We start from the raw sequence: 72089 nt of genomic DNA, 5'->3' as shown, positions 1-72089 counted from the left end.
TCACATGTTTTGTGACGCACCAGTGACCTCATCAGCGATCTCGCCGTGTGTGACATTAAGCAGCGACCTGGCCCCTGCTGTGAAATCGCTGATTGTTACACACCGTTCTGGTTCATTTTTTGGTCATCGGGCTCCCGCAGGGCAGCACGCATAGGTGTGTTTGACACCTTACCAAACAACCTCATTCGCGACTCACGTAGGCGTGCATCTTAGTTGTTTTCCGTGCCCTCTCTATTCTGATTGGTGATCGCTACTGCGTTCGGATTGGCCGCTTCCATCCTCTGTTCTGGCTTGTAGATTGCAGTACATTTCAGAGGGCTGAATTCACTTGATCGTAATACAGTCCATTCTGCATCGGGACTGTAGGATGGACAAGGATGGAGAAGGATGGAAGCACTATTATGTTGCCTTCTCTAAAGGCAAGGCCGCCCAGTCACAACGCAGTTAAGACCACCAATCGGAGCAGAGGGGGCGCGGAAAAGGCAATGTAGATGCACGCCTATGTTACTAATCAAGATTTGAATCGTGCTATGTGACAGGGTCTAAGCGACCGCCGAATCGTTACTGCGTCATTGGTAAGATCTGACTGATTGACAGCTCACTAGCGACCCTGTAGCGACGTTCCAATGATCCTGACCAGATCGTATCGTGGTCGGAATCGCTGGTATGTCGTTTAGTGTGACGGTACCCTTACTCTACTTATCTACAGTATATGTACTTGCTCCTATAGTGCCGCCATTCTGTCCACAGTAAATCTCTTCTGTTGTTTAGCCTCTATTGTAAAGTGTAAGAGCATTAGCAATCACTAAGGAGTTCTGTGATGATAAAAACCATGGAGGCAGCAGACTAGGTCTACAAAACTCCCAATATATACTGCAGCTGTTGAAGAACCTATTCAAAAGTCTTATACCTTTAAGTAAGAGAGGTTTTCCAGTAATTTAATATTGATGGCCTACCCTTAGGATAGTTCATCTATACTAGATCCTGGGGGATTCCCCTCCCTGCAGTGCCTGGATGATATTGCTTTTTTCCCCTTCTTTCCATTCATACATGTCAGGCATCTTAAGATCCATACGTAATAAAGAAGATTCTTTGATGCTTCTGACTACAAGGACACACCATGGAGAAGAATATAAGCTTAGCATATAAGGGATGCTTCATTTTAACCTTATTGTCATGAGGCATTTTTGGGTGCAATTACACCAAATAATTTAGCTTTCATAAAGGTGTAATCTAGACTCTTGTAAAGGAGAATTAAGTCACTGCTGTGTATGTGTCTTTAAATGCAAAGTCAACAGTGTTTTCTGGACAAAGCGTTTCCCACAGGCAGGGCAAGAATAAGGTTTCTCTCTAATGTGAATTTTCTGGTGTTTAATCAGATGCGATTTGCAACCGAAACTTTTTTTGCAGTCTAAACAAGAGAAAGGTTTTATACCAGTGTGGACCTTTTGGTGTTTTGCACGGTCAGAGTTGGTGGCAAAGCGTTTACCACATTCAAGGCAAGGGTACGGCTTCTCTCCTGTGTGAATTCTCCGATGGACAATAAGGCTTGCGCTACAATTAAAAGTCTTCCCACATACATTGCAAGGGTATGGCCTCTCTCCTGTGTGTATCCTGCGGTGAACAGTGAGGTGAGCATTACGGTTGAAACATTTCCCACAATCCGGACAGGAAAAGGGTCTCTCTCCAGTATGAACTCGCTGATGAAGCGTAAGATGGGCACTGCAACTAAAACATTTCCCGCACTCCTGACAAGGATAGATTTTCATGCCTTTATGAATTCTCTGATGGACATCAAAGAGTGATCTTGTTCTAAAGCAATCCCCACATTTGGAACATTCAAAGAGTTGAGAAGCTTTATGTCCCAAGAAATCAGAGCTGTTCAGATCATTTTCATCCTCAAATATATAGTATTTTTGGCCTGAGGGATGGGTAGCTTGGTTCAGAGCTCTAAATTGTGTACTTGTGTTATTCATAGGTCTATAAATGTTGGCATCCTTGATCTTTCTTTGTTCCAGAGGTTCCTCTTTAATAATAGTAGGAGGGTATTGCAGATGATCTCTGGCAGCATAAAGGTCAATGTCTAGAAGAGAATTTACTTCCCAAGAGACTGGTTCCTCCTTAATGTATGGAGATGAATATTGTTGGATGTGTTCTGTGGGTGCATACATTTCTGAATCTGTTAGATAGCTTTCGTCACAGAGTTCCTCCTTAATATGAAAAGATTTATAGTGTATAAGATCTGAAGGTGTATACATTTCAGGGTGTAGAAGACTTTCATCTTCAAATCTCACTGTTTCTTCTTTCTTATTTGGAGATGGATATTCTTGCTCTATAGGTGAACACACGTCTGTGTCTCTGGGATCTGCGCCATCACACAACACAGGCTCATTACCATCAACCAGTTGAGTTTCAAATGTGTCGTTTTTGAGTAAATCTGTTCAAAATAAAGAAAGTAAGGTAAAATGTGTACAATTACATTGTAATGGGGGGATAACTGGATGGGAGACGTTACGCTGATGCTCAGACTAAGAGTATCCTAGGCATGAGCGACGCGGCTGATGGAGGAGACTTCTCTATTAGACTGAGGTATTATTGCATAATTTAACTTTTGTTTATCTGTGGAGCCATGTTGTTTGTAGGCTCAATTTATATAACTGGGATCTAAGTTTGTTTTTTTTTATATATATATATATATATATATATATATATATATATATATATATATACAGAGGAATAACCTGATTTATAGACAACATATGTTTTTTCAATGTACGCTTTTACTAGTTATATAAGATGCAATATATTTTCTCTGTATTGATTCCTAATTGTTTAATAAAAAAGATCTGATTTAAAAAGAAAAAGAGTATCCTAGGCATTCCCTCAACTCAGAGGTACGCTTAAAGGTAGTGAGGTCTGGGCCCCCAACATCTCCCTGTCTCCCCTCCAAAACCCACCATCCAGGGGAAGGGCAATGACAGAAGTAGAAAACCTCACTGACAAAACTGACAGACAGGTGTACAAACAAAACTCAAAACTCACTCACACCTAATAAAAACAATAGGGAACAACAAAAGGTGTAGAGGGAGGGGAAACATAAAAAGGAGAAAGTAACACAAGCTACCTTTACACACACACCAACGCAACAGGCAGCGGCAACAGCAAGCACCACCTCACAGCTCCAGGCCTGGCTCCAGACTGGACTGAATCACCAGCACCCTTTGCAGGAAGCAGAGGGCTAATATCCAGGCCTGAAGTGATCAACCACAGACAGCTGAGCAGAACTGAGAAGTTTGCTGCTACAACAGAAGAGGGAGTTAACCCCTCATGTGCCCAAAGGAAAAAACAAGTTTAATATGCGTGGTCTAAGATGGTAAAGAAAAGCTGGCCCTGAGCTTGTCCCTAGTCACCATTGTGACACTTACCAGGTGAAGTGAGAGATTGTTGGTTTTCCATAATGACGTCCTTGTACAGATCCTTGTGTTCTTCTATATATTCCCACTCCTCCATGGAAAGATGGACAGTGACATCCTGACACCTTATAGGAACCTGACACATAATGATACAGTCATTACCAGACACCTTTCTTAACCCATACCGGCCACAGACAGTTTTTTTTTCGTCCCCTTCTATAACCTTTATTTTTTCACCAACATATCTGTATAAAGTTGTAGTTTTGAATGACGCCATTCAATAGCGATAAAAACGCAATTGCGCCATTCTTCTTGGGGTTCTGATCTTACAGCATTCGTTGTGTAGTAAAAATGTTTTCATAACATAATTCCGCAAGTCAGCGCAATTATTTGGAATCCAAACTTATTTTTTTATTTTAGTGGTGAAAAAAAATAAAAATTGGTTTTATATTTACTTTATATAGATTATAACATGCATGAATATCTTTAAACCAATTTTTTACCAACTTTTCAATGTCTGATTTAATAATTATTAAATAATACGTTATTTAGCGATTGACCAACATCGGACTTGCCATTATATTCAGGGGATGAAATAAAAATTAAACAAGCCACCAATTTTCTAAGTAAATATATTTCTAAAGGTCCTATTGACATTAATTTCTCACCAGATGTCGGTAACAACCCATCCAATCAACACTGGCAAAGAAATCAAACGATGGATGTCCATAAATTTATTGATGTGTAATGAGAAATGACACAGGGATAAAGTATTGAACATATAAAGAAAGAGAGGTGCAAAAAGCCTGGAAAGGTATGACACCAACTAAAATCTATCAGTAAGTAGACAGCAATCCCGACACTTTGTGAAAAATGATATTGGATGATTTATCTGATGGCATATAAAAAGGTGTCTCATTACCAAGGTGCCACACAAGAAACATCTCATGATGGGTAAGGGGGGCTTAACATACCTTATTCATCATTACCCGGACAGCTGCTATTGGGGGAGAGTTTTAGCATAACTACTATATACTAGCTGGTCCCACCACATTGGAAGGTCCAGACACCATTAATGTTACGTTACAATATGTACTAGTATAGCAATCCGAGCAGTACTCACCTCTCCGGTCAGCAGCTCAGTGATTTTCTTGGTGAGTTCTAAGATCTTCTGCTCCTTATGCCTTTTGTGTATATGCGAGGAAGGTGAAGGCTCAATTACTTCCCTGCATCCCCCAGACACATTGTGACAGTTGGGGGTGACATACTCTCCAGATTTCTTCTTTACTACTACATAATCCTGTTTAGAGAAAGGGAAATATATATTATGCATAGTGTCAAGAACACCACTACCACCACCGCCAATTTGTCACGAACACGAATCGCTTGCGACACGTGCCTCGGATGCTAATGTATAGGTAATCGCCACCTCTCACACTCCCCAATTTCAACCCCATTGAGCATGCATTTCACATGCTTAAGACAATACTTACAGGGAACCTGTCAGGTGCAATATGCACAGAGAACCCCGAGCAGTTCGGGGTGCATATTGCTAATCCCTCCCTAACCGTCCCTGTATCTACCCTGTTTCCCTGAAAATAAGACACTGTCTTATATTTTTTTTTGCCCTGAAAAAAAGCACTATGTCTTATTTTCAGGGGGTGTCTTATTCTCAAGGAGACATGGATGGGGGTAAGTTTACCCCCCACAAAAAGCAGACCGCCCCCCATCCCAGGATCGTCATACTTACCAGCCCAGGGCGTCTGTATGGCTCCCAGATCCTTCTGTGATCTCCCATCAGGTACGCTGCATGCCTCCCCTGTGTCTGGCTGACATCAGATCTCTCTCACACACACACACACACACACACACACACACACACACACATATATATCAGATCTCACTCACTCACACACAAACACACACCCACCCCACTTCTTCCCACCAACCCCACGATCCCAGCAGCTGTGCTGCAGGCCGTGCTCCTCTGCCTCCTGCCGACACTCACTGATCCGATCGCTTACATTCACACACAATCACACATCAGACAGTATACACGCACACATCTGATCGCATACACTCACACACACACCCCCCACTTCTCCCTGTGCCCTCCGGTGGGCGGTCCCAGCAGTTGTGCTGCACGCCGTGCTCCTCTGCCTTCTGCCGACACTCACAGATCCGATCGTATACACTCACACACACTCACACACCAGACAGCATACACACGCACACATCCGATCGCATACACTCACACACAGTGACGATATCGCACATACGCGCTCACGCACTCACAACATCCGGAGATACCACATGCTTCCTGCCATGTGATTCTTGGTAGGTCCTGGAAGGTCACTGCACGCACAGTATCGCCGCCGAGAAGCAAGCGATATCGCCGGATGTTGTGAGTGTTTGGATGCGATCTGATGTGTGTGTGAGGTGTGTGTGTGAGGTGTGTGTGAGAGTGAGTGTGATCTGATGTGTGTATGTGTATATGTGTGTGTGTGTGTGTGTGTGTGTGTGTGTGTGTGTGTGTATGCGTGTGTTCCGCCGCTGCAGGACCTTGATGCGCTCTCCTGCTCCCGGTCGGCTTCTGGTGAATATGATCGGGGTCTTCCCTCTTCTTTCTTCTGGGGGTGCCCGCTGCCTATAATGAAGTGTCCTGCAGTGTCTTTAACTCTTTCACCGCTGCATGACACTTCATTATTGACCGCTGGGATGTCTTATTTTAAAGCTTCCCTGAAAACTCCTGGGATGTCTTATTTTCGGGGGATGTCTTATTTTCGGGGAAACACGGTAGTAGCACAGATAAAGGGATCTTTAGAAAAAATATTTCTAAAGATCCCATATGACACTCTAATGAGGCCAGCGACTAGTCGCAAGGGCGTTACTTCCCTTCCCTACTTGGCCCCCTTTGCTTGTAAGCACGCTCCTGTGGACATGCTAACATACTAATGAATGCGCAGTATCAGAGGAGGATCTCACTCACCTCTCTGCTGCCATCGTGTCTGACTCCTGAATTTCGGCTCAGTGCACATGATCCCGGACTTTCGGTCATACACACTATGGAGCCAGGTGTACGCATCCTGGATTCAAACTTTTGTAGTGCGCATGACCCAAACTCCAGGATCATGAGCACTGAGTCAAAATCCAAGAGTCAGACGCGATGGCAGCAGAGAGGTAAGCGCGACCATCCTCTGATGCTACGCATTCATTAGTATGTTAGCACGCCCACAGGGGCATGATTACATGCAAAGGGAGATGACTAGCCAAGGAAACTAAAGCCCTTGCGACTAGTCCCTGACCTCATTAGCATGGGATCTTTAGAATTACTTTTTCTAAAGATCTCTTTATCTATGCTACTATAGGCTGGGACTGCTAGGCAGGGATTAGCAATAGGTAAAAATGGATGGGATCCAGCAACCGCCAATTGATGGACAGGGTCTTGACGGTCTACTCATGCTGTAATTATGGACTTTTTCTGTTTTTAAATGTTTTTCTATTAAAAGTCATGTTTTAATCTTCAATTGGTGGTTGCTGGATCCCTTCCATTTTTCTCATTGTTTCAACCTGGTTTAAGGTCCAGGAATTCCGAGCACCGCTTTGTCTTTCATTACTTCTGGTGAGCTGTTCACTTGTGTTTTTGTGCTACATTAGCAATAGGCACCCAGAACTTCTCGTGGCTCTGGAATGATGTTCCTTGTGCCTGTTTGTCCTGAGGAAGGGAGCAGAGACTCCTGAAACGTGTAGACCTGGAATAAAGTGACATTAATCTTACAACTTTCATCAGTGGTCATTGGCGTGGTATGAAAAGCCCGTCTCTATTTTTCTCTGTAATAAGGAGTTAATGGCAGCCCATAGCTGCCACTAAGTCCTAGGTTAATCATGGCAGGTGTCTATGAGACACCTTCCATAATTAACCTGTAAGTTAAGAAAATAAACACAAATCACAGAAAAATCCTTTAGACAAAAAACACAAAAAAAGACCAAAAAAACCCAAAAAAACAGCCTCTTCCACTTTATTAACCCCCAAATACCCATCCAGGTCCAATGTGATCCACACAAGGTCCACGACGCTTTCAGCTCTGCTACATCAAAAGCTGACAGGAGCGGCCACAGACCACCACCGCTTGCTGTGAGCTTAACAGAGCAACTGAAGTGAGTCGTGCTGTCAGCGATGACGCAACTCAGGTAGTGCCGGTGTGTGTGTGGTGATGATGAGTGCAGTAGTGCCTGGGTGTGTGTGGTGATGATGGGTGCAGTAATGCCGGGGTGTGTGCAGTGATGATGAGTGCAGTAGTGCCTGGGTGTGTATAGTGATGATGGGGCGGTAGAGCCGGTGTGTGCGGTGATGATGGGGGTGGTATTGCCGGGGTGTGTGCGGTGATGATGGGGGCGGTAGCGCTTATGTGTGTGCGGTGATGATGGGGGCGGTAGTGCCGGGGTGTGAGCGGTGATGATGGGGGTGGTATTGCTGGGGTGTGTGCGGTGATGATGGGGGCGGTAGTGCCTGCGTATGCGGTGATGATTGGGGCAGGTGTGTGCGGTGATGATGGGGGCGGTAGTGCCTGTGTGTGTGCAGTGATGATGGGGGCGGAAGTGCTTGCGTGTGCGTGGTGATGATGGGATCTCTCTCTCATGGGAAAAAAAACAAAAAACCCGGATCCGTTTTTTGCTTACGTGTTCACAGAGGTAAGTGCAGGCAGTGAGCTAGTGTCCCCAGCCATTGATCTATATAACTCATAACCCCTCTTGTGACAGTCTTATGTTTTACCCGCAGCGAAAACTGACCTGCAGTGTGGCTTCCCGAGACGCAGCATGTCAATGCTGTACTGCGGAGACGCAAGTGTTCTCCGCAGGGAGAACAAAGCAAGAGACCGCAACTGCCCAAGCCCAGATCATGGGCATGAGCAGCTGTGGTCTCCTGCGAAAAGACTCGCAGCCCCGCAGGTCAGGACCCACTTTGTCCTGAACGTGTGCACATACCCTTAGATGCGCCAGATTGATTAAGAGACACTTCTTAATGAATTTGGCGCATCTTCTGAATGGCGTGCGCCTAGCGAGAAATGATACTTCAGTCAGGAAGTTTTGTTGAATTTGACGGGTGGCCGTATCCATGCCCTTCCACCTTGCTCCCATCCCAGAAACGCTCATTTTGCAAAGTTGCCTAAAATTGGCATGAAAAAAACAAAAGTTGCATTATTTTTGTGCAACTTCCTGTTTTTTCCTGTTTCAGTGTTTTTTGCCAGTTTTTTTTTCCATAAACACTTTGATGTACGGGTCCCTAACAGTCCATCACCTCTTGCAGAGATGACTATGCCATATGAGCCAAGTAGCATTATCTTTTACCTCTCCAGTCAGAATGAAGATGATCTCTAGCGTGAGGTTTAGTATCCTGGTGGTAAGGTGACTTAGGTCCTTGTCCATCCTCTGTGGATATGTCAGATGACGTCCTCAAGACCGTTTTTCAAAAACATAGGATTCACTTTGACTTTTAGTCTCTAAAAAGACAATGTTGGAAAAACAAAGATTTATGTATTGTTCAGAAAACCTCTAAGCTCTATAAATGCGAATGTCTTCATTGACGGAGAACAATGAAGTCAAAGTAATGGCTTTGCAAAAGAAATAAGATTTTATTATTTTTAATAAGGTGAGTATCACAATGAAATAACACCAAAGTGATGCATTAGCGGGCTATCATGGATAACTGAAATGTGTCACAGACAGCATGGGCCACATCAGGTTCCCATGTGGTAGCTTGTGAGATAAGCGTTGCGGTGATGGATCTGTTAGATCATTGACATGCCACCCAGTGGGGGACACAGACAAATATGGGTCCTTGTGCAAGAACAGGGTCTGCAACAAAAGCTGCTGTCTGCTTTGGGGGTGGAAATGGACCCCCGTACCTCTTGACGACTGTACGGCGGCACAGGTGGCACCAATGATATGACCTCTACTGATGCCAATACAAGTCCATGTGGTATTTCACGCGAATGATTTTACATACGGACTGCTGGTCTGTGTGGGAAAAATCCCAGCATGCTATACACATTAGGCCGCCTTCACACATCCGTGTCTCCGGTACGTGACTTTTCACACGTACCAGAGAAACGGACACACATAGACCCATTGAAATCACTGGGTTTGTGTAAACGTCCGTGTTTTGACCCGGCCTGTGTGTCTGTGTGGAGTACACGTGTGTCCGTGTGCTCAACATGGCGACAAGTCCGTTTTCTGCCGGCAGCATAGATGTCACATGGAGATTCGTGTGACATGCCGGAGAAAAACCACGTCACTTAAAAAGAATAATACACTTTTATACTTATTTGACTCCGGCGCTGCTGGTGCTTCTGGGGCTCACTCATTATGCCTCATGAATATTCACTGCATACAGCAGACCGCAGACCCGGAAGCAACAGCAGCGCCGTAGACAGGTAAGTATACAATTTCAGGCTGTCCGTGTGCTATCCGAATGTCACACGGACAGCACACTGATGCCACACACAGTGACACACGGAACTTCACAACAGACCATGCACGGTTTTTACACAGACGTGTGAAGGGGGCCTGAGTCACTATAGAGAAAAACTGAATTTAGTGTGAACACGTCATTGGGACATTATAATGATGTCACACTGGAAAGCCATAATAATGGCGTCATTCTCTGTATACAAGAGCAACCTACGACCCTCTGCACCCAGACCACCGCACTCAGGAGACAGTCTGCTGGACTGTGGCACCACATGGATGAACACCTTCATGTCAGCTCTCCACCCCTGTCATGAGGGCACATGGCCTCTGTGTACATGCATTTCCTCTGCCCTGAGGGTCAGACATTATCACAGCAGTACTATATAACACAGCATTACCTGCAGCTGCTGGCAGCTCCTTTCCTCAGTGTCTGTGAGATAAAAGTTTTTCCTCCCCTCCACTTCCTGTTGCTGCTTTTCACTTCACTTCCAGGTTGTATGTCTCCAGCCTGTATTCTGCTGTGCTGAGGCCAGACAGGAGGTGGGCTCCGGAGGCTGGGAGCCTACATCTCCTATATGCTCGGAATATGTGGCAATGGATGTGCTGTCCCCTGACAGAACATGAAATGCTTTCAGTCCAAGCGTGCAATATTGGGCAATGCATTGTGGGGAATGTAGTCTCCATACTGTACTCCTCCTACTAGGAAGGAAAAAGAAAAGCAAGCCTGAAGAAAACCATGTCAGGGGGTGCGGCTGTGGTCTCATTAGTTGAGCTAGTACCATGGCTGACAGTCTGTGATACTGTCACGTCAATATGTAGCATAGCTGCCACAGAAACCTATAGTACACAGCAGAGCTGCTGCAGAACCCTATTACATGTACAACGTCAGCCATACGACCTTGCAAAATACATACAGCTGCTGCGGAACCTCATAATACATATCCCAAGCACCGCAGAATCTTACGATATACTCCAGAGCAACTGCAGAACCTTATTACATGCTGTACATTCTTACTATATATATATATATATATATATATATATATATAGCTGCTGCAGAACCTCATAATACATATCCCAAGCACCACAGAATCTTACAATCTACTCCAGAGCAACTGCAGAACCTTATTACATGCTATACAACCTTACTATATATATATATGTCGCGGGCGGGGAGGAGGGTGTCAGCACACCGCGCTCACCCCTTCTGCTCGGGTCCGGCAGTTGCTCCTGGTGGCTCGAGCTGCGGGCCGGATCCCGGGGTGTCTCGAGCGACACTCCTCGCCCATGAGTGAAAAAGGGGGTGTTTGTTGGGGTTATAGTTCGTGACGCCACCCACGGTTGTGGTGATGGCACCACCGCTGCTCAGTGTGGGGGTCCCGGGGATGGTGATGGGAGCAGCCAGGTGTTGTGTTGCCCCTCCGTGGGTAGGGGTTGGTGATCCCGGGGCCCGGTGAAGAGATGTGAAGTGTAGGGCCTGGAGGGCGCAGGGACGCGGGGGCAGCGCTATGCCTTGCGGCACTGTGGTACTCACTCAGCCTGAGACACGGACACAGTTTGTACGGTAAACCAACGGCTGGTAGGACGGTCCCACAGACGGTTGCACCTGCACTCCCGGTAGGTGACGGTGACGTCTCTCTTCCTTGCACCTGTTTGACTGATGGTAGCGGTGGATTCCCTCCGGTTACCCGCTCCCCGACTGCAATCTGGGCCGGAGGAGCTCTACACTTTGCCCGCAGGCGCTGGCCCTGGGGAAACTGGTGCCTTGGCGGTGGCGGTGTCTCCCCGGTAATGGTCGGGCTGTTGCCGTCAATCGGGACTTTGTTGCTGGGGGATCTGCGTCCCCTTCACTGACGGATTCGGCAAATTGGGCGACTCCTAGCCTTGCCGGGGTCCGAGAGGCCCCTGCCCTGGTGCTGACTGTCCTTCGGAACACTGCTCCAGACCACCGGGCACACAGCCAACGGGGTCCTTCCAGGAACTTCCGAACTGTCCCACTCCGGACAGTCACCGCCGTCGCTGACCTTGCTGTTCTAGCCCTACACACAGCTGGGCTCTCAGGCTTCTCCTTCTCTCTGCTCTGTCACCACTTCTTGCCTTCCTCCTTTTCCACTTTCCTTTCCTTCACTTTCACTTCTGGTTGTTTCCTCTAGCCCCTGCCTGGGCTACTCTGCTCCTTTACTCAAGCCCTGCCTGGGCTAATCTGCTCCTCACTCCTTCATGTCCCTGAGCTTTCCGCCTGGTAACTTCCTGCCTCCAGAGTTGTGAGCTCCTTGGTGGGCGGAGCCAACCGCCTGGCCCACCCCCTGGTGTGCATCAACAGACTCTTGGAGGGAGGCAACAAGGATTTCTGGTTAGCAGGTGTGCCTACCTGGAGTGTGGGGTGTAGTGGTGTTGTTGTCTGTGTCCCCTGGCTTGCCCAGGGCGACACATTCCCCCTTAGCAAAATGCAGACCGTCCGCGGGCTGCCATCCTACACCGGTTTTATTTTTCTGTAAAAAGGGGATAACAGGGTTAAACATATATACATAAGCATAACATTTTTAATCAACTCTTCCCAAGACGGGAGGCACATTTTACCTTTAACGTTTCAACGGTGTACGGTCACGGTTTCCGCTCTCTCCCACCCAAGCAACCTGGCCCTGATGCTGCCCCTAAAACCCAGGCAGCACCCCTTGACCCACAGTCCAGCACAAGTCACCCGAGCGGGATCTGTCCTTCCCTCCAGAGGGTAGCCACCGGTCCCTTTGGTGGCTGGGCCCTGGCCTGCTCTGCTCAGGGCCCTCCCTCCAACCTGCCTCTCCGGAGGCGGCATTGCGGAAACGGTAACGGTACCCAACATATTTACAAGCCACTAACGTTTGTGGTTGCCCTGCAGAGTTCACGGGCTTGTCCATGGATAGTTCCCATGCATTTTAAACGGTCCCCACGGGGACAACGGTGCCGGCTCCTGCCGGTTGCAAATCACTGCAGAAAATCAGGTAACAAACTCGGGTAATCATCTTTCATCATTGCAGAACTTTCAAACATCAAACAAATAACTCAGTGGTGGTCCCAACGGGGGACGGTGCAACGGGCATCCGCTGCCCTACTCCGGTCCTGCTGCTGCTTCCTCCGAGGGAGGGGGTGCAGAGCTCACCTTGCTCTCCGGGCTGCCCTTCAGCTTTACGTCCAGGGCAAACCACCCCCTCTCTCCGCAGTGCCGAGTGTAACGCACCATGTCCCCTGGTATTAGGTTGCGGCCAGGATGCTCCTCGGGCAGATGGGCATGCACATCCCGCCGGGCTACAAACACCTCGGCCTCCAGGCCCGGTTCGTATATGAACCCGTAGCCCCGGCGGATATCGAAGCGCCGCACCTGCCCCTCGTAGAACGGGCCCCGGACACGGAAGGTCGCTTGCCGCAGGTTCTCCTTTTCCCGAATGGCTCGGGCTACCAGCTCGGCTTTTCTTCGCTCCCTCTCCGCGATTTCCAGGCCCAGCTTGGTCGGCTCCCTGTCCCAGTATGGCTCCGGCGCACGGGTTGAGCCCCGCGGGACATCCAGTACGTTACCCACTGTCAGAAAGGTGGGCGGCGTATCCCGCGGTGTCATGGCCTTGGGCGCTGCCTTGCAGCAACAACCCGGCGCCACCTCAGCCGAGGTGTGGGGGATGGGCACAGGGGCTTTCCGCAGTTGGGCCTTCGGCTCGGAGCGGGTCATTGGCTCCGGCTCGGGGAACTGCTCGGGGACTGTCTCTGGCGCAATCTTCGGGGCCTTCCATGGCAATGCCTCCGGTTTGCTTCGGGCTCCGGCTACAGGTCGGTCCGCTGGGGCGGACGGGCTGGGTATCGCTACCGGTTGCGGTGGTAGCGGGCCTAGTGGCGGGGTCACGGCCTCCGATACGGGTGGCGAAGGAGGCAACGGGGGGAGAGGGCTTGGACCGGGTCCCTCAGCCGCAGCGACCGGTCCCTCCGGGACATAGGGGCGTGGGTCACTCACCCTCTCTTCCTCCGCTTCCTCCTCGCGTCTCCGCACGGCTGCCACAACGTCCGCCATGTCGGTCTCCCACTCCTCCATGAGGAGCTGCATCTTGACCTGCAGCCTTAGGTGGAGCTGCGCGGTCCGGATCTCCACCCACGCTGCGGTTCCCGGTGCGGGGGCCACGGTGTTTCGGGACGGCATCCACATGGTGTCTCCACTGTTTGGTTCCAGGAACGGTATTCTGGCAAGGTCCTGGCGTCCTTGCTTTTATAACGGCGACTACATGCCGCCAGCCGCCATCGCGTCCCCCTTAGCTCTTTCCGGCCCCTCCTCTCTCGGGGCGGGGTTTTGGCCTTCGCGCTTCTACTGCTCGAGAAGACGCTCGAGCGGGAACTTTTCGCGCCAAAGATGGCGGCTTCTGAAATTTTTCTGCCGGATATCTCCGGCGGTCACAAGGCGCACCTCTACCTGACGGCAGAGCGGTAAGATCCTGTTCGTGACGCCAAGTTGTCGCGGGCGGGGAGGAGGGTGTCAGCACACCGCGCTCACCCCTTCTGCTCGGGTCCGGCAGTTGCTCCTGGTGGCTCGAGCTGCGGGCCGGATCCCGGGGTGTCTCGAGCGACACTCCTCGCCCGTGAGTGAAAAAGGGGGTGTTTGTTGGGGTTATAGTTCGTGACGCCACCCACGGTTGTGGTGATGGCACCACCGCTGCTCAGTGTGGGGGTCCCGGGGATGGTGATGGGAGCAGCCAGGTGTTGTGTTGCCCCTCCGTGGGTAGGGGTTGGTGATCCCGGGGCCCGGTGAAGAGATGTGAAGTGTAGGGCCTGGAGGGCGCAGGGACGCGGGGGCAGCGCTATGCCTTGCGGCACTGTGGTACTCACTCAGCTTGAGACACGGACACAGTTTGTACGGTAAACCAACGGCTGGTAGGACGGTCCCACAGACGGTTGCACCTGCACTCCCGGTAGGTGACGGTGACGTCTCTCTTCCTTGCACCTGTTTGACTGATGGTAGCGGTGGATTCCCTCCGGTTACCCGCTCCCCGACTGCAATCTGAGCCGGAGGAGCTCTACACTTTGCCCGCAGGCGCTGGCCCTGGGGAAACTGGTGCCTTGGCGGTGGCGGTGTCTCCCCGGTAATGGTCGGGCTGTTGCCGTCAATCGGGACTTTGTTGCTGGGGGATCTGCGTCCCCTTCACTGACGGATTCGGCAAATTGGGCGACTCCTAGCCTTGCCGGGGTCCGAGAGGCCCCTGCCCTGGTGCTGACTGTCCTTCGGAACACTGCTCCAGACCACCGGGCACACAGCCAACGGGGTCCTTCCAGGAACTTCCGAACTGTCCCACTCCGGACAGTCACCGCCGTCGCTGACCTTGCTGTTCTAGCCCTACACACAGCTGGGCTCTCAGGCTTCTCCTTCTCTCTGCTCTGTCACCACTTCTTGCCTTCCTCCTTTTCCACTTTCCTTTCCTTCACTTTCACTTCTGGTTGTTTCCTCTAGCCCCTGCCTGGGCTACTCTGCTCCTTTACTCAAGCCCTGCCTGGGCTAATCTGCTCCTCACTCCTTCATGTCCCTGAGCTTTCCGCCTGGTAACTTCCTGCCTCCAGAGTTGTGAGCTCCTTGGTGGGCGGAGCCAACCGCCTGGCCCACCCCCTGGTGTGCATCAACAGACTCTTGGAGGGAGGCAACAAGGATTTCTGCTTAGCAGGTGTGCCTACCTGGAGTGTGGGGTGTAGTGGTGTTGTTGTCTGTGTCCCCTGGCTTGCCCAGGGCGACACATATATATATATATATATATATTGTGAGACTGTGACCGGGGTTATCTATGACGGCCGGTATGTCTCGCCCCGGTTGTGCTCACTCCATGATAGAAAGTAAATCCACTCCAGGGTTAATGCTGTTTCCCTACAGGCTGAAGGAAGGGTTAAATGGAAACAGGAACAAGGGCAGGTGTGCCGGGTGTGAGGGAGTGAACAGAACTCCCTGAGTTCTCTGCTGGAGAGGCACATGTATATTGCTGTGGACTTTTTTTGTTTTGGACATTAAAACCGTGTGCTGTGAACCTTAATGCCTGGATCCCGTGTCTTCTGCGGCGCAGCCGACCACGCTACCTCACAATATATATATATAGCTGCTGCAGAACCTCATAATACATATCCAAAGCACGCAGAATCTTATGATATACTCCAGAGCAACTGCAGAACCTTATTACATGCTGTACAATCTTACTATATATATATATATATATATATATATATATATATATATATGAACAACGACAAGGCAGAGTCCAGCAATAACGTGAGCAATCCAGGATGCTGTTAAAAAAAATGTTTCTTTCTTTTTATTCATAAATTCATTAAAATATAATGGTCCAAGCAATTCAGAACAGCATTATCGCAGGAAAATAGCGCAGATAGGACTACGCGTTTCAGCGGTAAAATCCGCCTTCTTCACGGTCCAGAATCTGATCTGCTTTCCAAACATAGAACCTTATATACATCTCACTCCCATCAGGGTAATTACAAACATGTGTGAGAGATTTAAAAACATAAGCTAGAAAAGCAAATCAAACATATAAGCTATCCGCATATTACTCAATATACAGCATGCATAAGAGTTACAAGGAAAGGATTCAACATTTTGGAGAAAAATACAATCAGAAAATCCAATAACCTGACCATAAAATTATTTTTCAAGTGATACAAAAGCATAACACAGTAGTAATAGCCAGCAACATATAATGCAACAATGTATCAATAGTGCATAATGATATCCATGCGATTATTAAAGCCCTGTGGCATGCGGGTCCCCAGCTCAAATATCCACCTACTCTCTCTTGCAAGCACTTTTTTATGAAAATCTCCCCCTCTCAATGTTTTTTTTTACATGCTCTATGCCCACAAAAGAGAAACCGCGTAAATCCCCATTGTGTTTTTTTGAAAAATGTCGGTACACTACTGATGCACCAACCATTGGCAAATTGCTAGCATCTGAAAGATGTTTGCGGATTCTGGTTTTGAGGGGGTTCATCGTGCAGCCTACATATTGCATGCGGCATATATTGCAATTAATTAGATAAACTACATTCTCCGTATTACAGTTTATAAAAGAACGAACATTAAACTGTTTTTCATTGGAAATAGATGTAAATATTTTAGACTTATTAGCAAAACCGCAGCACTTACAAATATTAGCACCGCATTTAAAAAATCCTATTGTTTTTAGCCAGTTGCTAGGGGAGATTTTGTCTGGATCTTTGAACATGCTAGGTGATAATAATGTAGCTATGGTTGGGGCTCTTTTTGCCACAAAGGCAATATCATTATTTTCCACAATGTTTTTCAAAATATCATTCTGAGATAATAACGGAAGATATTTTCTGATAATTTTGACAATAGAATTAAACTGAGGACTATAGTTGGTGCTGAAAACTACCCCAGATTTTTTGGAGTCAAACTGTCTTTTTTTCTTAGTAGAATCCAACAGCTTAACCCTATCAATGCCTGCTATTTTTTTCTTGGCTCTCTCCAGAGACCAATTGAGATACCCCCTTTTTTTTTAAATTGTTACAAGTTATTTCAATTTCTTCCTCCAATTTATCACTAGATGTGGTATTCCTTTTTAGTCTAATAAGCTCCCCCACAGGAATATTCTGAATGACATGTTTGGGATGATTAGTATTTTAATGGCTTCCTCTATTGCATGCAGTAGATTTTGTTATAGGGAGATATCAAGACCTTATCGCTATCCAAATCTGCGGTCAATTTTAAGTCCAAGAAGTTTGTTGATACCTCATGACCACTAATCGTAAATTTTAGATTGAAATAATTCAAATCCAAATAAGAAAAAAAAACTTTTCGCAGACGAGAGACTACCCCTCCAGACAAATATCAGATCATCAATAAATCTTCCCAGCCAAACAATATTATCCTTGTATGGGTTATCAATGTTAAAAATATAATTTTCCTCCCACACGGACATAACCAGGTTAGCTAGGGAAGGTGAAAACTTAGCGCCCATACTCACGCCTTGTGTCTGGAGGAAGTATCTCTCATCAAACGAAAAATAATTGTGGCTTAAAAGAAACTGAATTGAAGAGACAATAAACTTCTGGATGGAATCCTCGTAATTACTGTATCTGGACAAATAATATGTGATACATCGTATCGCGACGTGATGGGGGATAGAGGGATATAACCCCACCACATCGCAAGATATATAGTCAGATTGGCAGTGGAATTTTTCCATAATCTGTATCATACTTTTGGAATCTTTAAGGTGACTTGGTGTTAATGACACTAAGGGTTGAAGATAAAAATCCACCCACTCCCCTAGTTTCTCACTGAATGACCCTATCCCAGACACAATAGGGCTATGTGCACACGGTGCGTTTTTCTCGGCGTTTTTGCGCGTTTTTCGGGTGCGTTTTTGGCCTCAAAACTGCATGACTTTGCTTCCCCAGCAAAGTCTATGAGTTTTCATTTTTGCTGTCCCCACACAGCGTTTTTTTTCAGCTGCGTTTTTGTGGTGACCACAAAAACGCAGCATGTCAATGCAAAGTAGAAAAAGTATAGCACTCACCGGTTAAATTGCTGGGCCTCTCCGCACATGTAACCTCCGCTGTTTAAATAAACAGTTTTTCTGCACAGCAATTTAACCGGTGAGTGCTATACTTTTTCTACTTTGCATTGCAAGATTTGTTATCTATTGATATAAGCACCCCGGTGTTTGCTTCCAGCCTCTGAATACAGGACTTTCTTTGTAATGGACAAATAGGCTTGTTGAATACTGAGTAGTGCCCTGGAATTCCTCCCTTTTTCTGGACGCAGCATGTCAATTATTCCCGCGTTTTTCACTGCGCTTTTCATCCATTGAGTTCAATGGGATGTTGAAAGACGCAATGAGAAACGCAAATAGCTGCGTTTTGGTGCGTTTCTAAGACCAAAAACGCAGCTATAAGCGCAGGAGGTGGGTAGTAAAGTGACGTGTACAGGAAGAGGATTCCTTCTGTCAGTATAGACAGAAGCATGAATCCTCCCGGTACCGTCACCGCCGCGTCCATCTCCCGTCCTGTGCATGTATGCTGCCGTGCGGCGCCATGTACAGGCAGGAGGTGGAAGCGGCTGCGAAAACAAAAGTTAACAGTAGAATAAAAAAAAAAAAAGTTATACTCACCTGTCTGCAGCCTCGCGGTGCCATGCCCGCTCCCAGCTCCTGTCACGGTATCGCCGCTCCCGCTCCGGCTGTGTGCAGTCTCCCCGGGGCAGGACCTTGCTTGCAGGACCTGGCGATGGATCACCTGATGCAGTCACCAGACGCATCAGCTGATCGAGTCTCGGGCTGACGCGGGCGCCCGGCCGGTATCAGCGGATGCGTCAGGAGACTTCATCCCTGATTACCGGCAGCTGCTGCAGCGATCGGACAGGATCAGACTCCCGCCCCATCGCTCCGGGAGCTGCCGGTAATTCAGCACATAAGTGAGTATTATTTTTTTTTTTTTTTTTCTACTGATGCATCAGCTGATTGTATAACCGGCTTTTATACAATCAGCTGATGTGTGATGGGATTCACATCCTTTAACCTGACACATCATCTGATCGCTTTGCCTTCCAGCAAACCGATCAGATGATATTGGATCCTGATTGGACGGCGCGGGACCCTGACCCAGGATTACTGCGGAGGGGGGTTTATTTAAATAAAGATGGAGTCACTAATTGTGTTGTGTTTTATTTCTAATAAAAATATTTTTCTGTGTTGTGTTTTTTTTTTTATCTTTACTAGAAATTCATGGTGGCCATGTCTAATATTGGCGTGACACCATGAATTTCGGGCTTAGGGCTAGCTGATAATATACAGCTAGCCCTAACTCCATTATTACCTGGCTAGCCACCCGGCATCAGGGCAGCCGGAAGAGTTGGATACAGCGCCAGAAGATGGCGCTTCTATGAAAGCACCATTTTCTGGGGTGGCTGCGGGACTGCAATTCACAGCGGGGGTGCCCAGAAAGCATGGGCACCCTGCACTGTGGATTCCAATCCCCAGCTGCCTAGTTGTACCCGGCTGGACTCAAAAATGGGGCGAAGCTCACGTCATTTTTTTTTTTAAATTATTTCATGAAATTCATGAAATAATTTAAAAAAAAAGGGCTTCCCTATATTTTTGGTTCCCAGCCGGGTACAAATAGGCAGCTGGGGGTTGGGGGCAGCCCGTACCTGCCTGCTGTACCCGGCTAGCATACAAAAATATGGCGAAGCCCACGTCATTTTTTTTTTTGGGGGGGCAAAGAAATCCTGCATACAGTCCTGGAAGGAGGATGCTGAGCCTTGTAGTTCGACAGCTGCTGTCTGCTCTTCTGCATACACTATTGGATGGAGGATGCTGAGCCTTGTAGTTCGACAGCTGCTGTCTGCTGTCCTGCATACACTATTGGATCGAGGATGCTGAGCCTTGTAGTTCTGCAGCTGTCTGCTCTTCTGCATACACTAGTGGAGAATGAAGAACACATTGAAGAAGGAAATGACATCAGACCTTTTTTTTTTTTGTTCACTGATAAAAAACGCATAAGGACGCAGTGAGCAAAAACGCAGCAAAACGCAGCAAAAAAACGCACCAAATCGCGGCAAAACGCGTGCGTTTTTTGCCGCGTTTTTTCGACGCAGGTGCGTTTTTGTGCGTTTTTAGCGGCCAAAAACGCACAAAAACGCAGCGTCAAAAAAACGCAGCGTGTGCACATAGCCTAGGTCTGAGAGGGGGAGGAAAAACCTCTTTATGAACTTTAGGGAGTGAGTGGTATATTGGGACAATCGGTGTTTCACAAAAAATAAACTTCTTAATTCTATCTGAAATAGCACCCATACTGATCCCCTCCTGTAACAGATGTAATAATTCAGAATTAAATGAATTAGTTGGATTTGATGGCAATTCAACATAGGTGCTACTATTTTCCAGATCCAACAAGTTCACCTTCCTGTATAAACCAGCATTGAGAGCTACAACAGCGCCCCCCTTGTCCGCCTGGACAATAAGGAGATCGTTGTTTGCTCTCAGCTCATTAATTGCCCTATGTTCAGAAGTACTCAGATTGAATTTAACCTCTTGATGTTCTACCTGGTTGTAAAGAGACACCAACTCACTTTCAATTGTTTCCTGAAAAAAATCAAGGAAAGGAGGTCTCGATTTTACTGGGTAGAATATAAGATTACGAGTCTGAAACCTGTCATTTAAATTCACCCTGTGCTCCAGCTCTGTCTCCCCCTCTAGTTGTCTTAGATTAGAGACCGCTACCTGTTCACTAAAATGAATACAATTATTATCCAATGATACACTAGTAGATGATGAATCATTATACACATGAATATTATCCTCATTATAATGAACTTTAAGGGTCAAATTGCGTGCAAATCTATTGATATCAACAATAGTGTCAAATAAATTGAATTTTTTGACTGGAGAGAAACCTAGTACGTTAGACAAAAAAGGGAATTTTGTTTACTTACCGTAAATTCCTTTTCTTCTAGCTCCTATTGGGAGACCCAGACAATTGGGTGTATAGCTTCTGCCTCTGGAGGCCACACAAAGTATTACACTTTAAAAAGTGTAACCCCTCCCCTCTGCCTATACACCCTCCTGTGGACCACGGGCTCCTCAGTTTTGGTGCAAAAGCAGGAAGGAGAAAACTTATAAATTGTTCGAGGGTAAATTCAATCCGAAGGATGTTCGGAGAACTGAAAACCATGAACTATAAGAACAAATCAACATCAACAACATGTGTACACAGAAGAACAACCAGCCCGAAGGGCACAGGGGTGGGTGCTGGGTCTCCCAATAGGAGCTAGAAGAAAAGGAATTTACGGTAAGTAAACAAAATTCCCTTTTTCTTTGTCGCTCCATTGGGAGACCCAGACAATTGGGACGTCCAAGAGCAGTCCCTGGGTGGGTAAAAGAATACCTCAATAAAAGGAGCCGAAAAACGTCCCCCTCTTACAGGTGGGCAACCGCTGCCTGGAGGACTCGCCTACCTAGACTGGCGTCTGCTGAAGCATAGGCATGCACTTGATAGTGCTTCGTGAAAGTGTGCAGACTAGACCACGTAGCTGCCTGACACACCTGCTGAGCCGTCGCCCGGTGCCGCAAAGCCCAGGACGCACCTACGGCTCTGGTACAATGGGCTTTCAACCCTGAAGGAAGTGGAAGCCCAGAAGAACGGTAGGCCTCGAGAATCGGTTCCTTGATCAACCGAGCCAAGGTTGACTTGGAGGCCTGAGAGCCCTTACGCTGGCCAGCGACAAGGACAAAGAGCGCGTCTGAACGGCGCAGGGGCGCCGTGCGAGACACGTAGAACCGGAGTGCTCTCACTAGATCCAAAGAGTGCAAATCCTTTTCACACTGGTGAATTGGATTAGGGCAAAAGGAAGGCAAGGAGATATCCTGATTTAGATGAAAAGGGGATACCACCTTAGGGAGAAATTCCGGGACGCAGAACCACCTTATCCTGGTGGAAAACCAGGAAGGGGGCTTTGCATGACAGCGCTGCAAGCTCAGACACTCTCTGAAGTGATGTGACTGCCACAAGGAAGGCCACCTTCTGAGAAAGACGGGAGAGAGAGACATCCCGCAGCGGCTCAAAAGGCGGCTTTTGAAGAGCCGTGAGAACCCTGTTAAGATCCCAAGGTTCCAACGGACGTTTGTAAGGTGGGACCAAGTGGGAAACCCCCTGCAGGAACGTGCGGACCTGCAGGAGCCTGGCTAGACGCTTTTGAAAAAACACGGAGAGCGCCGACACCTGGCCCTTGAGAGAGCCGAGGGACAAACCCTTGTCCATTCCAGATTGTAGGAATGAGAGAAATGTGGGTAAAGCAAACGGCCATGGAAGAAGACCGTTATCAGAGCACCAGGATAAGAAGATTTGCCAAGACCTGTAATAGATCTTGGCGGACGTTGGCTTCCTGGCTTGTCTCATGGTGTCAATGACATCCCGAGATAACCCTGAAGACGCTAGGAGCCAGGACTCAATGGCCACACAGTCAGGTTGAGGGCCACAGAATTCAGATGGAAAAACGGCCCTTGTGACAGCAAGTCTGGGCGGTCTGGAAGTGCCCACGGTTGACCCACCGTGAGATGCCACAGATCCGGATACCACGACCGCCTCGGCCAGTCTGGAACGACGAGAATGGCGAGACTGCAGTCGGACCGGATCTTCCGTAGTACCCTGGGCAGCATCGCCAGAGGGGGAAACACATATGGCAGTCGAAACTGCGACCAATCCTGGACCAGAGCGTCCGCTGCCAGAGCTCTGTGATCCTGAGACCGTGCCATGAAGGCCGGGACCTTGTTGTTGTGTCGTGACGCCATGAGATCGACGTCCAGCGTTCCCCAGCGGCGACAGATCTCTCGAAACACGTCTGGGTGCAGGGACCATTCCCCCGCGTCCATGCCCTGACGACTGAGAAAATCTGCTTCCCAGTTTTCCACGCCCGGAATGTGAACTGCGGAGATGGTGGAGCCTGTGGCTTCCACCCACTGCAGAATCCGCCCGACTTCCTGGAAGGCTTGACGACTGCGAGTGCCGCCTTGGTGGTTGATGTAGGCGACGGCAGTGGCGTTGTCCGACTGGATTCGGATCTGTCTGCCCTCCAGCCACCGATGGAAAGCCAATAGGGCTAGATATACTGCCCTTATCTCCAGAATATTGATCTTAAGGGACGATTCCATTGGAGTCCAGGTTCCTTGAGCTCTGTGGTGGAGAAAAACCGCTCCCCAACCTGACAGGCTCGCGTCCGTGGTGACCACGGCCCAGGTTGGGGGGAGGAAGGATTTTCCCCGAGACAGAGATGTGGGTAGGAGCCACCACTGAAGTGATGTTTTGGTTGCAAGTAAAAGGGAGATGTTCTTGTCGAGGGAAGCCGAACTCTTGTCCCATTTGCGAAGAATGTCCCATTGGCGTGGCCGTAGATGGAATTGCGCGAACGGCACTGCCTCCATAGCTGCAACCATCTTCCCCAGGAAGTGCATGAGGCGCCTTAAGGGGTGTGACTGACTCCGAAGAAGTGACTGTGACGACATGGACTCTCATGGGTTAACGTTTCTTAAAATCCAGCCAGACAGCATGATAGATTGTCTATAGATGGGGGAGAAGTCCCTCATTGTTTTTACAAGACTCTTGTTGACTCAATGTAATTGTGTTGGCCACTGAAAGCTAGACTATTGTTCTCCAGACATTTCCAGTAACCATTGTATTGTAGTTGTGTATTGATAATGTAATTACCTTAGTAGCCATTGTCTAGACGGTGACTCCCAGTTTACATGTACACCCTCAGGCTTTCTACCCATATCATTTAAATGAACATTGCCCATGCAGCTTGAAATTCCTCCAATGGGAGAAGCAATCTTGTCCAACCAATCGATGAGGACACAGTGTATCCTAAGGGAAAGTTATGGCTATAAAAGGGACTTCTTTAAGCCACCAGGGGTTGTTGATGGTTGATGGATTCAGTCTAAGCTCTTTGGAGCTGACTGGAGGATCAGGACATCTTATGGCTTCAATCTAGGGACTCCGGATCCGGTTGGAGACCATATCCACAGCCTAGGGATTTCGACTCCAGCTGCCAGGATTGTAACATCAAACCAGGACTACCTAAGGAGGACACTCAGGTTGGGACAGTTCAGTCACCTGTTACAGACTCTGCAGACCTCAGACAGCTTGGAACCTGTGAGGCATGGACATTCTAAATCCCTGGTGAGCCAGCGGAAGGGTGAGACTCTGTTGCCTGTTACATTTTGTGTGTTTTGCTGGTTATGTGTTATGTGCCGTTAATATTTTGGGGATCCAATAAAGTCTAATTATTGTGGTTCCCTCACCCTGTGTTGTCTGAGTAGTGTTACGCCCACGGTTGGGGAGGCCGGCGTTCAGTTGGGATGAGCCCTGAGCCACGCTGTCTTTCTAAAGGCGGCGGGTTTTAGTGGACGAGAGCGCCCACTGAGCCCCGTGTCTCCACAATTGGTGGCAGCGGTGGGATACTACTCAGCCTGGTTTTCCCAGGGGAGCTGCAGTGGACTGGTGTTTTCGGACACCGTCCAGGGCTCAACAACCAGGGAGGCACATAAGCATACCCAGCAGGCCATAGGGGAGGCATTCAGGTTTCGGACGCTGCCATGTCCAACCCCACCAGCTCAGCCATGGGACAAGGACAAGAGAGGAGTTACGACCGCTGCAGTAAATGGATGCTACAGGATCTGTGCCAGAGGCGAAAGATTATCTACTGGAACTCTGAGACTCGGTCGGACTTGATCCGGAAATTAGTCCGTTGGGATGCCCAGAATGATGCAGAGGACGATGAGGATCCCGTCGATATTGACCCAGAGGATTTAAACTATGTGGCACATCATGGATCTAGTGACAATCGGAAATCAACCTTGTCCAAACTGGCCCAAGCCACAGCGTTGTTGGATGCATTGGGGCCTAGATCCTCAAGAGAAGAGAGGGCTTGGGTTATGGAATATGTTTATGGGATTCCAGCTGCCATACTGCTAGCACCAGCCGGTCGAGAAGGATGGTCCCGCTACCCAGCAGAAGCTGCACCAAAACAAAGAGGCCGCATGCTTGGAGCCCATCTGCCAGTCCAACCAGTCAACATATGCCGAGATGAACCGACGAGACCTGAGGAAAGCTACTCCCAAGAAACACCAATAGCTGAGGAAGTGGTTTATCCAGTCCACACCCTACGGCAGGTCGGACAACGTACACCAGCCAACCTCCATCCCCACATCCAGACGGTAAAGGTCGGTGATATACAGGCTCAGGGACTTCGAGACATTGGATCTTCCATCACTCTGGTAAGCCCAGTTATTGTTTACCCAGAAGACCCTTTACCAGATTCCCAATTATCCATCTCCCTGGCTGAGGGCCAGCGCTCAGACGTCCCTCTGGCATGTGTGCAGTTGGACCTAAGGACCGACCAGGGAGAGGTCGAGGTGGAGCTTGAGGACAGCCTCCCCACACCTGGTATTTTGGGGACCAACCAGGAAGTGATCGATGTGGGGATTGTGAACAGCCTCCCCATACCTCTCATTGTGGAGACTGACCAGAGCAAGGCTGATGTGGAGCTTATGGACACCGTCCCCACACCAGTTATTTCGGGAAAGGACCAGGGAGAGGTTGATGTGAGACTTGTGAACAGCCTCCCCACACCTGTCATTGTGGAGACTGACCAGAGCAAGGCTGATGTGGAGCTTATGGACACCGTCCCCTCACCAGTTACTTTGGGGTCTGACCAGGAAGAGGTCCATACGGAGTTTATGGACAGCCTCCCCACACCTGTTGTTTCGGGGTTTAGCCAGGAGGAAGTTGAAGTGGGGTTCATAGATGGCCCCACCAAGCCTGATATTTCGAATACCACTCAAAGGGAAGTGAAAGTGGGGCTCATGGACGGCCTCCCCACCCCTGTAATTTTGGGAAATGACCTAGGACAAGGACTATCCAGTCAGTTTGAAGCAGCCATCACCCACCTCCAAGCCAAGCAGGACCCTGATGTGGATTTTTCTAACATCTTTTCCATGGATGGTTTACATTCCCGGTCTCCAACATCCACTTCTGAGCCAAGAACCGTGAGTAAGCCTAACCACACTGTGGCTATTGACTGGGGGAGGATTGATAGTGGGAGATTTGTGCAGGCCCAACTCATGGACCCCACCTTAGTGCTTGTCCACAATATGGCTGCTCAACTTGGGGGAGGTAATCAGGGGGAGGTGAATAGATGCAAGCCTCTGTTGCTGACCTCACCATTAAAAAGGACAATGCCGTCAAGAGGAGAAGGATGATCGGAAGCCTATCATGTCTGGCTAATATTAAGAAGGGGGAGGAATGTGACGACATGGACTCTCATGGGTTAACGTTTCTTAAAATCCAGCCAGACAGCATGATAGATTGTCTATAGATGGGGGAGAAGTCCCTCATTGTTTTTACAAGACTCTTGTTGACTCAATGTAATTGTGTTGGCCACTGAAAGCTAGACTATTGTTCTCCAGACATTTCCAGTAACCATTGTATTGTAGTTGTGTATTGATAATGTAATTACCTTAGTAGCCATTGTCTAGACGGTGACTCCCAGTTTACATGTACACCCTCAGGCTTTCTACCCATATCATTTAAATGAACATTGCCCATGCAGCTTGAAATTCCTCCAATGGGAGAAGCAATCTTGTCCAACCAATCGATGAGGACACAGTGTATCCTAAGGGAAAGTTATGGCTATAAAAGGGACTTATTTAAGCCACCAGGGGTTGTTGATGGTTGATGGATTCAGTCTAAGCTCTTTGGAGCTGACTGGAGGATCAGGACATCTTATGGCTTCAATCTAGGGACTCCGGATCCGGTTGGAGACCATATCCACAGCCTAGGGATTTCGACTCCAGCTGCCAGGATTGTAACATCAAACCAGGACTACCTAAGGAGGACACTCAGGTTGGGACAGTTCAGTCACTTGTTACAGACTCTGCAGACCTCAGACAGCTTGGAACCTGTGAGGCATGGACATTCTAAATCCCTGGTGAGCCAGCGGAAGGGTGAGACTCTGTTGCCTGTTACATTTTGTGTGTTTTGCTGGTTATGTGTTATGTGCCGTTAATATTTTGGGGATCCAATAAAGTCTAATTATTGTGGTTCCCTCACCCTGTGTTGTCTGAGTAGTGTTACGCCCACGGTTGGGGAGGCCGGCGTTCAGTTGGGATGAGCCCTGAGCCACGCTGTCTTTCTAAAGGCGGCGGGTTTTAGTGGACGAGAGCGCCCACTGAGCCCCGTGTCTCCACAGTGACTGCACCCCCGCCTGCAGAGAAAGCTGTTTGTCCCGCGGTGACTTGACTAACGCTGGCTGGGTATGAAACTCCATCCCGAGGTAAGTCAGTGATTAAGTCGGCGTCAACTTGGATTTCGGGAAATTGACGATCCATCTGAACTGCTGGAGAGTCGCCAGAGTGACGGTAAGACTTCGTTGACACGCCACCCGAGAAGGGGCCCTGACTAGGAGATCGTCCAAGTAGGGGATCACCGAGTGGCCCTGAGAGTGCAGGACCGCCACGACGGATGCCATGACTTTGGTGAAAACCCGTGGGTCTGTCGCCAGGCCGAATGGCAATGCGACAAACTGGAGGTGTTCGTCCTCTATGGCGAACCGCAGGAAACATTGATGTTCGGGTGCGATCGGCACATGGAGATAAGCATCCTTGATGTCGATCGATGCTAGAAAGTCTCCTTGTGACATCGAAGCGATGACTGAGCGGAGAGATTCCATCCGAAACCGTCTGGTTCTCACATGTCTGTTGAGCAGCTTGAGGTCCAGAACGGGACGGAATGACCCGTCCTTTTTTGGCACCACGAACGAGTTGGAGTAAAATCCGCGACCACGTTCCTGAAAGGGAACGGGAATCACAACTCCTTCCATCTTCAGAGCGTCCACAGCCTGAAAAAGAGCGTCGGCCTGTGCAGGGGGTGGGGAGGTTCTGAAGAAACGAGCCGCAGGACGAGAGCTGAACTCTATCCTGTAACCATGAGACAGAATGTCTCTCACCCAACGGTCTTGAACGTGTGGCCACCAGGCGTCGCCAAAGTGGGAGAGCCTGCCACCGACCGAGGATGTGGGTTGGTGAGGCCGAGAGTCATGAGGAGGCCGTCTTGGAGGCAGTGCCTCCTGCGGCCTTTTGGGGGCGTGACTTGGACCGCCACGCATAGGAGTTCCTCTGGCCTTTCTCCGGCCGGTTGGACGAAGAGGCTTGGGGCTTGGCGGAGGGACGAAAGGACCGAAACCTCGATTGGATCTTTCTCTGCTGAGGTCTCTTAGGTTTGGACTGTGGTAAGGAGGAGTCCTTTCCCGAGAATTCCTTAATAATCTCATCCAGTCGTTCGCCAAATAAACGTTCGCCAGAAAAAGGCAAACCAGTTAAGAACCTTTTGGAAGCAGAGTCTGCTTTCCATTCGCGCAGCCACATGGCCCTGCAGACCGCTACGGAGTTAGCGGATGCCACGGCCGTACGGCTAGCGGAGTCCAGGACGGCGTTCATGGCGTAGGACGAAAAAACTGATGCCTGAGAGGTCAAGGAAGAAACATGCGGAGCAGAAATCCGCGTGACAGCATTAATCTCAGACAGACATGCCGAGATTGCTTGGAGAGCCCACACGGCCGCAAAGGCCGGGGCGAACGATGCGCCCGTGGCCTCATAAATAGACTTCACCAAGAGCTCTATTTGTCTGTCAGTGGCATCCTTCAGGGATGAGCCATCGGCAACAGACACAACGGACCTAGCAGCCAATCTAGAGACTGGCGGATCCACCTTGGGCGAGTGTGCCCAGCCCTTAACGACTTCAGGTGGAAAGGGATAACGTGTGTCAGAGTGCCTTTTAGCAAAACGCTTGTCCGGGACCGCTCTGGGCTTCTGGACAGCGTCCCTGAAGTTAGAGTGATCAAAGAACGTATTGCGCGTACGTTTGGGAAATCGAAATTGGTGTTTCTCCTGCTGAGAAGCCGACTCCTCTACAGGTGGAGGCGGGGGAGAGAGATCCAACACCTGATTGATGGACGAGATAAGATCATTTACTAAGGCGTCCCCCTCAGGGGTATCAAGGTTGAGGGCGAAGTCAGGGTCAGAGCCCTGAGCTTACCCGTCCGCCTCGTCATCCTGAGAGTCCTCAAGCTGAGATCCAGAGCAGTGTGAGGAGGCTGGGGAAGAGTCCCAGCGAGGCCGCTTCGCCGGTCTGGGACTGCGATCAGGGCAGGAGTCCTCCGCCTGGGACCTAGGGGCTATCCTGGGAGCGCGCTGCGGCGCGGACCGAGAAGGCCCTGGAGGAGACAAACTAACAGGGGCCGGGGCCTGTGAAGAGCCCGGTCTGGACTGCAATGCCTCAATGAGCTTAGATGACCATTTGTCCATAGACTGAGCAATGGATTGAGAAAGTGACAGAGAGTTTCTCAGCGAAAGAGGCCAATGACGGTGACTCTGTCCCTGCAGCCTGCTGAGGGGGAGCAGGGGGATCTACATGAGCCGAGGGGCCCACAGTTGCCCTAGGCTCCGGCTGAGCAAGCGTGGCAGGAGTCGAGCATTGCTCACAGTGAGGGTAGGTGGATCCCGCAGGCAACATAGCCCCACAAGAGGTACAGGCTGCGAAAAAAACCTGTGCCTTAGGGGCTTTGCTCCTAGTGGACGACATGCTGTAAGCAATAAGTTTCCCTTAGGAGAGCGACCACTGAGGGTATATGGGAAAAGTTCTACAGCCGTTCAGACTATACAGTTAGGTCCAGAAATATTTGGACAGTGACACAAGTTTTGTTATTTTAGCTGTTTTCAAAAACATGTTCAGAAATACAATTATATATATAATATGGGCTGAAAGTGCACACTCCCAGCTGCAATATGAGAGTTTTCACATCCAAATCGGAGAAAGGGTTTAAAAATCATAGCTCTGTAATGCATAGCCTCCTCTTTTTCAAGAGACCAAAAGTAATTGGACAAGGGACTCTAAGGGCTGCAATTAACTCTGAAGGCATCTCCCTCGTTAACCTGTAATCAATGAAGTAGTTAAAAGGTCTGGGGTTGATTACAGGTGTGTGGTTTTGCATTTGGAAGCTGTTGCTGTGACCAGACAACATGCGGTCTAAGGAACTCTCAATTGAGGTGAAGCAAAACATCCTGAGGCTGAAAAAAAATAAAAAATCCATCAGAGAGATAGCAGACATGCTTGGAGTAGCAAAATCAACAGTCGGGTACATTCTGAGAAAAAAGGAATTGACTGGTGAGCTTGGGAACTCAAAAAGGCCTGGGCGTCCACGGATGACAACAGTGGTGGATGATCGCCGCATACTTTCTTTGGTGAAGAAGAACCCATTCACAACATCAACTGAAGTCCAGAACACTCTCAGTGAAGTAGGTGTATCTGTCTCTAAGTCAACAGTAAAGTGAAGACTCCATGAAAGTAAATACAAAGGGTTCACATCTAGATGCAAACCATTCATCAATTCCAAAAATAGACAGGCCAGAGTTAAATTTGCTGAAAAACACCTCATGAAGCCAGCTCAGTTCTGGAAAAGTATTCTATGGACAGATGAGACAAAGATCAACCTGTACCAGAATGATGGGAAGAAAAAAGTTTGGAGAAGAAAGGGAACGGCACATGATCCAAGGCACACCACATCCTCTGTAAAACATGGTGGAGGCAACGTGATGGCATGGGCATGCATGGCTTTCAATGGCACTGGGTCACTTGTGTTTATTGATGATATAACAGCAGACAAGAGTAGCCGGATGAATTCTGAAGTGTACCGGGATATACTTTCAGCCCAGATTCACCCAAATGCCGCAAAGTTGATCGGACGGCGCTTCATAGTACAGATGGACAATGACCCCAAGCATACAGCCAAAGCTACCCAGGAGTTCATGAGTGCAAAAAAGTGGAACATTCTGCAATGGCCAAGTCAATCACCAGATCTTAACCCAATTGAGCATGCATTTCACTTGCTCAAATCCAGACTTAAGACGGAAAGACCCACAAACAAGCAAGACCTGAAGGCTGCGGCTGTAAAGGCCTGGCAAAGCATTTAGAAGGAGGAAACCCAGCGTTTGGTGATGTCCATGGGTTCCAGACTTAAGGCAGTGATTGCCTCCAAAGGATTCGCAACAAAATATTGAAAATAAAAATATTTTGTTTGGGTTTGGTTTATTTGTCCAATTACTTTTGACCTCCTAAAATGTGGAGTGTTTGTAAAGAAATGTGTACAATTCCTACAATTTCTATCAGATATTTTTGTTCAAACCTTCAAATTAAACGTTACAATCTGCACTTGAATTCTGTTGTAGAGATTTCATTTCAAATCCAATGTGGTGGCATGCAGAGCCCAACTCGCGAAAATTGTGTCCAAATATTTCTGGACCTAACTGTATATAATATATAATATATATATATATATATATATATATATATATATATATATATATATAAATCATGGCACCCTAGGGGAACCAGCACCGGGTGACCGGTATGGCTTACCAACCGCTAGTGTCCTCCAGATTCCCTGTCGTGGGTCCCCCGGAGCTGTAGAGCTGTGCTGCTGCAGCATACACCGGCAGAATGCCAAACATGGCCGCCGGAGCTCTCAAGGGGGGAGTGAAGCCATGGGCGGCGCCGGTAAAAGGCGGGAATCTGGAGGCCCCATAGTGGTCCATGAGAGGGGAAGGGAGACATGCAAAGATGCTCCAGCCCTCTGTCGGTAATCCCGCCCTTATCCCTTACAGGCAGGCCCGGGGGCGGGAATTTTCGCGACTAGGCCGCGATGAAGCCGGGGACTAAATTTAAGGCCGTGCCCGACAAGCAGGCATGGTCGGCGCAGAAGTCCGATGAAAAAACAACAGACGGCGCTACTGGGGAGAAAGGCGACCTCTCTCCCCGTACCGTCCCCACATGGGGACCAGAGTACCTTCAAGGTTGCAGGGCCCAGTCCCTGAGGATGAAAACGCTCCGGTCCAGCAGGTTCCACCAGGGGCTGCGGATGGAGCCCGGTCTCAGCAGGTGAATGACCGGTGAGACTCCCACTTCTCCCAGAGCCGCATCAGGGATGGTGAAGGAGACGGTGTGAGGCAAATCCCGGGATATGAAGATGAATTATGACTCCAGTCATAATCCCTCATCACTCCCTGGCAGTGCCCCCTCCCTTCTTGTTCTCAGTGTTCCACTTACACCTCCATGGCCATGTCCTGTGATATGGAAATGAGGTGGTGTGGGAACAATGGACACAGGATGACTCCCTGCCGTCACCCTGTAACAAGAGTTGTATCTCATTAGCAAGGCTATGGAAATAGCCAGACAGAACGACTCCAGTAAAAAATGGTTCATATCTCGCAAGCCATATTTCCGATAAATATGGCAACCATAAAAATGGTGTCTCCGCATGCGGACGATGCCGGCACACCCTTTTTATGGGAGCAGGACATTGGGAAATGCCCCAGGCGTGATATCAGCCAATGGGGAACTGGCAGACAGGTCATGAGTCCCCTCGTTCTGTAGCTAAATTCATAACTGTCACAATGAGAGCATTGGCGTCCGCCTACGACGCTCCCAGGCAAAGTTATGGCCCATATTCCATGTTGTGGATTGTCCATAACGCAAGCCAGGGGTGGAGCAGTGCTTCCCTGTGAGGTCACTAAGGTAGGAGGGGACCTGGATCTGCCCAGGTTGATAACCCTACTTCGGCCATTTTCCAGTGTTCTTTTCGCTGGGGGCACGTGTAGGAAACATCTGTGGGAAGGATCCTAGAAACCTGGCCTACAGCGCCCCCCTGTGGCCAGACGCAACAAGGTAACTGCTGGAACTGTGTATGCCTGTTTGTAACCCATGCTTTGATTGTAACTGTACTCTGACATATGTATATTCTGTAGATTCCCTATTGTATATATTGTAGTTTCTAGTGTGCTTTAGGCTGATTAAATTATATAATTAATCTTGGGCTGTTCTGTTATCTCGATCTTGAATCCCACGTCTGTGTGTTCGGCTAATAGTTACCGTAAATCGGTTGGTGGCAGCGAATTGTGCCAAGGATTGTTGTGGGGAGGCCAGTGAGATTCGGGGAGATTTTATATATTCCGCCCGCGGAGGTCGGGGGAATATATACCTTACTCTCACCGGGGACCCTTCAATAATCGGCATAAGTAGTATAGCGGCCTCCTTGCTTATTGTCGGGCAATTCCATAATTGGCCTGACTATAAGAGGGGCGCTAGAGAGCGCATCACGTGCTCTGTCGGTCGGGAGGTATAAAGGAGGGGTGACCCCCACTTGTTACCCCCCGATTGTGACGTACTGGTAGCCAGCGCGGGGGATTTCTGAGTGACCCCCCCGGTGGTTTGTGACATATTGGTGGCAGCGGTGGGATCGAGATAATAGTGTGTGTGAGTGTGAGACCCATACTCCCAGACACTAAAGACTGCCTGCAGCAGCTGTGGCTGCTGGGGTCTTCAGACTAGCTCAACACTAGAGTGTCAGAGTGCAGATACTGTAAGGTGTGTGGAGGCATCAGGTGTCAGTTCTGTGTCAGTGACCAAAAGTCTGCAAGAATGGCTGATGGCACCAGGAGCAGAGCTATGCAACTGGCCAATGCTAAGGCAGGAGCCGAAGAGAGGGAGGACGGTGCTGTGGACAGCAATGAGGAGGTTGCCCACGAGTCCTCCAGGAGCTCGACGCCAGAAAACCGTTCTGCCGAGGACATTGCACAACCTGGCACTGCTGGACAAGATGAGGAGGAGCTCACCCAAGGTTCCTCAACGAGCCAGATGCCAGCCCTCCGCTCTGAAAGGGACAGTGAATCGCCTAGCTCTGCAGCGTGCCGCAGATCACCACGTGCCATTCCACCGAGCCTGGGAGGCTCGGATAGCCTTCTTCAAATGGCTATGGCCCTTCTCCAGGCTGGAGACCAGAAGGGCTACAAGGAACTCCTGGCAGAGCGCAGGGCAGAGCGGCAGGCAGCGCATGACGCTGAGGCTGCGGAGCGGCACGCAGAGCGTGAGGCTGCGGAGCGAGAGCGGCAGGCAGCGCGTGAAGAGCGAGAGCGAGAGCGACAGGCAGACCGTGACTACCAGCTGCAGCTAGCTCAGCTCCGGCCCTCATCAGCCACACGTGACCTTCGAGACACCAAACTTCCAAAGGTCCGTGTTGAGGACTTCCCAGTGCTGGAGAAGGATGGAGACTTGGACTCTTTCTTGACTGCTTTTGAACGGACTTGCTTGCAGCACCATCTGGACAAGGACCAGTGGGCCAAATACCTGACCCCCCGTTTAAGGGGTAAGACCCTGGATATCCTTGGGGACTTGCCTGCTGAGGCAGATCAGGGCTACGACACCATCAAGCGGGCCCTGATCCAACAGTACAACCTCACTCCGGAGTCCTACCGCAAGAAGTTCCGGACCCTGCAGAAGGGACCAAAGGACTCCTGGGCTGACCACCGGCGGGCCCTTGCCCGAGCTGCCGACCACTGGACCCAAGGCCTGCAGCTTTCCACCGGACCGGAGATCCTGGACTTGTTCATCACGGAGCAACTCTTGTGGAACTGCCCTGAGGATCTCCGCCAGTTCATCCGAGACCAGAAGCCAAAGGGGTCCACGGCTACAGCTGCCCTTGCCGATGACTACACCAACAACCGGGCCCCTGAGGCCAGGAGAGCGGCCACCAGCAGCACCTGGAGAGGGGGTAAGATGAATTCTGCGACTGCCCCACCTGCCCCTAGACTGCAGGGGGTGTCCCCCTCAACTCCCCTCTCCAGGCCCGTGGCAGAACCAAGACGGTGCCACCAGTGCAACCTACCTGGACACTTCAAGGCCATGTGCCCTCAGCGTCCCAAGGCCCCGGCTCCGTCCCCGTCCCAAGGGCCGCCCAAGGTGTATTGTGTGGGTGGGGGTGGTGGTAGGTCCCTGGACAGCTTCCAACCTGTCACCGTCGGCCGGTCTGTGACCATAGGACTGCGAGACAGCGCCTCGGAGGTGACTCTGGTGCGGCCTGAGATGGTGTCCCCCCAAGACTTGATCCCTGGAAAAACCCTCGCTGTCTCCGGGATTGGAGGCATTGACCCGGCGCTGCCTGTTGCTGACATTTATGTGGACTGGGGCGCAGGGCGAGGGGTGAGGGAGGTGGGGGTAACTGATCGGATCCCTGCAAACGTGCTACTTGGGACAGATTTGGGGCAGATAACCTCCCAGTTTGGGCCCCCCCCAAGGGCTGAACCTTCAGCCCGTACTGACATGACTCCTAACAATGTTAATGTGTTATCTATGAATGATGTAAGGGAGGAGGGAGTGAACTCTGATATTTCTGCTTGCACAGACACCATAGACACACACACAGCTGCAGCTGTGACAGGGGAGGGGGTCAGAGAAAGGTGTGACAATGCCTCTACAAGTAAGCAGCCTGTGAGCTGGGATCTGTTGCCCTCTGCAGGGATAAGCAGAGAGCAGGGTGCTGCAGGGGGAGGACCAGTGTGTGGGGTGGGGGCTACCACAGCAAATGTGGGGTCCCCAGAGATTTCACAGCGGGGTTCTGTTGCTGCAGGAGGGGAACAGGCAGGTGAGATTGGGGCCGGTCCAGGAGCGGAAGTGCTCCCAGGTAAGATCTCGGTGCATGGTTCCCCCACAACCGGGGTGTCAGGAAGCCAGGTAGGTCTGCCTGAACCGGCGACTTGGTCAGGAACGGAGGAGGAGCAGGCACGACCCACGGTCGCAGCGGCTGTGGCCGCTGTCACCCGCAGTGGGAGTGCTGGAAGCCAAGGGGCCTCCCGGAGGTCCGATAGCTCTTCCCCTTCTGACCAAGTGGCAGCCGAGTCAGGTGGAGGCCAGGACACAGGTCCCGGGGTACTGACCGAAGATGTGACAGTCTCGTCGATTCTGGCCACATCTAGTCAGGGGTTTCAGGCAGCGTTAGAAGCTGACGACAGCCTGAAAGCTCTTAAGGAGCAGGCGGCACAGCCTCCCTCGGACTCGGACCCGGAGCGAGTGGTCTGGGACCAAGGACGGCTGTACCGGGCCACGGTCCAGCAGGGTTCACCGGAGGCGTGGCCCAGGGACCGACAGTTGGTGGTACCCTATCCGTTCCGGACGGAGTTGTTGCGGATCGCACATGAGATTCCGATGGCCGGACACCTAGGGATCGCTAAGACCAAGGCCAGGTTAAACCAGCATTTCTACTGGCCAAAAATGGGGGCCGATGTGGCTGCCTACTGCCGTTCGTGTGAAACCTGTCAGAGAGTGGGGAAGGCGGGGCCACGCCCCAAAGCCCCACTGGTATCTCTGCCAATCATCGATGAGCCTTTCAGGAGGGTGGCTGTGGATCTGGTCGGCCCGCTGGCCATCCCCAGCAGCTCCGGGAAACGCTTCATACTGACGGTAGTGGACAATGCCACCCGGTACCCAGAAGCAGTGGCCTTGTCGTCCATTCGGGCTGACAAGGTGGCCACCGCATTGCTGGAGATTTTCTCCCGAGTGGGTTTTCCCCAGGAAATGCTCACTGACCGGGGGACCCAATTCATGTCCCAGCTGATGGAGGCCCTCTGTAAGCAAGTCCAGGTGCGACATCTGGTGGCCAGCCCGTACCATCCACAGACTAATGGCCTGTGCGAGCGGTTCAATGGCACCTTAAAGCAGATGCTTAAGATGTTGGTCGACTCCCATGGGCGTGACTGGGAGCGGTATCTCCCACACCTGTTATTTGCTTACCGGGAGGTTCCACAGGCCTCAACAGGATTCTCACAGTTTGAGCTCCTGTACGGGCGACGTGTGCGGGGCCCCCTGGCTCTGGTGAAAGAGGCTTGGGAAGGGGATTTGGCCACCCCTGGAGTGTCGGTTATCGAGTATGTCATGCGCTTCCGGGACAAAATGCAGGCCTTGACGCAACTGGTACACGACAATATGGCTCAAGCCCAGGCCGATCAGAAGCGTTGGTACGACCAGAACGCTTGTGAGAGGACCTACCAAGTGGGTCAAAAGGTGTGGGTACTGGTCCCCGTACCACAGGACAAGCTTCAGGCAGCCTGGGAAGGCCCATACCTCGTGTACCAGCAGCTCAACCCTGTAACGTACCTGGTCACCCTGGACCCTGCCCGTGGAAGGCGGAAGCCCTTCCATGTGAACATGATGAAGGCACATCATGAGCGGGAGGCATGTGCGCTCCCCGTGTGCAACCTGCCCGAGGAGGGAGAAGCGGAAACCCTCTTGGATATGCTAGCCCAGGTTAGGGCAGGCGGATCCATTGAGGATGTGGAGGTTGGCCACCAGCTCTTGGAAGACCAACGGTCCCAGCTGTGGGCCACCCTCCTCCCCTTCCGGGGGTTGTTTACCAACCAGCCCGGAAGGACTGACTTGGCTGTCCATCACGTGGACACTGGGGATCATCCCCCGATCCGGCGTTCAGCATATCGGGTCTCCCTGGAGGTGCAGCAACACATGCGCCAGGAGATTGACGAGATGCTGAAGCTGGGGGTGATCCAGGCATCCAACAGCGCTTGGGCCTCGCCTGTAGTCCTCGTCCCTAAGAAGGACCGAACCACTCGGTTCTGCGTGGACTACAGGGGGCTCAATGCGGTCACGGTCGCCGATGCGTACCCAATGCCACGCATCGATGACCTGCTCGATCAGTTGGCCGGGGCTCAGTACCTGACCATCATGGATCTGAGCCGGGGATATTGGCAGATCCCCCTGACTCGCAAGGCCAGGGAACGCTCTGCCTTTATTACCCCATTTGGACTGTACGAGTCCACGGTGATGCCATTCGGGATGAGGAATGCCCCTGCCACTTTCCAGCGGATGGTCAACACCCTGCTCAAGGGATTTGAAGGGTACGCGGCCGCGTACCTGGATGACATTGCCGTCTTCAGTCCCACCTGGGAGGACCACCTAGAGCATCTAGCACAGGTGCTCAGGCGGATCCACCGGGCAGGTTTGACCATCAAGCCGGGAAAGTGTCAGCTGGCCATGAGCGAGGTCCAGTACCTCGGTCACCGGGTAGGTGGGAGAACACTGAAGCCCGAGCCTGAGAAAGTGGAAGCCATCGCATCCTGGCCCACCCCCAGGACCAAGAAGCAGGTGATGTCCTTCTTGGGGACCGCTGGGTACTATAGGAGGTTTGTTCCATGCTATAGTAGCCTGGCAAAGCCCTTGACGGACCTCACCAAGAAGAAGCTGCCCTCTGCAGTCGATTGGACAATGGACTGCGAGACAGCCTTCCAGGCCCTAAAGGACGCCCTGTCCAGCCCGCCCGTGCTACAGGCAGCCGACTTCACGCGGCCGTTTGTAGTACAGACCGACGCCAGTGACTTCGGCCTCGGTGCGGTGCTCAGCCAGGTGGACTCTGCGAGCCAAGAGCACCCAGTCTTGTACCTGAGCAGGAAGCTGTTACCAAGGGAAGTTGCCTATTCCACGATGGAGAAGGAGTGCCTGGCCATAGTGTGGGCCCTGCAGCGTCTGCAACCCTATCTATACGGGCGCCACTTCATCGTGGAGACGGACCACAATCCCCTCAGCTGGTTGCACACCGTCTCTGGGACGAATGGGCGATTGTTGCGATGGAGCCTTGCGCTCCAGCAATACAACTTCACCATTCGCCACAAAAGGGGCCGTGACCACGGTAACGCAGACGGGCTGTCCCGACAAGGAGAGGTCGCGGACGGGCGCACGGGGGAACACCGGAGTGTGCTGCCCCCTAGCGCCCTCAAAAGGGGGGAGGTGTGAGGCAAATCCCGGGATATGAAGATGAATTATGACTCCAGTCATAATCCCTCATCACTCCCTGGCAGTGCCCCCTCCCTTCTTGTTCTCAGTGTTCCACTTACACCTCCATGGCCATGTCCTGTGATATGGAAATGAGGTGGTGTGGGAACAATGGACACAGGATGACTCCCTGCCGTCACCCTGTAACAAGAGTTGTATCTCATTAGCAAGGCTATGGAAATAGCCAGACAGAACGACTCCAGTAAAAAATGGTTCATATCTCGCAAGCCATATTTCCGATAAATATGGCAACCATAAAAATGGTGTCTCCGCATGCGGACGATGCCGGCACACCCTTTTTATGGGAGCAGGACATTGGGAAATGCCCCAGGCGTGATATCAGCCAATGGGGAACTGGCAGACAGGTCATGAGTCCCCTCGTTCTGTAGCTAAATTCATAACTGTCACAATGAGAGCATTGGCGTCTGCCTACGACGCTCCCAGGCAAAGTTATGGCCCATATTCCATGTTGTGGATTGTCCATAACTCAAGCCAGGGGTGGAGCAGTGCTTCCCTGTGAGGTCACTAAGGTAGGAGGGGACCTGGATCTGCCCAGGTTGATAACCCTACTTCGGCCATTTTCCAGTGTTCTTTTCGCTGGGGGCACGTGTAGGAAACATCTGTGGGAAGGATCCTAGAAACCTGGCCTACAGCGCCCCCCTGTGGCCAGACGCAACAAGGTAACTGCTGGAACTGTGTATGCCTGTTTGTAACCCATGCTTTGATTGTAACTGTACTCTGACATATGTATATTCTGTAGATTCCCTATTGTATATATTGTAGTTTCTAGTGTGCTTTAGGCTGATTAAATTATATAATTAATCTTGGGCTGTTCTGTTATCTCGATCTTGAATCCCACGTCTGTGTGTTCGGCTAATAGTTACCGTAAATCGGTTGGTGGCAGCGAATTGTGCCAAGGATTGTTGTGGGGAGGCCAGTGAGATTCGGGGAGATTTTATATATTCCGCCCGCGGAGGTCGGGGGAATATATACCTTACTCTCACCGGGGACCCTTCAATAATCGGCATAAGTAGTATAGCGGCCTCCTTGCTTATTGTCGGGCAATTCCATAATTGGCCTGACTATAAGAGGGGCGCTAGAGAGCGCATCACGTGCTCTGTCGGTCGGGAGGTATAAAGGAGGGGTGACCCCCACTTGTTACCCCCCGATTGTGACGTACTGGTAGCCAGCGCGGGGGATTTCTGAGTGACCCCCCCGGTGGTTTGTGACAGACGGCATGTGGCTCCAGCCTTTGTACCCGCCATGGGTACCTCAACCTTAACAACACCGCCGACATAGTGGGGTGAGAAGGGAGCATGCCGGGGAACCCATAGGGGACCTCTTTTCTTCCATCCGTCATACTATGTATGAGAAATCTTTTTTTTTTTTTTTTTTTTATGAGTGGATGTGTGCCTCCTTCCACACAAAGCATAAAACTGAGAAGCCCGTGGTCCACGGGAGGGTGTATAGGCAGAGGGGAGGGGTTACACTTTTTAAAGTGTAATACTTTGTGTGGCCTCCAGAGGCAGAAGCTATACACCCAATTGTCTGGGTCTCCCAATGGAGCGACAAAGAAAGTCCAATTTGTGAATCTGTCAAAATATAACTAGAAAGATTAAATATAGGAATCTCTGTTAACGGCGCTTGCGGAACGTCATATGAAAGACTTTTGGACTTATGTTTCCTTCCTCCCCTCTTGCAAGATCGTTTTTTGGCAAGGCACCTTCTTGCTGGAAGTTCCTTTTTTGGTGTTTTTTGCCACCAGTCTGAATACTGGCTACTGAAGCAACCGAGGAGTCCGTTAATTCATCTGATGTTTCTCCAAAATAAGTATCATAATTGGCCGTGGAGTTGAAAGATACCTTAGGTTTCTTATACCAGGGCTTGTGTTTTCTCAAAATAGAGGGAGGATTACTAGCCCAATTATATATTTTTTCATTCTTATAATCCTCAAGATCTCTCAAAAATTTTCTTTTCTTTATGGCTATAATGGAATTCTCCTTTTTTTTAAGTTGTTGTACATACGGTCCTGGAATTTGGTAATGGTGTCTGAAATCTCCAGATCCTTAACAGAGTTTTTAATAGTTTCAATTTCTTTATTAATTTTAACAAGTTCTTTATCTTCCTCCTCTATAATCAATTTAATCAATTTAAGTGAACACTCACTCAGAATAATGTCCCAGTTTTTTTGAAAGTCCGCTCCATAAGCAGTAGTGGATTGTTTTTTCAATCTGAGACCACGCGGTATCATTTTCCTTTCCAAATAACCATTAAGGGAATTGTGGTCCCACCAGAGCTTTTGCTCCTTACGTAAGGATTGCTCCAATTTATTTAATATGGAGTTAGTACTTTCAACAACAGGACAATTTCCATTTATATCTTCCTGAAAAATACTGGCAAGCTTATTGAGACGTACCGTATGGTCCTGTGTATCTCCCTTGGAATCTTTGGATGGTAACATGCTGTATTCAGTTGATCAATAAAGGTAAATCCTGCTATAGTAAAAAGCTGTTCTGTTCTCTGAGGTTCCAGGTGATTCACAGGAGTGAGCTGGTCTACATTGTTGGACATATATATATATATATATATATACAGTGCCTACAAGTAGTATTCAACCCCCTGCAGATTTAGCAGGTTTACACATTCGGAATTAACTTGGCAATGTGACATTTGGACTGTAGCCAAGCCTGGAGGTGTGAAATGCACTGCAGCAAAAAAGAATGTTATTTCTTTTTTTATTTTTTTTTTTAAATTGTGAAAAGTTTATTCAGAGGGTCATTTATTATTCAACCCCTCAAAGCACAAGAATTCTGTTTGGTTCCCCTAAAGTATTAAGAAGTATTTCAGCCACAAAGAACAATGAGCTTCACATGTTTGGATTAATTATCTCTTTTTCCAGCCTTTTATGACTAATTAAGACCCTCCCCAAACTTGTGAACAGCACTCATACTTGGTCAACATGGGAAAGAAAAAGGAGCATTCCAAGGCCATCAGAGACAAGATCGTGGAGGGTCACAAGGCTGGCAAGGGGTACAAAACCCTTTCCAAAGAGTTGGGCCTACCTGTCTCCACTGTTGGGAGCATCATCCGGAAGTGGAAGACTTATGGAACTACTGTTAGCCTTCCACGCCTGGACAGCCTTTGAAAGTTTCCACCCGTGACGAGGCCAGGCTTGTCTAAAGAGTCAAGGCTAACCCAAGGACAACAAGGAAGGAGCTCTGGGAAGATCTCATGGCAGTGGGGACATTGGTTTCAGTCAATACCATAAGTAACGTACTCCACCGCAATGGTCTCCGTTCCAGACGAGCCCGTAAGGTACCTTTACTTTCAAAGCGTCATGTCAAGGCTCGTCTACAGTTTGCTCATGATCACTTGGAGGACTCTGAGACAGACTGGTTCAAGGTTCTCTGGTCTGATGAGACCAAGATCGAGATCTTTGGTGCCAACCACACACGTGACGTTTGGAGACTGGATGGCACTGCATACGACCCCAAGAATACCATCCCTACAGTCAAGCATGGTGGTGGCAGCATCATGTTGTGGAGCCGTTTCTCAGCCAAGGGGCCTGGCCATCTGGTCCGCATCCATGGGAAGATGGATAGCACGGCCTACCTGGAGATTTTGGCCAAGAACCTCCGCTCTCCATCAAGGATCTTAAGATGGGTCGTCATTTCATCTTCCAACAAGACAACGACCCAAAGCACACAGCCAAGAAAACCAAGGCCTGGTTCAAGAGGGAAAAAATCAAGGTGTTGCAGTGGCCTAGTCAGTCTCCTGAGCTTAACCCAATTGAAAACTTGTGGAAGGAGCTCAAGATTAAAGTCCACATGAGACACCCAAAGAACCTAGATAACTTGGAGAAGATCTGCATGGAGGAGTGGGCCAAGATAACTCCAGAGACCTGTGCCGGCCTGATCAGGTCTTATAAAAGACGATTATTAGCTGTAATTGCAAACAAGGGTTATTCCACAAAATATTAAACCTAGGGGTTGAATAATAATTGACCCACACTTTTATGTTGAAAATTTATTAAAATTTAACTGAGCAACATAACTTGTTGGTTTGTAAGATTTATGCATCTGTTAATAAATCCTGCTCTTGTTTGAAGTTTGCAGGCTCTAACTTATTTGCATCTTATCAAACTTGCTAAATCTGCAGGGGGTTGAATACTACTTGTAGGCACTGTATATATATATATATATATCTAGCTGCTGCAGAACCTCATAATACTAATCCCAAGCACCGCAGAATCTTACAATCTACTCCAGAGCAACTGCAGAACCTTATTACATGCTATACAACCTTACTATATATATATATATATATATATATATATATATATATCTACAGTGCTGGCCAAAAGTATTGGCACCCCTGCAATTCTGTCAGATAATACTCAGTTTCTTCTTGAAAATGATTGCAATCACAAATTCTTTGGTATTATCTGCATTTAATTTGTCTTCAATGAAGAAAAAAAATTGTCATAAAGCCAAATTGGATATAATTCCACACCAAACATAAAAAAAGGGTGGACAAAAGTATTGGCAGTGTTTGAAAAATCCTGTGATGCTTCTCTTATTTGTGTAATTAACAGCACCTGTATCTTACCTGTGGCACCTAACAGGTGTTGGCAATAACTAAATCACACTTGCAGCCAGTTGACATGGATTAAAGTTGACTCAACCTCTGTCCTGTGTCCTTGTGTGTTCCACATTGAGCATGGAGAAAAGAAAGAAGACCAAAGAACTGTCTGAGGACTTGAGAATCCAAACTGTGAGGAAGCATGAGCAATCTCAAGGCTACAAGTCCATCTCCAAAGACCTGAAAGTTCCTGTGTCTATGGTGCGCAGTGTCATCAAGAAGTGTAAAGCCCATGGCACTGTGGCTAACCTCCCAAGATGTGAAAGGAAAAGAAAAATTGACGAGAGATTTCAACGCAAGATTGTGCAGATGGTGGATAAAGGACCTCGACTAACATCCAAACAAGTTCAAGCTGCCCTGCAGTCCGAGGGTACAACAGTGTCAACCCGTACTATCCGTTGGCATCTGAATGAAAAGGAACTGTATGGTAGGAGACCCAGGAAGACCCCACTTCTTACCCCGAGACATAAAAAAGCCAGGCTGGAGTTTGCCAAAACTTACCTGAGAAAGCCTAAATCGTTTTGGAAGAATGTTCTTTGGTCAGATGAGGCAAATGTAGAGCTTTTTGGGAAAAGCCATCAACATAGAGTTTACAGGAAAAAAAAAAAAAAAAAAAAGAGGCATTCAAAGAAAAGAACACAGTCCCTACAGTCAAACATGGCGGAGATTCCCTGATGTTTTGGGGTTGCTTTGCTGTCTCTGGCACTGGACTGCTTGACCGTGTGCATGGCATTATGAAGTCTGAAGACTACCAACAAATTTTGCAGCATAATGTAGGGCCCAGTGTGAGAAAGCTGGGTCTCCCTCAGAGGTCATGGATCTTCCAGCAGGACAATGACCCAAAACACACTTCAAAAAGCACTAGAAAATGGTTTGATAGAAAGCACTGGAGACTACTAAAGTGGCCAGCAATGAGTCCAGACCTGAATCCCATAGAACACCTGTGGGGAGATCTCAAAATGGCAGTTTGGAGAAGGCACCCTTCAAATCTCAGGGACCTGGAGCAGTTTGCCAAAGAAGAATGGTCTAAACTTCCTGCAGAGCATTGTACGAAACTCATTGATGGTTACCGAAAGCGGTTGTTCGCAGTTATTTTGGCTAAAGGTTGTGCAACCAAGTATTAGGCTAAGGGTGCCAATACTTTTGTCTAGCCCATTTTTGGAGCTTTGTGTGAAATGATCAATGATTTGATTTTTGTTCCATTCTCTTTTGTGTTTTTTCATTGCACGCAAAATAAATGAAGATAATAATACCAAAGAATTTGTGATTGCAATCATTTTCAAGAAGAAACTGAGTATTATCTGACAGAATTGCAGGGGTGCCAATACTTTTGTATGTATAAAAACATTAGAGTAACGCATAGTTCACAATTCAAACAAAACGATTAAGGGCCCTGTTCACACTACCTTACAATGAAAAATAGGTAAAAAGTGCTTGTAGTTTATGGCACAGCCATATTTATCATTTTCACAGGAGCTGCTAAACCATTCACCAACCGGATTCTGAGAAAGTTTCAGAACAAAGAACTGAAGACAGTTAGGTCAGCCTAAAGAAATGTTCTGTTAGTAGGGATGAACAAACTCTGTAAAGTTCAGGGTTCGTACAGGACACCTAGTGTCAAGTGCTCAAATGAGAACATATACTTTATATAGTCTGTGGTCAAGTTCGAAGTTTAGATGAAGATCGGATGCTGAATAAAGTTTGTTGAAAGGCTGCAGCGCAGCCAATCAGCAAGCATTTTCAATGTGGGCACTTTCGCAACCATCACAGCCATGCAGAGAATTGGCATGGCTGTGATTGGTGCACAACGTGACTAGGCCTGTAGACATGCTGGATCACGAGTGGCACTGCCATTTTGTTCTGTCTAGCATATGAACAGGATATTGCTTGAGAAAAGAAAAGTCTTAGGTTATAGTGAGGATACTCTTAAAAAATGCTCTGTAAGGGTAAGTTCACACAGTGCGTTTTACGCGGCGTTTTTGCGTGTTTTTCAGGTGTGTTTTTGCTCAGAAAACTGCATGACTTTGCTTCCCCAGCAAAGTCTGAGTTTTCATGTTTGCTGTCTGCACACAGCATTTTTTTATAAGCTGCGTTTTTTGTGGTGCCCACAAAAACGCAGCATGTCAATTATTTTTGCGTTTTTCCCTGCGTTTTCCACCCATTGAGTTCAATGAGATGTTCAAAAACGCAATGAAAACAGCAAATTGCAAATATAGCTGCGTTTTAGTGCTTTTCTATGACTAAAAACGCAGCTATAAAACACAAGGGGTGGGCAGTAAAGTGACATGTACAGGAAGAGGATTCCTTCTGTCAGTAAATACAGAAGCGTGAATCCTCCTGGTACCGCCACCGCTGCGTCCACCTCCAGTCCTGTGCATGTCTGCTGCTGTGAGGCGCCATGGCCGGGCGGGAGGTGGAGGCAGCTGCGAAAACAAAAGTGAACAGTGGAAAAAAAAAATGTCATACTCACCTGTCTGCAGACTCCCGGTGCCATGTCCGCTCCCAGCTCCTCTCCCGGTACTGCCGCTCCAGCTGTGTGCAGACGGCTGGGACACCTCCGATAGCTGCAGGACCTGGCGCTGATTACCTGATGCTGTCACCTGACGCATCAGCTGATCATAAGTCTCGCGGTGACGCCGGCGCCCGGCCGCCTTAACCTGTCAACGGATGCCGTCAGGAGACTTCATCCCTGATTACCAGCAGCTCCTGTAAGGAGCACATAAGTATTTTTTTTTTTTTCAACTGATGCATCATCTGATTGTATAAAAGCCGTTTATACAATCAGCTGATGTGTGATGTGATTCACATCCTAGAACCTGACACATCATCCTTTGCCTTTGCACTTTGCCTTCTAGCAAACCGATCAGATGATATTGGATCCGGATTGGACGGTGCAGGACCCTTGACCCAGGATTACTGCGGAGTGGGGGGGTTCTTTATTTCAATAAAGATGGAGTCACTAATTGTGTTCTGTTTTATTTCTAATAAAAATATTTTTGTGTGTTGTGTTTTTTTTTATCTTTACTAGAAATTCATGGTGGCCATGTCTAATATTGGCGTGACACCATGAACTTCAGGCTTAGGGTCAGCTGATAATATACAGTTAGCCCTAACCCCATTATTACCCAGCGAGCCACCCGTCACCAGGGCAGCTGGAAGAGTTGGATACAGCGCCAGAAGATGGCGCTTCTATGAAAGCGCCATTTTCTGGGGTGGCTGCGGACTGCAATTCGCAGCGGGGGTGCCCAGAAAGCATGGGCACCCTGCACTGTGGATGCCAATCCCCAGCTGCCTAGTTGTAACCTGGCTGGACTCAAAAATTGGGCGAAGCCCACCGATTTTTTTTTAATTATTTCATGAAATTCATGAAATATAAAAAAAAAAAAAAAAAAAGGGCTTCCCTATATTTTTGGTTCCCAGCCGGGTACAAATAGGCAGCTGGGGGTTGGGGGCAGCCCGTACCTGCCTGCTGTACCTGGCTAGCATACAAAAATATGGCGAAACCCACGTCATTTTTTTTTGTTTGTGGGGCAAAGAAATCCTGCATACAGTCCTGGAAGGAGGATGCTGAGCCTTGTAGTTCGACAGCTGCTGTCTGCTCTCCTGCATACACTATTGGATGGAGGATGCTGAGCCTTGTAGTTCTGCAGCTGCTGTCTGCTCTCCTGCATCCACTAGTGGATGGAGTATGCTGAGCCTTGTAGGTCTGCCCCCCCTGACTCTCCCACCAGCATACAGTCCTGGATGGAGCATGCTGAACCTTGTAGTTCTGCAGCTGTCTGCTCTCCTGCATACACTAGTGGAGAATGAAAAACATATGGAAGAAGGAAATGACATCAGACCTTTTTTTTTCAACAATCTTTAATGGCAATGTTCACTGATAAAAAAACGCAAAAAAACGCAGTGAGCAAAAACGCAGCCAAAAACGCGGTAAAAACGTGTGCGTTTTTCATGCGTTTTTTTAAAGACGCTGCGTTTGTGCGTTTTTAGCGCTAAAAAATGCCGAAAAATGCAGCGTCAAAAAAACGCAGTGTGTGCACATAGCCTAAGTCCACTCTGCACCAGACTCTGTGGGTGTATTTTTAAAAAAGGTTCTGTGTGGCTACTCTGCACCAGAGTTCTCTTAATAAAAAGTTATCATGCAGTGACTGCCGGGGTCCTGCCAGGTACATGGGAACCCCCCTGGCGAGCACTGCACCACACGGTACAGCATGGACACAATACAGTGGTGGGCCTGGTGCTAGGGAGAAAGGAGCGGGGTCACCTCCTGCACTCACCTGAGGCTGTTCCCTGCACTCCCTAACACCCCTATATGAGTCCTTCCCCTCATCGCAAATCACGTACCTAGGCCCTGGCTTGCACTGAACTCACCCTGACTAGTGAGAAGTCTGGCAAGAGCGCTAGTCTCATCACTACAAAAATAAAGCGCAAGGGAAGGGAGACAGATCGGGGAAAAATAGACAATAAGAAAAACACTCCAAACTCCTCCAATGCAGCAAAGCACCACCAGTACTCCATTCCATATTGAAGAGAGTGACAAGAAAAATCATTCCTCCCCAGAAACCCTTGAAGACCCCTCTCCACTGAAAGCACAGAACTGCAGGTGCAACCCAAAGGCACCAAAAAAGGGTAACTTGCCAGTGGTGTCATTGCGACTGTTATTTAACGCAAACTCAGTCAAAGGTAAGTAAGATGACTTCTCCCTGGAAACTCTAGGACAAAGCATCAGCTTTGACATTTTTGGTCCTGAAATATGTTACTACAAAGTTAAACTTAGTAAAAAATAATAACCACCTGGCTTGTCTACGATTAACAGATTTGAGGTACAGAAGATTTTTATGATCGGTAGCCACAGTGACATGATGAATTGCCCCCTCTAAAAAGTGACACCATTTCTCAAATATCATTTGAGTGGCCAACAGGTCTGTGTTCCCAACATTGTATTTCCTCTCGGCGAGCAATACATTTTTTGAGAAAAAGGTGCATGGATGCCACTTACTAGGAGACAGCCCTTGATATAACACCACCCCAACTTCCACCTCGGACACATTAACCTCAACAATATATGGTTGCGAGACATCGGGCTGGATGAGAACAGGTGCCATAGCAACGCATCTTTTCAAGAAAGCGAATGACCGGCGGGTGAAGGTCAGACCACCTTAAAAAGTATTTACCTTTTTTAGTCATATCTGTGAGGGGTTTGAGAATGGACAAGAAGTTCTGGATGAACTTCCTATAATAATTAGCAAACCCCAGAAAGCATTGTATTGCTTTCAGATTTTCAGGAGGATCCCACACTAGAACCGCACGGGCGTTATCTGGATTAATCTGGAAACCACCAGATGATACCAGGAAGCCCAAAAGTGGCACCTCCTACACAGCAAATACAGTAGAACCTTGGATTAACAGTAACTTGGTTTGAGAGCGTTTTACAAGACAAGCAAAGCTTTTTAAAAATTTGTAACTTGGTTTAAGAGCAATGATTTGCAATAAAAGCAAATACTCACCGTGCACATGTCTGGTTCCGTTCTTTCACCGCGCTCTGACCCACTCTGGAGGTAACTTTCTGTACAAATGTTCTGTATACGGTATACCATTGTATAGGACAGTATATACTTTATAGCATGTCTATCAATTTGCATTTGTGGTTACAGTATTGTGCTTCCTTTCTCCTAACCAGTGCAGCATATTGCTTGTACTGTACCTCCCGCACACCAACAATGCTATTGTAAGCCAACGTACAGTTTAATTTATTTTTATGTTCTTTACTGTACAGTATTTTGTATTAAAAAAAAAAAAACAAAAACAACAAAAAAGCTAGCACTGAATGTGCACTACAGCACTAAAAATTCCAACTGTACTTATTATAAATTTGAGATTTTTGGCAAAAAAATTGCAATTTCTTGAGCCACCCCGCAACTCCACGGCAAATCTCATTTGGGGCAGTCCTAACACTAAAATATTTTTATAAAATGTGTCAAACGGCCTCACATATAAAATAGTAGAACTGCTCTTAGAAGCACTCACCTGGTCTATTTCAATCCCGTACCCATGACTGAATCATGGCTGTGGGCGGGACAGGTCCAAGTTACAGTATTGTGCTTCCTTTCTCCTAACCAGTGCAGCATATTGCTTGTACTGTACCTCCCGCACATCAACAATGCTATTGTAAGCCAACGTACAGTTTAATTTATTTTTTATGTTCTTTACTGTACAGTATTTTGTATTAGTGTACTGTATTAATTTTATATGAATACAGTAAATATTTTTAGGTTGTGGAACGAATTGTCTAAGAGTAACTTGCTTTAAAAGCAAACTCCCAGAACAAATTATGCTCATAAACCAAGGTTCCACTGTACATACTTTTCTAGTTTGGCATACAGTTTATTATCACGCAATATCTATAAACACCTGCCTGACGTGTACCTGATGTATCTTGAAGTTGGACGGATAAATCAAAATGTCATTTAGATATACCACCACGAACCTTCCCACCAGGTGACGGAAAATGTCTGTCACGCTCCCGATCCAACCACGCCGCTCACCACCCGTCGCTCCAACCCCTGGGGTCCCTGCTCCCCGCCGAGCCCGCTCTCCTGCTACCCCGTTCAGACCTTTTCCTTGTCAGCTCCGCGCCACTCACTCACTGCAGCCACCTACGCTCCAGCATCCTGCCTCTCCTCCTGTGGTCTCGGCTCGGACTTCCGGGTTGCGGTCCTCACACATGCACACTAGGGGGCGCGCGCGTGCACTCACCTAGACTTAAAGGGCCAGCACAGCTGTCCGGAGTATCACTAAAAAGTAACCTAGGGTATTTAAGACTTGCTACCCCATGACCAGTGCTTGTTCAACGTGTCCCTGTAGCTTGTCTCTTGTACTAGTTGTTCAGGTCCCTCTATGCCTGTGCTTGGTGTAACTCTGTCTCTGCTTGCAGATCCTGAGTACTGTTCTGAGCACTCACTCCAGCCTGATCCCAGTAACCTGCACCAGTCTCAGATTCTGGACCTCAGCCTGATCCCGTTAACCTGAACCAGTCTCCGCTCCTGGACTTCAGCCTAAACCCTGTGACCTGCACCAGTCTCAGTTCTGGACTTCTACCTGATCCCGTTAACCTGTACCTGGTCCAGATCGGATCCTGCATCCAGTGACTCTTGCTGATCCTGGCTTCCGTGTATCTAGGCCCTCTGCGGTTACACCCAACAGTCCCTGTATAGGGGTTTGCTCGAGGCGGCGTCGCAGGGGAGTCCGGTGCATGGTCTAGTGGGTCCACTCCCAGGACTATCCTTACAATGTCGTTGACAAAGTGTTGAAAACCAGCTGGGGCATTCGTCAAACCAAAAGGCATGACTAAGTTTTCATAATGGCCTTCTTGTTAAAAGACTATTTTTTACTAATCCCTTTCTCTAATTCTGATCAGATTATATGCCCCCCTCTCCTGAGATACAGCATGGAGAAGCACTTAGCAGGAGAAATCTGAGGAGGGTCTGATATATCCCTTAGTAAGGCTGTCCGAGATATAATCCTTCATTGCTTGCCTTTCAGGACCAGAAAGATTATACAACTTGTTCTTGGGAAGTTTTGTTCCGGGAGAGCAAGTTAACAGGGCAATCATATGCATGGTGGGGATGCAGTTCCTGGTACCTCTTTTCCGAGAACACATCAACAAAATTGGAAAAAAGAAGAGGGTACTGCTTTAATGGAGACAGATGAGATAACCATATTCAGGCAATTATTCCTGCAGAACTCACTCCATCTATCTCTCTAGACTGCCAGTCCACCACTGGATTATGCATAACCAATCAGGGAAGGCCCAATACAATAGGAGTAGGGAGACCTTCCAAGACATGATATGGAAGGAGCTCCTTGTGAACAGCCCTATGCGCAGGTTTACTTTATGCACCACTTGCATAAAACGTCTCTGACCGATTGGTGCCGGTCACTTGTGAATATGGGGATGAATTAAGCTAGCGTATTGCAGGAGAGGCCATGAGTCTGTGTAAACCGAGAATCCACCTTATTGTCTCCTGCCCCACTATCCAAAAGGACAGGTATGATGTGATGTCAGTTTTATTACCTATGATAACCTCAGCAGGTAAAATAAACATAGATGCACATGAGGAGGAAATATTTACGAGTGCTCAGGTTGTAATCCTCCACACAATCTGGGGTCGGAAGTTTTCCGACAACTTCCTTTGCTTAGGATGCGATGAACAGACCTGATAAAATGACACTTATGACCACAGAAGTAAAACACCCTTGTCTTGTGGTGAACAGCAAGGGATCCCAACTGAGAAGAAGCCCTCCCTAATTGTATGCGTTCATCAGAGCTTACGGGAAGGACTTCAGCCTTAGGATGCACTACAGGGAGCGGAGTCATCATAGGCCTATCTCTGAGGTGTCTATAGATGCGCTTGGCTACAGCCATGCCAGCCTCTAAAGTCTCACAGGTTTCATATAACACCAATGTATCCAGAGCTTGGCAAAAATTACTCCTAAGGGCCTGGTCATTCCACCTAGTGTTAAGTCTCCCTGCGGGAGCTGGCGTAGCTGAGACTCAACAAGAGACACATGGTTAGGGTCATCATATACAAGGCCTGGGGTCGGAAAAAAAAATCATCAACCAACCGAAGTGAAAAGGAGTTGGTCAGAATAGAAAAGACCCACCATTGAGGGTCTACTTGAAGGAAAGATCACAATCTTCACTCGTTGTTCCCTGCACTCCCTAACGCCCCTATACGGGTCCTTCCCCTCGTTGCTGATCACATGCCTAGGCCCTGGCTTGCCCTGAGCTCACCTTGACTAGACGGGAAAAATAAAACACAATAAGGAAAACAATCCAAACTCCTCCAGTGCAACAAAGCACCACGGCTGCAATTGTCACGACACCTCAGCTTCTTCTAGAGACTGGCTTCTTCGAAAGTGAAGAGCTTAGAAATGATTCTTTCACCAGCATCAGATGGTAAGACATATGATCTTTTATAGCGAAGGGGAGTGATCACAAGGAGCTGCACCTGATGAGTTTCGATTTTGATTTTGATGTTTAGGAAAAGCCAATTCTCAGAATTATTGCTTTGTCCTTTTGGAGAGAGATATGCCCGTTACCACACATACACTACTTTAAAATGAAATCAGCTATACTTCCCTTACTCCAAGGAAGTTGACATGGCTGTCATCCAGGTAGCATGGCCGAGCGGTCTAAGGCGCTGGATTAAGGCTCCAGTCTCTTTGGAGGCGTGGGTTCAAATCCCACTGCTGCCAGCTTTTGCAGTCTGGAAGTTCATGAAAGGTCGAATTTAATAATAGTTTGTGTTGTGCAAAGAACAATCTTGTGATGATTATTAAATTAGGTAAATTAGGAAATTTTATCGCTTTCCAACCAGGTAGCATGGCCGAGCGGTCTAAGGCGCTGGATTTAGGCTCCAGTCTCTTTGGAGGCGTGGGTTCAAATCCCACTGCTGCCAGCTTTTAGTGTTGGGCAAAGAACAATCTTGTGACGGTTAGCAAATTAGGTAAATCAGTGAGTTTTCAGAAATACCCTGACTGTTTCACTATGGAATCGAGGAAGCGTTTGCAGCAACATGGTCGTGGGGTCTAGATGTGCTGGTTTAAGGTTGCAGTCTCTTTGGGTGTGTGGGTTTGAATCCCGCTGGTGCCAATCTCCCTACCTCTGAGGTTTTCAAATTCCTATCTCATGTAGCATAATGATTTGCTTACTTTTTACTGAGCTTATCCTTTAATCTTTTCATATGATCCTTGTACATTTTGATGTTTAGGAAAAGCCAATTCTCAGAATTATTGCTTTGTCCTGTTGGAGAGAGATATGCCCGTTACCACACATACACTACTTTAAAATGAAATCAGCTATACTTCCCTTAAGCTGGTGTCACACTAAACGACAGCGACAACGACGTCGCTGTTACGTCACCATTTTCGGTGACGTAACAGCGACCTTGTAAGTCGCTGTTATGATCGCTGCTTAGCTGTCAAACACAGCAGAAGCAGCGATCATAAGGTCGCTGTGCTACATGTTCAGAGAGCAGGGAGCCGCGCTTAGCGCTGGCTCCTTGCTCTCCTGCAGCACACATCGGGTTAATTAACCCGATGTGTGCTGCAGCTACATGTCACAGTTCAGAGAGCAGGGAGCCGCGCTTAGCTCTGGCTCCTTGCTCTCCTGCAGCACACATCGGGTTAATTAACCCGATGTGTGCTGCAGCTACATGTCACAGTTCAGAGAGCAGGGAGCCGCGCTTAGCGCTGGCTCCTTGCTCTCCTGCAGCACACATCGGGTTAATTAACCCGATGTGTGCTGCAGCTACATGTCACAGTTCAGAGAGCAGGGAGCCGCGCTTAGCGCTGGCTCCTTGCTCTCCTGCAGCACACATCGGGTTAATTAACCCGATGTGTGCTGCAGCTACATGTCACAGTGCAGAGAGCAGGGAGCCGCGCGCACTGCTTAGCGCTGGCTCCTTGCTCTCCTTGCTACAGTATACATCGGGTTAATTACCCGATGCGTACTGCAGCCACATGTCACAGTGCAGGAGCCGGCACTGGCAGCAAGAGCGGAGGCTGGTAACCAGCGTAAACATCGGGTAACTAGGGAAAGGTCTTCCCTTGGTTACCCGATGTTTACGCTGGTTACAGCTTACCGCAGCTGCCAGTGCCGGCTCCTGATCGCTTCATTTCGTCGCTCTCTCGCTGTCACACACAGCGATGTGTGTGTCACAGCGGGAGAGTGACGACCAAAAAATGAAGCTGGACATTCAGCAACGACCGGCGACCTCACAGCAGGGGCCAGGTCGTTGCTGGATGTCACACACAGCGACAGCGACGGGACGTCGCTGCAACGTCACAGAAAATGGTGACGTAGCAGCGACGTCGTTGTCGTCGTCGTTATGTGTGACACCAGCTTTACTCCAAGGAAGTTGACATGGCTGTCATCCAGGTAGCATGGCCGAGCGGTCTAAGGCGCTGGATTAAGGCTCCAGTCTCTTTGGAGGCGTGGGTTCAAATCCCACTGCTGCCAGCTTTTGCAGTCTGGAAGTTCATGAAAGGTCGAATTTAATAATAGTTTGTGTTGTGCAAAGAACAATCTTGTGATGATTATCAAATTAGGTAAATCAGTGAGTTTTCAGAAATACCTGCACTGTTTTGCAATGTAATCGAGCAAGCATTTGCAGTGTCATGGTCGTGGGGTCTAGATGTGCTGGATTAAAGCTGCAGTCTCTTTGGGTGTGTGGGCTTGAATCCCTCTGCTGCCACTTCCACTACCTCTGAGGTTTTCAAATTCTTATCTCATGTAGCTTAATGATTTGCTTACTTTTAAATGAGCTTATCCTTTAATCTTTTCATTTGATACTTGTACATTTTGATGTTTAGGAAAAGACAATTCTCAGAATTATTGCTTTGTCCTGTTGGAGAGAGATATGCCCGTTACCACACATACACTACTTTAAAATAAAATCAGCTATACTTCCCTTCCTCCAAGGACATTTTATCGCTTTCCAACCAGGTAGCATGGCCGAGCGGTCTAAGGCGCTGGATTTAGGCTCCAGTCTCTTTGGAGGCGTGGGTTCAAATCCCACTGCTGCCAGCTTTTAGTGTTGGGCAAAGAACAATCTTGTGACGATTAGCAAATTAGGTAAATCAGTGATCTCTGTGTGGCCACTGTGCACTAGGCTCTGTGGGGGTATTCTAATAGAAGGGTCTGTTGCAGGCAATTTAATAAATGGTCTGTGTGGGCACTCTGCACCAGGCTCTGTGGGGGTACTCTAAAAAAAAAAAAAAAAAAAAAAAAAAAGGGTAAGTGGAGGATATTTTAATAAAAGGTCTGTGTGGCCACACCGCACACAGGCAATGTAATAATGTGCTGGACACTCTCTGTATACATGCTTTGTAATTCTCTGCACTTTTTTTGGGTGCAAAGAATGTGGAGAGCATCAAATAGGGAAGGGGTAGGGGTGCTGCTAATGGTGGTAGTGGGAGCTGCTGGAGGGAGAGAATGTGGTTGATCTGTGCCTGTTCCGTGACCAAATGAAACACCTCCCTCTGTGTACTTGTGACGCCTGGCAAAACCAGGTAGTCACAAATAGGCCCCCGCATAACACCTTCCCTCACCTAGGTAACACACAGCCGACCGGAAACCCTAGTCACCCCCCCTTAGGGAAAGATAAGCACACCAGTGGGCGAACCAGGCGCTTGGACACGCCCACCTAGGGGTCTAGACAGCCCCGGGCGGGATAACAGTTAGTTAAACAGTCTAATCTAGAGTTCAAGTGGAGAGGAGTGAGTTGGGGCTAGGTGTAGTCCCAGCAGGAGGAGAAGCTCAAGTTGAACGGTGCTAGGGTTGGAGCCCTGGTGCCTTTGGCTAGGTGGCAGACGATGGTCTCCGTCAACAGGAGACGGGATGACGGCTCGGCAGATCCGAGGTTGACCGGGACAGGGTTGTAGCCTGCCATTACCGACACGGAAACCGTAGCACAGAGGGGGTACTTGGACCCTGAAGCCAGGACCGAAACCAGAGGTCTAGCTAATTAACCGATTGAGGACAGGATTTTAGGTCCTGTCCCACCCAAAGACCCTAAAGAAGACAACAGCCCACCGATAGGGTTAAGGCCACCGCCAGGGCCCATAGATCCCACGGGCCAGTGTCTGGGGGCACGGCTCCTTAGGCCACAACCAGCCGGGAGCGGACTCCTGAGTTCCAGACCAGGCAGTCCACCATACACAAAACAAGTGCAGAGCAAAAGGACAGCGACCACCAGCCCGGGCGGGGGACCTGAATGCAACCGGCCACGGCGGCCGGCCATCAGCACCTTGGTTTACCAAAAGACTCGTGTGATTAAATTTGCTGTGAGTAATTAAACATTCCCTCGCATGTCCAGGCGCACCGGTTCATACCATCGTTATACCCTACACAAAGACACTGGGTCCCGGGGCATCCATCCCTACCCACGGAGGGGTTAACATCCAGCTGCCACTACATCTCCCCCGGGTGTCCCACAACAGCAGCGGTGGTGTCCCACCTCACCACACACCGTGGGTGGCGTCATGAACTTAATATGGCCTAGCCCGTACATCTACGTCCCCCCCTTTTACCACTGGGTCCAGAGGATCCCTCGAGCCACAGACACACACAGCGAGTCCGGACCCAAGCAGCGGCGACTGCTGGCACAGGGGTGTCACACACTCATGCGACGGAACGTTCTGCATAAATTATTAGACCCAAGTACCGCTACATGAATGATGAGGCCAGAACAAGTAGAAGCGGTTTTAGATTGGAAGGTTGAGAGTGCCTCCAGTTTCTTCACTTTGTCTTCCACCCCAGTCCCCTGCTGAAAGCACAATGTTTGCAGCTGAGGCCCATTGGCATCTGTCTTTCACCTCACCCCCTAGCAAATCAGGCAAGCAGTCTGAGGCCTAAGTCATACAGCAGTCACTTCTGCTTTTTGATGTCTCTGCTGGCTGGGGTTCTGTGGGCCATCCACCTGGCCCTGCCCCAGAAGCTGCAGAAATTGAGTGCGCTGATGCCCAATCACTTGTTCAGCTTGAGAATGAGGACATGGTAAGGCTAGTGCACACGGTCAGCAGACCACCACATTATATCTCTGATGATGATGATGATGATGATGATGATGATGATGATGATGAAACACAGGTGCCAACTGCAGTGTGCAGCCCTACAAAGAGGGCAGTAGTGAGGAATGGGTGGAAGATGATTCGGGGGATGATAAGGTCCTGGATCCCATATGGTGTCGAGGCCATCTGAGTGACGTGCCCAGGTAGGAGGAAGAGATGGCGGTCAGGCTGCCCCAGCTGCACAGCAAAAGTAGGGTGCAAAATCACAGCAGCTGGTTCCTAGCCAGTACGTTGACTGTCACTGCCCACCACCCCGATGAACTGAGCACAACAAAGGCAGCTCAAAGGAGCTTCTTGGTGTGACATTTCTTCAGGAAATGTGTTGACGACAAAACACAGGTGGTTTTCACTCTGTGCCATCAGAGCCTGAAGCTTGGCATAAATGTTCTTAACCTGAGAACCACCTGCATGATGAGGCATCTGAATGCAAAGCACAAGCTGCACTGGTGTAAATAACTGAACAACCAGGAAAGATCTGAGGCTCCTCTTGCTCCCTCTTATACTGAAATATTTGCCTGTTCCTTACCCTCCAGAGCAACAAGTCCACCAAAGAAAGGACGGGACAGCATCACCAAGCATTTCCACACCGTCCCATGAAAGCATTCAGCTGTCCATCCCCGAAACACTGTAGAGAAAGAGGACGTACCCCCTACCCACCATGAGCCCTAGTCCTGAATGGCAACTTTTCCAGATTCCTGGCCTTTCAAGTGCTGCCAATTCCACCTGGTGGACACAGACTTTTTAAAAAAAAAAAAACAAAAAAAAAAAAAAACTTATGGCATTGGCTGTCCCATAGTACATGGCTCCCAGCTGCCAGTGATTTTCCAGGCAGGCCATCCCTGCCCTGCACGAACAGGTTGTGGACAAAATCAGGTGTGCGCTGGGCAATGCCAACAGTGGCACGATCCACATAACCACCGAGGATTGGATTGCTGGACGTTTCTCTGTCTGTGTTGCCTCCTCTTCTTACTCCGCTTCCTCCACCGCCTCCTCATTGCAAGAGCTGTGAATGGGAATCGAACAATGAGTAGTTGGGGTCACTGAGCCTCAAGCCCGGCCTGGGGGTGTGCGATAATGGGTGAAATTTCGTAGCAGCTCTGGCCCTAGCTGGTTTGACGCACATACCTTGCCAGGCGCATGGGGTCGAGGTGAGAAATGACCCCTAGATGTCAGAGCTGCTGTTGAAAGTGTGGGCCGTCTATGTGCACTTTTGGTCTTCTCACACTGCGGCTGCTTGCCTGTCGGCGCTGTAGCGTAACGTCTGGATTCCCGCTCACCACCTCATATGCGACGTACCCACAAGCTGGAACCTTGTGACATGCCCACTCTAGGGCCGGGGGACTCAGAACCGGGCCGGACTAGTCTGGGAACGTCAGCCATGGCGGGGCCCGGTTCCGTGACCCTGGTGGTGTCTTTTGGAGTAAATAAAGGGGGTTTTAAATAAAAGAAGATAAAAATAAAAGAGTTTTTATCGACTATGCCACTTGCGTGTGCGGCCAGGTTATTTGGGACCGCCGCTGCAGGTTTCTGCTGGGGCTGATGGAGTGATGCAGCCTGGATGGTTAGAGCCCTCCGCAAGCAGGGACAGGCCCCAGCTGTGAATGATAGGGGTTGTAGTGGGAAAACAGTCTATGTGAGTGCACGTCGTCAAGGAAACAGTACACACCAGTGCTGTAGTTTACCTTGCCTTGTTTACTTTGCTGTGGTGGTACCTGAACCCACGGGTGCCGGTCCCAGGTGTATCCACTCCCCTTGTTCTCCATGCCAGCTGTGACCCGGGTTGGCTGTCCTCCGTGCACACTTGTTGTTTGATGGGCTCCCTTGGCCTGGAGCTGCTTGGGAACCCCTCTGTTTCTCTTGGTCCTATTGCAAGCAGCCTGGCCTATTTAAGGGGTTCAGTCCCTGTTCCCTTCTTTGCTGCTTGTGCTTCAGACTTTTTGGGTTGGGATGGACCCTGGAGATCTTCTCACCCGACAGAGTTAACAGCTGACCATAAAGTGTCCCACTGTCCTAGGGTCTGCACCCCGCCTTGTGCTAAGTACCGTGAGCCTTGGTTCCAGACTCCCTCAGGCCTTCCATGGTTCCTAGAGCATAACGTTATGGGACAGTAATGAATTGATCAATACATTAGCTAAATATCTCTTTTTTTCAAACAATCCTCAGCAGTTATACAATGTCACATTTACATTTTTTCAATTTTTCATATGGATAATTGTATTTTTCATTCCTTATGTATCATAGAGCAGTTATGCTTATTCATATTTATCTTAATTGGTGCGCAGCTTTCACTTCCTATAGTCATCCACACATGGCTCGGAGGGTGAGTTCCTGTACCAAAAACGGTCAGGTACTCAACTGTCCAGCCAGGGCACACTTTTGGAGGAGGAGTAAGAATCGTGTTCACAGCAGGGTGGCAACCAAAGCAGCTCTCTGGCATCTCTGGAGAGTTTCTGGGGGGATACAGAGGACATAGACAATACACCTCCCACCAATGACAGCTTGTCGTTACCTCTGGGCAGTCTGGCACATGAGTGAATACATGCTGCAGTGCCTGCTCCATGACCGCTGAGATGTCCAGATTGATACCAGTGGTGACTACTAGGTGGCAACCTTGCTGGATCACCGCTACAAGGACAACATGCCATCCTTACTTCTATTCCTGGCGTTTCATTGGGAAATGCGGGAATACAAGTGCACACTGGTAGGCGAATTTACTGTTGGCTTTCTCACCTGACAGTGGGGACTCATTGGAAGCACAAGGCAGAGGAGGAGCAAGTTACCAACACAGCTGATGCTTAGTCACCACCTTGGAATGGATAAATAGCCTGGCTGAAATGTGGAAAAACTTCCTCAGCACACCACAATATCCAGCAGCACCATCTGATATGGTCCATATTAGCAGGAAGCAGCGTTTCAACAATATGGTGGAAGAATATGTGTCCACACATCTCCACATACTGCGTAATGTGTCTGACCCATTTAACTTCTGGGTCTCCAAAATAGACAGATGGAATGAGCAGGCTCTTTACGCCGTGGAGGTACTGACCTGCCCTGCAGTAAGTGCACTGTCAGAACGTGTGTTTAGCATGGCAGGGAATGTGATCACAGACAGGCGCGTCCGCCTATCCATAACCAACTTGGTCAAGCTCACATTCATTAAAATGAGCCAGTCGTAGATCCCACAGGACTTGTCAATACCTTTGGCTGACTAGAGAAGTATACCAGCCATACCTAGCCATTACTATACTCTACTACAATTTGTTTGATTTGCTATTCCCAATGTTTTTGGGCCCCCTAAATTAAAACAAACAAACAAACAAACAAAAAACAATGTTGGCTACCTCCTTCTCCTCCGCATCTACCAACTACTCCACCAACTACACCACCAAGTCCACTTTCACCAAACTGTGAAAACAGGCTCTGTAGCTGCACTCTTCAAATGTTGGCTCTGTGGGAAATTCTGAAAACTCTTGAAATGCTTCTTATGGAGCCACTCCTTAGTTGCCCTGGTGTGTTTCGAGTCAATGTCATGCTGGAAGACCCAGTCATGGCCCATCTTCAATGACCTTACTAAGGGAAGGAGGTTGTTGGCAAAAATACATGACACCATATATCCGCCCTTCAATAAGGTACAGTTGTCATGTCCACTTTGCAGAAAATCGCCCCCAAAGTACAATGTTTCCACCCCGATGCTTCATGATTGGGACTGTGTTTTTGGGGTTGTACTCTGCCTTCTTCTTCCCCCAAATACTGTGAGCAGAGTGGATCCCAAAAAGTTCTATTTTGGTCTCATATGACCACATGACCTTCTCCCATACCTCCTTTGGATCATTTAGCTGGTTATTGGTGAACTTCAAATGGGCCTGGTCATGTGGTGGCGTTAGCAGGGGAATCTTGCGTGCCCTGCAGTATTTTAATCCATGACAGCGTTTTATATCAAACTATTGTTTTCCTATTGTATCAAATACTTATTTCATCCAATAAAATGCAAATTATTTAAAAATCATACAATGTGATTTTCTGGATTTTTTTTATTTATTTTCTCTGTCACAGTTGTAGTGCACATACAATAAAAATTATACCCCTCTTCATTCTTTATAGAAGGGAAAACTTGCAAAATCGTAAGTGTATCAAATGCTTAGGGGCCTTGGTTTATTGCCGTTTAAAACAGCGGTTAAGAAGTAAATGCATAGCGCCCCTGTTGTCGAAAATCCAGCGGGTGACGGCTGTATATGACAGATGACACCTGTGGGAATCGTCCCGGACCGGTTTTGGAACCAATTGGGGCACATTATCCCCTTAAATTCCGCTGTAAATTGTGGCAGCAGTTTCTAAGAGCTTAAAAGAGGGTTAAAAGAACCCCTGGGGTAGGATCGGCCCCCCTGCAATTGTTGCCATGGTACCCTTGGTTCATCTGATGACCCATGAGTACGATGGCCTGCTGGATGTTGCTATAAGCAGGGTCTAACAAACACTGTCAGTGAAGAACTGACAGGTCTCCTGCACTGCAGTGCATGAGACCAGTGATCAGAGTAAAAAATATTCATGTCCCACAGTGGGACTAAGTATTAAAGTGAAAAAGAAAAAAAAAAAAAAAAAAAAAAAAAAGAGTGAAATAAAATGTGTAAAAAAGTAAAAAAAAAAAAACCAAACACAAAAAGGGCACAAAATTCTCGAAAACCCATTTCACCAATAAAAACACAAGAAAAATAAACAAAAAAAGTATACATAAATTGATATCGCTGCGTCCACAACCCGATCTATAAAACTGTCATGTTATTTATTCCATACGGCAAGTAACATAAAAGAAATTAATAAAAACAAATTGTCAAAAACGACACTTTCATCATATTGACACAGAAAAAAAAGAGAATTTTGTTACTTACCGTAAATTCTTTTTCTTATAGTTCCGTATTGGGAGACCCAGACCATGGGTGTTTAGCTTCTGCCTCCGGAGGACACACAAAGTACTACACTTAAAAGTGTAGCTCCTCCCTCTGAGCTTATACACCCCCTGGTAGCCAGTCCTAGCCAGTTTAGTGCAAAAGCTGAAGGAGAATAGCCACCCACAAGTAGAACCGAGTAAGAACCGGAACAACCGGAGACTCTGTCCACGACAACAGCCGGTGATAACACACGGAACAAGAAAATTGCCAACAGGCAACAGGGAGGGAGCTGGGTCTCCCAATACGGAACTATAAGAAAAAGAATTTACGGTAAGTAACAAAATTCTCTTTTTCTTTATCGTTCCTTTGGGAGACCCAGACCATGGGACGTTCCAAAGCTGTCCCTGGGTGGGAATAAACAGAAAAAACTAAGAAGTAGGCGAAGCCTAACTTCACAAGTGGGCGACAGCCGCCTGAAGGATGCGTCTGCCCAAGCTCGCATCTGCCGAAGCATGAGCATGCACTTGGTAGTGCTTCGAAAAGGTATGCAGGCTAGTCCAAGTGGCAAAAACAAAAAGCCAGCACTAAATGTGCACTTCAGCACTAACAATTCCAAACTGTACTTATTATAAAAATTTTGAGATTTTTGGCAAAAAATTGCAATTTCTTGAGCTGCCTCGCCACGTCACGGCAAATCTCATTTGAGGCAGTCCTACACTAAAATATTTTTATAAAATGTGCCATACGGCCTCACATATGAATAGTAGAACTGCTCTTAGCAGCACTCACCTGGTCTATTTCAATCCCGTACCCATGACTGAGTCATGGCTGTGGGCGGGACAGGTCCAAGCAAATGCTGCATGAAGTAAATAGCCTGTGGACAAGGCCTGATGACTTAATGTGAACAGTCACCAACCGCCAAAATCTAGACAGATGGAATACATCCCAAATTGGGGTGCATAGCAAGGTGGAGGTCAACCACCGACCAATTCAATGAAGAAAAAACAAAAAGCCAGCACTAAATGTGCACTTCAGCACTAACAATTCCAAACTGTACTTATTATAAAAATTTTGAAATTTTTGGGGGGCGTGGCTAGACATGGCCGTGTAGAGACGTGCAGCTCCTGAGCTCCGCTGCAGAATTCCACGATCCACCGGCATCCCCACACCAAAATGGTGCGTACCGCTGCCAAGAAGGCCCGGTCCCGCTCTGTTGCCCGCCCGACGTCCCCACAGCCCACTATGGAGGCTTACCTCACCAATCCGGGGAGTGAAAAACCTGGGGCCTCCATGCGTCCTGCCCAGGGACCAGATTATCCGGCTGAATCCGACGTGGCGGCGAGCGGAACCCAGGCACCAGAGGAAACGGGGGGCACCCCAGCGCAGACCCGGAGGAGTGGGACCGGAGCGAGTGGGACCCCCATACCGGAGATGGAGAAGCTTGGCGCGGCGGCGGCGCCATTCCAAGATGGCCGCCGCAGCAGCTCCCCAGCCAAGACGGACCGGGTAAGCAGGCCCCAGACCCTGCAGCTGCAGCAGCTGACAAGCGGCGGCCAAGTCGCACAAGAGGGAGGGGGAGGACGATGCTTGAAACACCAGTCGCCTCTGCCCCTGATGGAAAATCCGGAGTCACAGAAGGGAATAGCTGAAGTCTGTCCAGCCCCCCCCTCCACCCCAGACTATGATCCCAATAGGGGTGGAAACACAGAGCCCGGGGTCTCACAGAGAGCTGGGGACGCTTGCCCCCTACATATGGGAGAGGGGGATGGGGAGCCCCCCATGCAGAAAGAGGAGGCTGTCATGCAAGAAGTGTTGCAGAGGGGGGAGGCAGCATCAAGCTCCCCAGCCAGATGGTCCACTGGCTCATCATGGGCAGACAGTCCCCCCGCCAAGCACCCAGCCACACCTGAGAGGCATCCCACCCTGCTTCCAGAGGGCCCTGACACTCGAATGGTGCCTCACGCCCCAATCATGATCGCAACTCCGAGAGAGGGGAGACCACAAATATACAGGCCACAATCAAGCTTCCATACCTCCCATGTGGCCTTCTCACCGACTGCAGGGGGTGAGGATAGGCCGGCCTCCCTGGCGGACCTCCGGGCATTCATGCAGGCGATACCTACCAAAAGTGACATCGCGGCTCTAGCAAACCAAGTTGTTGCGGAATGCAAACTGGAATTTGCCCAATTCAGAGCGGAACTCTCATCTCTAACAGATAGAGTGGATACGGTTTCCACGATACAAGAAAATAACTCTACCTCTATTCATGCCTTACAAGCTACAGTGGCAGAACACGCCAAACAATTGTTCTCCCTGCAGCAAAATATGGACGACCTAGAGAACCGCAATAGGAGAAATAATCTCCGTGTCAGAGGATTGCCAGAATCTATTGCTTCCATGGATGTACCGTCGGTGCTCACCACAATTTTCAACAGGCTGCTCGGGCGCCCGCCAGGGGTCAGAATAGAGTTGGACAGAGCTCATAGAGCACTTCGCCCTTTCAATCCGGAGGACCCCCACCCAAGGGATGTTATCTGCCGGGTCCATTTCTACGCTCTCAAGGAGGCGATCCTACTGGCAAGCCGGAAAAAAGCTGACCTCTCCTATAATGGGACCCCTATTAGAATCTTACCGGACCTTTCTCGCCACACACTAGCTCAAAGAGCGGCCCTCAAACCTCTATTAGATGTTTTAAAGGATAAAGAGATCCAGTTCCGGTGGGGATTCCCTTTCTCCCTCTCGGTCCGCCAGGGCTCGAAGTACTTCACCCTCCGTACACCCGAGGACTTGCCCTCTTTTACGTCGGGCCTTGGCTTGCCGCCGATTCTCCTCCCCCAGTGGCCTAACACGCTGCTCCGCCCATGGGGTTTGGGGATGCGCACGGGTCCTCTTGAGAACCCCTCCACAAATCGGCAATCTGTGGGACTTCCGCGGAGAGAGGAGAGATTCCGGGGCAAGAGACGCCCACATCTGAGCCGCGGTAGTCCGAACCGCGCCTGAAGGAACCTCTCTAAGATATCTATAGTACATGATATTGATTTATATGGGATGCCGATGGTTTCGTACCATGCTAATGTTTTTTGCCTCACTATATTCATGCTCAATTGGAAAGGAGTTGTCTTTTGGTGATGTCTGACCAGATTCTCCCCCCAATAGGTTGGAAGCCCCTGCCCCGCCGGTGTGCGGTGGACATGCTCCTGTTGTTTGTATTAACTTGCTTAGTGTTAAGTGTGGAGGCTCTCCCTCTGCTTTTGTTTTGTTCCTCTGAATTGTCTTCCTTCCTCTTTTCTCTCCTTTTCCTAATCTTTTTTCTCTGTACTAGACCTCGCCATGGGGACCGTCCACCAAAACTGCAAACCTGCCACCCTTCCATTGCAGCACCCGGATTCCCTTCTAAATGGCAGACCTGAATATTGCATCCTTCAACGTGAAGGGTTTCAACACCCCAGAGAAACGGGCCCAGATCCTTTATCACCTGCACAAGCGTAAGGTACACCTGATCTGCCTCCAGGAGACGCACTTTAAAACTAACCACACCCCAAAGATTAAAAACAAATACTACACCACATGGTTTTTTGCCAACAATCCAGAGACACGCTCAAAGGGGGTGGCGATAGGGATACACAAATCACTCCCTCACCAAGTATTGGACGTTAAAATAGATGAGGCAGCACGTTATATTGTCTTATCATTATCTCTTAGTGGACAGGAATTTACTATAATTAATGCGTACGCACCTAATCAGAACCAAGACTGCTTTGTCGCCGGATTGGTACGTTCGGCCCTCCCTTCGGTTAGGGGCTCAGTGGTTCTCTGTGGGGACCTAAACATCACGCTCGATCCGGCTATGGATAACTCCAAGGGTCGGTCAAGCCTCTCCTATGCACTAATTAAACGAGTTAAAAAATCTTTATTACAGCTCCAACTGTATGATGCGTGGCGCATACAGCACCCCTCGGACAGGGATTACAGCTTTTACTCGCACCCGCAGGACTCGTACAGCCGCTTGGATTATATCCTGGTGCAGCACAATGTATTATCTTGGCTGTCCCATACCGGGATTGGAAACATCCTATGGTCGGATCACGCTCCAGTGTTCTGTTCCATGCATGTTCCTTCCATGGCAAAGACGGCAGGATCCTGGCGGCTTAACGAGTCACTGCTTTTGGATGAAGGCTGCACCTCAGACATTTGCACCTCTATCACAAATTTTGTGGGGGACCACGCATCAGACACCACTGCGCCTGTGTTTAAGTGGGAGGCCCTAAAATGTGTCCTTCGTGGGACTTTCATTAAACACGGCTCTCGAATTAAAAAAAGTAGGGCACAAGCCATTAAAGACGCTCTTCAAAAAGTCACAACACTTGAACTCCTCCATAAACGTGCTCTGGCGGCCTCGACACTCCAAGCACTTCTAGGAGCGAGGTTGGAGGTTAGGAAATTACTGGACTCCTCATATAGTCACATTATTCAATTGGGTAGGAGCAGATTCTACGAGTTCGGCGACAAACCAGGCAAAATGCTTGCCAACGCGTTACGTACCAAAAGGGCAACAAACCTGATTCCACATATTCAGGACCCATCGGGTGGCCTGGTTCATACTACCCCTGAGATTTCAAATGCCTTTCATAACTATTATTCTAGGTTGTACAATCTACCCCCTCCTAGGGTATCCCCCAACGCCTCAACAGATGCCCCCCCTTCCCCCTTTAAAAAACTGAATAGTGCCGTATTAGAAAATCTTGAGGCCCCGTTCACGATAGAAGAATTATTGCAGGTTATCCAGAGTGCTCCTGGCAATAAAAGTCCAGGTCCGGACGGGCTAACAGCAAAATTCTATAAATCCTTTTCGACCCTACTTGCGCCTCTGATGTTGGAGTCTTTTAATTCAATTTCAGACACCGCCCTCTTTCCAACAGACGCGACAGCGGCGCACATCACAGTCATTCCCAAAGTAGGCAAGGACCCGGGCGTTTGCGGTAGCTATAGACCGATTTCCCTGCTCAATGTAGATATTAAGTGCTATGCTAAACTTATTGCCAACAGGCTCAATCCTCTCCTTCCGGATCTGATCCACCTAGACCAGGTTGGGTTTGTCCCGGGACGAGAGGCTAGAGACAATACCCTTAAAACTCTAGATATTATTCAATTTGCTCGCAACCGAGGGATACCATTGATGATCCTGTCCTTAGATGCCGAGAAGGCCTTCGACAGGATTTCATGGGAGTCACTCGCCCAAACATTAAATCACCTGCAGCTAGGCCCAAACCTAACGGCTAAAATACTTGCACTGTACCACACCCCGTCGGCGCGTATAAAAATCAATGGCACCTTATCGGACACTGTCACCATACATAACGGGACGAGACAGGGATGCCCCTTATCCCCTCTTCTATACATCCTAGTGATGGAGCATCTCATGGCGGCCCTGCGAGCCAATCCAGACATCCAAGGGATCAAGATAGCGACCCATGAATATAAATGCTCGGCTTTCGCCGACGACCTCTTAGTTTATCTCACTAACCCGCTTGAGGCTCTCCCATCCCTGATGTCAGAGTTGGATAATTTTGGAAGATGGTCCAATTTCCGGATAAACCTCGACAAATCAGAGGCTTTGAATGTCTCCCTTCCTCCAAATCTAGTTTCTTGCCTACAATCCAAACACCCTTTTAAGTGGCCACAAAACAATAGTATCCGATATCTGGGTATCACCATTCCATCCGACCTGTCCAAACTGTTTTCACTTAACTTCCAACAATTTCTTATCAAATCAGAGAGGGATCTAGCCACCTGGCATCAGGGGGTGGTGTCCTGGTTTGGTAGGGTTGGCGCCCTCAAAATGACAGTACTGCCTCGCTTATTATACCTTCTGCAGACGGTACCCGTCCACATCCCCGCGTCATATTGGTACAAAATTCAACAACTATTTATCCAGTTTGTCTGGGCCAAGGGCCGACCCAGAATACGAGGTAGTGTTCTGACCAGACCAAAGGACGCGGGAGGGCTGGGACTGCCGGACTGCCGAAAGTATCACCTAGCAGTGGCCCATGCCCGTGTCCTGGACCTGTTGCATAATGAGGGGTCTAAACTATGGGTGCGTCTGGCCCATGATCTATGCTCTCTGTCGGCGCCAACTCTGCCTTGGACATGGCCACGGCTGAACCGTCGCAAACTGGTGGTGGGGTACAGTATCGAGCAGACTCTGCGCACCATACACGCCCCTGGTAGGAAATGCGATCTGATTCGTGCATATGGACCGCTGATGCCGGTGACCGATAGTCCGGATTTTCTTCCGGGTGCCTCTGTCACTCGCTTCCTGGAAGGAACTAAACGGACGCCTCTTCGGCTCATCCATATTGCCCCACAGGGTCGGACACTACCACTCTCTACGATTTTGGGGGAGAAACCCCAAAAACTACGCCAGAATTTCGAATACGCCCAACTCCAGCATTTTATTACATCACTCACACAGACGCACGAGCTTGCACTCTCTCCATCCCCTTATGAGGCCATGTGTACAACAACGACTGCCCCGAATCACAACATTTCAGTTATATACAAATTGCTGGTCTCCGGGGGCTTGGATGATCTCCCCCCCTTTTGCGGAGCATGGGAGGGGGAGCTCAACCAAACATTCTCTAGAGAACAATGGGGGCGATGCTTCCACTTGTCACACAAGTCGGTGACTGCTACTAAGTCCCAGGAGACCAGTTATAAAATTATATCACGATGGTATCGGGTCCCTTCCCTCCTGCATCGGTGGTGGCCTGAGACCCCAGACAATTGTTGGAGGTGCGGAAGCCAGGGGGGCACCATGACGCATATATGGTGGTCGTGCTTAGCCTTGCAGTCCTTTTGGGAGGGGGTGCTAGAGGCGATCAAAGAGGTTTCAGGAGTGACCGTGCCTAGACACCCTGAGGCAGTTCTGCTTTACATGTTCCCTATGCCGCAGGCTGCGTACAAAAAATCTGTTCTGCGACACCTCCTACAGGCGGCCAAGACGGTTATACCCCGTCACTGGAAGAAGGCAGACTCTCCAACCCTGGAAGAGTGGACTGACGAGGTGAATGCAATATACCGGATGGAGAGGGTTCTGGCCCAGTCGCGGGGGGATGCAGAGTCTGTGGTCACAAAATGGTCCCACTGGGAGTCTTATTTGGCAGGATCTGGCTCAAACCCATGACATGACCCAAATCCCCTTTTTGATCGGAACCTTTTACCTCCTTACATAAACATGGCGGGCAGGTGAAGGCCCCATGGCACCCTCTTTCGATACTCTTTCTCCCTTTCTGTCTTCTTCCCTTTCTCTTTCCACTTTCTGACCTTTCTTTTTAGGAGTTTCTTTTATGGTAAGTTTCCTTTAGGAGGGTGAGAGACGGGTGGAAGGGGGACTCTGTGCGCCAGGAGCTTCTCTAGGTGTTGTAGTGGATAATTGTCACAATAGCGCCTATGTGCATTGCCCTCCAGCCCCCTCTCTCCCCTTCTTTCCTTCACCTGTTGGACCTCATGGTCCTGGTTCTCATAGTTGTTATGCAATATGTATCTGTATGACATGACCCGTTTTGTTGTCCTTTTTTTCATGAAAACCAATAAAACACTTAAATTGAAGAGGGGGCTCCTCTCCTGCGCGGTGCGGCCCACCGTGGTGGGGGTGTGGCGGGGGAGGTCGGAGGTGGTGACGGGTGGACCCATTGATGGTGTAGTGGGGGGTTGTTTGAGTTTTTGCCTGGTGGTGGGTGTGGTGGCGCGGTGCGTGGGCTGGAGATTCGGGGTGCCGCGGTTCGGCGGGTGGGTGCTGTTTCTTCATTTGGTGGGTGGGTGACCGGTCGGTGCGCTGTGTCCGCCACATGTGCGCTGCCGTTGCAGGTTGATTGGGTGTGGGTGGGAGTTGGTGGGGCTAGTGGTGGCTGCGGAGGTTGGGTTTGCGTTGGGGGGTGGCGGCGGGTGGGTGAAGGTTCCGGTGGTTAACAAATAGGTGACCACCGGAGTCTTTGCCCATTTGTTGCTGTCTCTTGGTGCGGACTCAATTTCTGTAGTTGTTGCTGGCCTCGTTGACTTTCGTTCGTGCCCGGTCGATTTGTGGTGGCGGTGCGCGTGTGGTGGGTGCGGTGCATTGGCTGGTTGTTTGACCACCAAATGGGGAGGTGGTGCTTGTTTGCTGGGCCGTGGCGTTTTGGGTCTCCGGTCCGTGCGCTGTGCCGTTGCATTCGCCATCAGGCAGGGACTCATATGGCTTTCTATTGCATTGTTGGTGGGTTTGCCTGTTGCTGCTTCTGGTTCCCCTTGTTGCGTCTTCGCTGTGGTGGGTCGCACTGTGCGGGAGAGGGGCCCTTTCATTGTCACTGTCACTTTTTGTGCAGCCCATCCTTGAATGATAGCCCCATTCTCTTTGCAGCTGACCCTTTATTCTCCTCTCATGTTTTTATGAGTTTTTTGCACTATAATAAATAAAATATTTATATTTCACCATTAAAAAAAAAAAAAAAAAAAAAAAATCATTGCATAGTAGATTTTTTTATATGGGTTAGTACAATTATAGTGATACAGAATGTAATAATCGTTATGTTTGATTACTTTTGAATAACAAATGTGTTTGTGCTCAATAATTTAAGGCCTATAATTTTTTTTGTCAGTAAAGCTGTGTGAGGGCTTGCTTTGTTTACATTGTGCTTTTGTTTTATTTTAGGCATGTTTTGTTCTTTTATTCATTTAACTCTTTTTAGTCTCTGTCACAAACCACCGGGGGGGTCACTCAGAAATCCCCCGCGCTGGCTACCAGTACGTCACAATCGGGGGGTAACAAGTGGGGGGGGTCACCCCTCCTTTATACCTCCCGACCGACAGACAGAGCACGTGACGCGCTCTCTAGCGCCCCTCTTATAGTCAGGCCAATTATGGAATTGCCCGACAATAAGCAAGGAGGCCGCTATACTACTTATGCCGATTATTGAAGGGTCCCCGGTGAGAGTAGGGTATATATTCCCCCGACCTCCGCGGGCGGAATATATAAAACCTCCCCGAATCTCACTGGCCTCCCCACAATAATCCTTGGCACAACTCGCTGCCACCAACCGCTTCACGGTAACTATTAGCCGAACACACAGACGTGGGATTCAAGATCGAGATAACAGAACAGCCCAAGATTAATTATATAATTTAATCAGCCTAAAGCCACACTAGAAACTACAATATATACAATAGGGAATCTACAGAATATACATATGTCAGAGTACAGTTACAGATAAAGCATGGTTTACAAACAGGCATACACAGTTCCCGCAGTTACCTTGTGCGTCTGGCCACAGGGGGGCGCTGTAGGCCAGGTTTCCAGGAACTCCCACAGATGTTTCCTACACGTGACCCCCAGCGAAAGAACGCTGGAAAATGGCCGAAGTAGGGTTATCAACCTGGGCAAATCCAGGTCCCCTCCTACCTTCGTGACCTCAGAGGGAGCACTGCTCCACCCCTGGCTTGAGTTATGGACAATATCCCAACATGGAATATGGGCCATAACTTTGCCTGGGAGCGTCGTAGGCGGACGCCAACGCTCTCATTGTGACAGCTATGAATTTAGCTACAGAACGAGAGGACTCATGACTTGCCTACTAGTTCCCCATTGGCTGATATCACGCCTGGGGTATTTCCCAAGCTCCCGCTCCCATAAAAAGGGTGTGCCAGCATCGTCCGCATGCGGAGACACCATTTTTATGGTTGCCATATTTATCGGAAATATGGCTTGCGAGATATGAACCATTTTTTACTGGAGTCGTTCTGTCTGGATACTTCCAAGCTTGCTAATT

The 72089-nt window shown here is 48.9% G+C and overlaps 1 protein-coding gene and 4 non-coding genes across 5 annotated transcripts in view; 4 read left to right on the top strand and 1 right to left on the bottom strand.

Moving 5' to 3' along the window:
- The window catches only part of LOC142311218 (oocyte zinc finger protein XlCOF7.1-like), a 12146-nt gene extending 1657 nt beyond the window's left edge, over positions 1 to 10489 (bottom strand). Inside the window, exons 1-5 of the mRNA XM_075349429.1 lie at positions 10283 to 10489; positions 8763 to 8914; positions 4537 to 4713; positions 3426 to 3549; positions 1 to 2437 (exon numbers count right to left, since the gene is read on the bottom strand). The exon at positions 1 to 2437 is cut by the window's left edge and continues 1657 nt beyond it. Coding sequence (XP_075205544.1) covers positions 1260 to 2437; positions 3426 to 3549; positions 4537 to 4713; positions 8763 to 8840 — 1557 coding nt within the window. The 5' untranslated portion in view covers positions 8841 to 8914; positions 10283 to 10489 and the 3' untranslated portion in view covers positions 1 to 1259. The remainder of the gene's footprint in view (positions 2438 to 3425; positions 3550 to 4536; positions 4714 to 8762; positions 8915 to 10282) is intronic.
- A 42455-nt stretch (positions 10490 to 52944) lies between these two features.
- On the top strand, positions 52945 to 53026 carry TRNAL-AAG (transfer RNA leucine (anticodon AAG)). Its single transcript has one exon. It is a non-coding gene; the product is annotated as a tRNA-Leu (tRNA).
- Positions 53027 to 53147: 121 nt separating this feature from the next.
- On the top strand, positions 53148 to 53229 carry TRNAL-UAG (transfer RNA leucine (anticodon UAG)). The gene has a single exon. It is a non-coding gene; the product is annotated as a tRNA-Leu (tRNA).
- A 1480-nt stretch (positions 53230 to 54709) lies between these two features.
- On the top strand, positions 54710 to 54791 carry TRNAL-AAG (transfer RNA leucine (anticodon AAG)). The gene has a single exon. It is a non-coding gene; the product is annotated as a tRNA-Leu (tRNA).
- A 485-nt stretch (positions 54792 to 55276) lies between these two features.
- Positions 55277 to 55358, top strand: TRNAL-UAG (transfer RNA leucine (anticodon UAG)). The gene has a single exon. It is a non-coding gene; the product is annotated as a tRNA-Leu (tRNA).
- The last annotated feature ends 16731 nt before the right edge of the window (positions 55359 to 72089 follow it).

This window comes from Anomaloglossus baeobatrachus, chromosome 5 (assembly GCF_048569485.1).
Source record: "Anomaloglossus baeobatrachus isolate aAnoBae1 chromosome 5, aAnoBae1.hap1, whole genome shotgun sequence".
NCBI lineage: Eukaryota > Metazoa > Chordata > Amphibia > Anura > Aromobatidae > Anomaloglossus > Anomaloglossus baeobatrachus.
This window is presented reverse-complemented; position numbering and strand designations above follow the sequence as displayed.